This window comes from Pollicipes pollicipes, unplaced genomic scaffold, assembly GCF_011947565.3.
Source record: "Pollicipes pollicipes isolate AB1234 unplaced genomic scaffold, Ppol_2.1 Scaffold_691;HRSCAF=793_pilon_pilon_pilon, whole genome shotgun sequence".
NCBI classification, from domain to species: domain Eukaryota; kingdom Metazoa; phylum Arthropoda; class Thecostraca; order Pollicipedomorpha; family Pollicipedidae; genus Pollicipes; species Pollicipes pollicipes.
In genome coordinates, this window is record NW_023596961.1 from 159,431 (window position 1) to 229,138 (window position 69,708).

Below are 69,708 nucleotides of genomic sequence, written 5' to 3' on the forward strand. Positions count from 1 at the left end.
CGCCCGGCCGTCGGCGGCCGGTGCAACGGCGCGCGGCGGCTAACGAGCCGAGGCGCGCTCACACCTCGCGGCGCAGCCGATCCTATCGGCCGATGACACTCGATGGCTGGCTAAGCTGGCCGTAATGGAGGCGCGGCCGCCGTGCCGCCCGGCGCTGATTGATGGCTCGGTGCGGCCCTAGCGAGCCCGACCGGTCAGCGCCAGCCGCCCGCTATCCGGCCATCGGCGCATTTGTCATCTGTCCAATATGTCGGCCCACGCCAGCGTGATGGCCCAATTAGGGCCGGCGGCGCTGACGGCGGCCCCAGGTCGTGATGGCCCAATTAGGGCCGGCGGCGCTGACGGCGGCCCCAGGTCGACGGCGGACCCGCCCAATTGGGCGGTAGATTTGCTCCAGGTCCCGGCCAGCTGGGCGGCAGGTTCGCTCGAGGACTCGCCCAGCTGGTTGGCAGGTCCGCTCGAGGTCCCGGCCAGGTGGAAGGGCGGCTCTGGGACACCGTCGGCTCTGGGGTCCGGCCGTCTGAGCGCCAGGTCCACTCTGAGGCTTACAGGTGGGGGGGGGGGGGGGGGGGGGGGCTCTGGGCCGGTCAGCTGAGCTAGAGGTCAGCTCTCGCTCCGGCTGTCTCTCGGCATCTCTCTCAGTGCGGGTCATCGTCGTCAGTGCGGGTCATCCCAGCCCCAGTCATTTCTCTCATCCCCGGCCGTGCCTCTCGGTCCCGGCCACCTCTCCCTCGCCGGGTCACCTCTCAGGGACCCTGCCCCGCCCCGGTCACCTCTCGGCCGCCCGGCCGGCTCCAGGTCGAGTCAACAGAGGGCGGGCCGAGTGTGGGACTCCCCCGGCGCGACCGCCATCGATCACGAGTGCAGGCCGACCGCCGCCGCTCTCTCAGTTGACTCGGGCGGCAGTGGCGCCGCCGAGGCGGGCCGCGCCCGGCCGCGGAGCCGCGTCGGCCGTGCGCCGTCATTGGACTGGGGCCGCGCCGGCCGTGCGCCGTCATCGGACCGGAGCCGCGGCCGCCGCTCGACAAACTCGGTCCGAGCTCGCCGTGCAGTCGGAGGCCCGCTGCCCGCCAGAGCACACAACTGGCGGCAGACGGTCGTACCGGCCGACCATACGACAGAGCACACAACTGGCGGGCAGACTGTCGCACCGGCCGACCATACGACACCGTGGCGGCGCCCACGGTGGGCTGGCGTTGCATTGGCGTGAGCCTCCGTGAGTCGCCTTGATTAGGAAATCTAGACATTGGCCATTAAATCCGCGAGGCATGAGATGATAATAATAACACGATCACTAAACCACAATATGGATCATGTATATAAAGACGAGGTATATAAAAACTTACATCGAAAACGCTAGCTCCGATAAGAAGAGTAATTAACCGCATCTCTTGAACGAGAAGTAGTAGTGGCAAGGAAATAGAACGGTGAAATTGTCGTAATATTTTAGACTGATAAGTTTTTCCTTCATGCTCTGAAGTAATCATGAATGTGAGCCTGCTGTCTTTATGTTGGAAACGCATCGAAATTTAAAACAGTCCACAAAATTACGTGACATTCTACGTAGTGAAACATGCAATAAGTCATGATGGAAATTTTTTGGCGCGTACCCAGCGCAGCCCGAAGGACAAATATGTCCAAAAAACTTGGCGCAGTCAGAGCCGAACACCCCGAGCCTCAACCTCGCACTATCGTAAAAAATCGAACAGCATTTCAAGCCCGGTTCCACAGACTTGCTCCATGTAACTGAAGCGCCACATCGCCATACGAGCAGGCAGCGCCACACCTGCAGGGCGCAGTCGCGGCTGCAGGCACACCTGCGCGCGCGAGCCCACAGCTCGTGCGCGCGCTGGAACATGGGACATGGCTGCGCATGGCACAGCTGACGGCGACGCCGGTGAGCCAACCAGCACCGCCTCGGCGGCTGATTACGCTAATTTCTCGATACAGCTGAGGACAAAGAGAAGCTTAAAGGTGAGCTGAAGCATAGCTTGGAGAGCTCGCAATGCAGCTACGCATTTATCATCAAAATATCACTTCTAGACCGCAATAAATATGAAACGGTTCATTACTAAGAATACATCCTCTTCAAATGGTTGCATTCTTAGTGGCTTAGTGGTAATAAAGCAGGAAGGCAGATGCAGCTAACGGTACATATAGTGAAAAGCTCATTTTTGATACCGTGTTTATATTGCATGTGTGGGTTAACTGCTGCATGCAATCGGAGGGTCACGCACGCTCCAGGAATGGGAGTCCTCACACAACGGTGTATTCGGGCGCTTTCAGTTGTGATCTGCAGCCCCATCGGGTGCGCGTGTTGCAGTCATTGGCAATTTGTCTCGGTTTGTTAGCTTTTCATGTTCAACTATGGATGATACCTCTCAAGTGGAAAACATCCTCCACGTTTGCATAACGCCTATCCTGAAAAGGTTGTCGCCAGGCGTAACGAGACAGTATGCCCATAACAATACACGCAGTGAGTCAATCCTGTGACAAGCAGCCGTCGCCTCACAGCCAGCTCCTCTGACCTGACATTACTGACAGGGGCAGATGGTGCGTATCACCGGCTCCGTGGTGCCTCCCGCGTGCAGGCTCGCGCCCGCTCAAGCCATGGCCCACGGCACCGCTTGAACCACGTCACGGGCTAACATGCGGCGCTATGTATGTGTGGCGGCCGATACTGGACCGGAATGTGCATTATCGACGTTATGTTCATAATGATAAGCGTGACGACTTAACTGACATGGTACGTCACGCAAGGTCGAAAACTGCAACGTTAGACGTCAAAAAAGTAAAATGGCGCAAAGGACCTTGAGGATGCAAGCATAACCTTCAAACGACGAAAAGCGCTAAGTCACTCGTAAACTGGCGGCTCATCTGTTTTTAAGAGACGGGGAGGACCATAGGTAGCGTACAATATGACAAACTCATTGCAGCGTAAAGCAAAGTGCACACCATAACACAAAGATGATGAGGATCGCCCAACACACCGAGCTAGCCGGCGGAGCGTTCCCAGTCCGCCACGGTTGATCGGCATGTCTTCATATCGCGTGACAAGTCGGCAATGGCAGGCTTTTCCACTGAACCTCGATCCCTACACATGCAAACAGCAAAGAATGTCGCTGATCTCCGATGAGTTAGGATGAAGTCAGGGTGACCTTAGCAATGTGTTTGAGTCCATGGACACTGGAGGATTAATGAGTACCAAGCAAACTAAAAACTACGAACAAGGCTATGAGTTCAGTGCCTATGACGTCGCTTGCCAATGACCTTGTGTCAATATGACCTAGCACGACCTGGGAAACCCATCTGATACGACATGGTCTTGACGTTCCGTTGAGGACACTACATGTCTCAAGATGCTGATGCAATTTGCCTCGAATTTCTGTCAGAAAACCTACGACGGAAGGGAAAACTCCCGGATTAAGTCCGGGCTAATCGGCCGTAGCTTACCGAGGGATCGTAGTACCTCGTGGTAAACGTCAGATCTATGATGAAATCCAGGTTCGGAATGTCAGCTACTGCATCTTCGGGGGAAAACCTGCGTCAAAAGGGCCGAACGACATCAGTGAAATGCACAGCTTTGGCGAAATTGCTGCTGTTTCGGCAGACGTCTACAGCGCTCATCGGCTCTAGTTAGAAGCGTATAAGACGACGGCCCGCCCGCAGCCGGTGAGGTGCGGATCAGATGGGAAATTCCCGTTTGAAATGCATTGTGCAGGACAGAGGAAGCCAAACATAGCGTAATCATGCCAGACTAATTCAACTCCACGATATGCACGTCGGGGCGTTTAACGGGGATAATAGAGGCAATGTGTAGGCCTAATTTGACACGCGAGAACTTATGGGACCACACAGACAAATAAATAGTACAAAGCACGAGACGTGTCGACCATAACTCACCAGTCCTTCTTCATGACCTTGCTTAGGAGAACCTGCAACCCAAAAACGGCACTGTTAGCATTCGTACGTGGGCAAGGCATCCATCTAATGCATTTTCCGTATACTTCTCACGGCACCGGCTCATCCGGCTTGGACGCCCACCCAGCCCATAAATAGTGGGAAACGTGATATTTGCTGAACCCCCCAGATCGTGGCGGCCGCTGCAGCCGCGGCGGCGGCCCAGGGGCGGCACCCTCCAATCCGATAAAATATCGCGCAGATACGGCCGGCCTTTAAATGGGGCTCCTGCTCCCAGCTCCCTCCGGCTGACCTCGGGCCACTAACGGTGCCCGCGTACGCCAAATACGGGGAGGCGAGGCAGGTCACGCCGGCGACGAGTGTGCGCCATCCGGCGTTCCCGCGTCCGGGGCTGCTGGCGGCGGCGCTCGGCTCCCACCGGCCGGTGGTCGCCCCGAGCGGACACCATCCGGCCTGGGCACCACCGCTGGCGGGGCGGCGGCGGCGCCGGGAGGCAGCCAGGGGCCGCCCGCTCCCCGCCGGGCCGGCCAAGCGCACCGCTGTTTGTGTGCGCTGCGCCATCCCGAGGCCCGGAGGACCTCGGCGCCGGTCGAGGGCATAGGAAACCCATGGCGAGCGCGGTGTCGCATGTCACTGAGATGGAGTGCGCAGCCCACGCGGACAGCGTGCCGCCATGTCCTGAGCTGGCTGGCACGTGCGTCGCACAGCTGACACAAGCTGGGACGGCGCCCAGCCAGAGCCGTGCGCAAAACGCGGCGTCTCCGCGCGCCGCCGCCGGACAGCCCGCGGCTCGGTGCAGGGCAAAGGCGGAGGTCGCATTAGCCGCACGTGCTGACTCGGCCCGGCCACTCCCCGGGTCATGGGCGTACAATGCCGTGCTGTGTCACACCGGTCGCGGCGGGGACGGCCGCTCAACGCGACGTGGGAGGGAATGGGCTGGGGAATACCCAGCGTGACGAGTGTTCGCGTACTCCAGCGGCCGACACACAAGCCGAGTGCGCGGCTTCCTCCCACGGACCCGTCCGCAGGCAAACCGGGCTCGATTACACAGCTCGATGACGGAACGTCGGTCCGCCCTTGGCCGATACCCGGCCGACTCAAGGTCGTGGCTTCTCCAGCCCAGCGGGCCTATTCCAGAGGGCGGTTCGACGCCGGCCGCGGCGCGGCGGCCATCACTCGACGAGCCCGGACGGTGCCGACGGTCGCTGTGCAGCGCGCGGGGCGGCGCCGGTCGGCCCGTGCGCCGCCGGCGGCGCACAGTCGGAGCATGACTGGCGGCCGCCGCGAACAGCGCCGGTTGGCACACGCGCCGCAGACGAGACGACCCGCTCGACCGCGACGCTGCGACACGGGCGCGGACGGCGCCGCTGGCAGCGGCACGCGACGCGTCGCCGCGGCGGCGGCGACCGCCCGGACCGGGCGTCTCATCTTCATATTAACGAGCCGGGCGGCGCTGCCGCTGCCATCTGGAGGCGCCGAGGGCGGGCGGGCGGCGCTGCAGCGCGGGCGGGTCCGGCGCCGGCCAGCGCGGCGACGCCCCGGCCGACGGCCACCCGCCGTCGCCGCCGCCGCGCGGGTCTGACCCACATCCGCGACGCGGCGGCACGGCGGTGGGCGACGTCGTGCGTGCGTGCGAGCCGGCGCTGCGCTGCGCGCACGCACCGGCGCCGTCACCGACGGTCGGCGCTGTTTGCTCTGGCACCGGGCAGCCTTGGCGGCGCGGATGGTGCGCCAAACCAGCTGAATCACGGCCGAGCAAAATGCAAATATGAGAGAATCTGCTGGCGGCGCGGCGTGGCGCCGGCGGCCGCCCACGCCGCGCTGTCGCCGCCGCCGCCCGACACGAGCGGCGGCGCCGGGCCCGGGCCGTGCCGGCGGGGCGACGGGCCCGGGCACGGGTCGAGCCAGGCCGCGGCCGTGCCGTGACTAAAGGCCATCCCGACGGCGGCGCGAGCCCGACACGAGCCGACCGCCGGCCAGGACGCGGCGGCAGTGGCGGCGCGGCACGACAGCCGCCTGGGCGGTCCCGGCGCCGCCAGGCCTTGAGTGCCGCTCTTCAGCCCCCGCTCGCCCTCGTGTCCGCCCCACATCCTCTCGCGCGCGCGCGCTGGCTGGCTGCGAGGCGGCGTCTCGAGCCGAGCGAGCCGAGAAAAACGTCGTCGCGCCGCAGGCTGCTCGGGAGCGCGGATGGGCGCGTGGTACTCAGCCGCTGTCATCAGGGCGCCGTAGCTACCAGCCAGACACGACCAGGGGATGGACCGTGACCCACTGCGCAAGGGATGGCGACACGGCTCAGACCCAGCCCTCTGCCGACCAAGCGTCAGCTTCAGGCAATACCGCTGCCTTGCACATTGGGGTAGTGCCCTGCTAGCAGGCAGTGATGAACTCAGCCACCCAAACAGTTACGCATGCCTCCTCACCCTTTTCATTAAAATCAGTCACGGTGTTGCATAAGATTTCCTTGTCCGCGCTTTCCGAACGTTTTTAAACGCTGAGGGGTAAAATGGCACCTGAACAGCACAATTTACACATTTGTCCGCGGACAACGAACATATGCTATCGTCCCGCACGTCGCTAAAGCACGCGTCCATAAAAAGCAGCGCCGCCTTTTTGCAAAAAGCCTACGGAGCACTTGCTATTCATGCAATCGGCGACGGTCATTTAATGGATGCATTCCGCTTGTCGCCGCCGCGGCTCGGCAAGACTGCAGCTGGCCCGGGGGGCTGAAACTGCTCGCACCTAATGGCATGCACACCGACGGTCTGGACATTCCAGGACCGCCTGTGCAGTCGACCGTCCCGCTCTTGTCGCCCGTTAATGGCCTCTGAGAGACGGACTGCACCCAGCGAGCCAGTGCCGGCGAGGCCCCCGGCCTTGCACAATCCGGGAAAGAATGCCGCTATGGCGGTGGCCCCTCAGTCGGCGCGACATCTCATTCCTCCCCCCGCTGCCAATAACGTCGGAGACCCAACACGCTTCCATTTGTCTCTGCCATCCGGGGCTGAGCCTCGGGCCGGAATGGAGGCGAGTAACACGGCTCGGCCCGGGTGGCTACACGGTCTCTCCCGGACGGAGGAGACGCCCGCGTCAAACCGCCGGCTGCGAGGAGCCGGCGACGGCACCGCGCGTGCGTGCGCGCTCACTCCCGGGCGCCTCCGATCCGGAGAACTGATAAAATCGGGGCAGGGGCCGTGTAAAAAATCTAAGTCAATTATTGCCCACTAAACGACGACTGGAATCGGATCAGAATGATAGACACGGGTTGTATTGTGTCCGGGTAATAGGCCGTAACGCGGACAGAGTGGATATATTGTGCGCCCTCAGCCGCCGCTGTAGGTACAGCTTCAGCCTGTCGAACCCGCAGGGCCCAAGCACACCGACCTCCAAACCAGAGCCGACGCGAGTCGCCTCGGCAGTCGTCCGTCACGAGCCGGCAGGCGCGACACGCCGCGTTTGTCCCTACACGGATCAGAAGGGCGTGAGGCGTCGGGCGACAACCCAGCTAATGCACCATACCGGACCCCGAGCGGCCGGCATTCTTGGCAAGGTCAGCCGGCCGGCCTCGGCGCAACAGGCGTCATGAGCCCGACCGGTGCCGGCACCGGTGCAGGCGCAGGGTGGGAGGTGCAGTCGCAGCGTGGGCGGTGCCGCCGCCAGAAGCGGACGGTGTCGCGCCCGCCGCCGGCCGGCGACCGGGTCTCAGGCACGGGTCGGCCGCAGCCGCCGCCGCCGCCGCCGCCGCCGCCGCCGCCGCGCCGGCCGCGCGCCGTTTTTTGCGCCGCCGCCGCGTGCCCATTAGCTATTCAGTTATTTGTTGTGGGCCGGCCGGTAAAGCGCGGACCAGGGGCGGCCGACATCTATCAGAGGCCGACACTATCGCCGCCTGGATCCGCCGGGCATGCATCAATACTGTCACAACAGTGCGACGCGTCGACGCGTTCGCGCTGGCCGCCGCAAGGCCCAAGAGGGGGGCAGCCTGCCTCGCCCGGTCGCGCCCAGGAGCCGGCGCTGTGCTGGTGCGGTCTGGCACAGCGCTGTGCCCGACCAATCAAGGCCAGAAACAGCGCCAGGGCTCCGGTGCCGATTTCGTGTGGTGCGGCCGAGTTCTAGCGCTGACTCCATCCCGTCGTTAAAATGACGGATGTCATGCATACACAAGCTTTTCAGCAAGGTTCAACAGGCGTGCCGTTGTTTTAGACGTCGTGTTCCGGGCATTTCAATGAACTTCGGAAATTCCGCGTAGTCGTCTTCCGTCTCCCAGTCGTTGGCCGTTGTCCTACAGTCATACGGAGACTCAGCATCCCATGGACCTTGCATCCAGGGTTATTTTTTGCCGAGAACCTCACAGGGTGATGAGAGATGAACAAAAAATCACTTGACTCAAATAGCTGGAGGGAATGGCGGCAAAACATGCGTTAGTAATCTGAAAAACCCCACATTTCTTTTAATACCGACGAGCGAGTTAAAAAGCCTTGCCTACATAGCCATCAAAGACCGATCAAAGTTTCGGTGATCAGCCCGCAGATGCCGATGAAATAAATAAAACTGTCAAGTATGCCATTTCGTCGGAGCGCTTCCCAGGCTACCCGATCAAGGCTCAGACCTTGGCGTGTTACCCCTTCGTGTCTCGTGAGAAGGGATAATCCATACATTTGCAGTTGGAACTTTTGTCATTATAACTTCTTGTTGCGAAGACAGCCAACCTTTGATATACACGAAGGTGCTGCTTCAGTGGAGGTATCTCAAGCGATCGATGAGATATATTTTTAAAATGCTGGCACTTTCGACAGCGTTACAGTCTAGTGGTATCACCACTTGTATCACTCGTGACCATGAGCACTGCTTTGAAACGTCGAGCATCTGCATAACTAGTCCTCACAATTGCTGACATCTTTGGTTAACCAACATCTACCGGTATATTGAAGGCAGGTTATGAAACCAGCGTAAGAACTCCTAATGCCGAAAAACCAAGAGCTCAGGGTGGTCCCTGCTCACATCATGTCCGGGCTTTTCATGGCGTTCAGCTATGAAGACCTCTGCGGTACCAACATGAGGCATTCCACGACTGGATTTGCCAGCAACACAGCTGGGCTCAAACCAGTGTCTTCCACAGCCGGGGCACAAAGCCATACTGCGCAGAGAGCCAATTGCGCCTTAAACAAGACCGAACATTTACAGAGCACCTGCCGCCTGTGCCCAACGCGACCGAGCCCGGGTTTTACGACCAAGTGATTTAGTTGTTTTAGACTGCATGATTTGTTTGTTTTACGACCACCTGGATTCGTCGTTTTTGTGGCTCGCGCGACCGCTCCGGTCATTAGCATGGACGCCTCTCATCCTTGATACCAACGCGAACAGCAGCAGCCGGCCGTGCTCAACGCCGCATACACACCAAGTCGCGTGCGATTCCTGGCAAATGCGAAAAAACACCTCGACAGCATCCGGTGTGAACTTCGCGAAAGGCAACGCCGCGATCGGCGAGAGCTGCGATCTGTCTACCAGACGGATCATGTCTCCAGTAAAGGCCTCGTGGTCAGGGTTCCCGCGAAGCGAACTGATGAAGCCGAGATTGAAAGCACGACGATCTGCGCCACGAACCTTGAACCCCACTCACAGCTCTAAAAAACGCACCAAAACTGCACTAAAACTGAACGGCGCAAGGGCGTGCCCTCTGTAACTAGCCCCGCGATGGCCGGAGCACACCGTTAGCCGGCGCGCGTGAGGAGCGCGGCATGCCAGCCGGCTGTTCTCGGATCCCGCCAGAGCCGGCCGTCAGGTCCCGCCGACCGCAGACACGGTCTCACGCCGCCCCGGCCGAATTCGGCGCCGGCGGCGTGGCGCACCGCCGACGCACGCCGAGGTCACGCGTCACGTGACACTGCAGCGCAGAGGGCAGCTCCGCGCGGGGAGGTCAGCTGGCCGGTGCGGCTGCCGAGCCACCAGGTCGCCGTCGGCGCCGCGCACACCAGCCGTTCCGGCTCGGGCTTCCCGTCCGCCTTTGAACAGACGGCGCGCACGGCGAGCGAGACGGACTGCAGCGGCGCGGCGGCTGGAGTGTAGCCTGGGGACGACGCGGCGGCACGACGCGGCCCTCTCGACCATGGCGGAGAGGCGCGCCGCCCGTCTCGCGCGCCGGCTGAAGACTCTCCAGCCATGGACTCTGGCCGATCGAACGCGATCGAGCTGTCCGCGCTGCTCAAACAGGTGGTGAGCGGCCTCGCCGCGCCGAGCGGCGCCGGGCTCGGCCGCTGAATGAAGTCACCGGCCAACTCGCGGTCGCAGCCAGAGGTCACCGCCGCTACGCGACGGCGCCGGCCGCCGGCCAGCCCCGCCAATGAATGAAGCCACTGGTGCGCGCCGGGGTAACACAGGCGGAGGCACACGCCATCTGAGGTCGTCATCTCACAACGCCGAACCCCAAAAGTCGGTCAATCCGCGGGTGCAGGTGCGTGCAACCATGCACCCACTCTCGGTCACATTTCGGTGGATGCACGTCTCATGCATAACCGGTCACGAATCAATTAATCCAATTTTAAACAAAGAAGCTATGGCGGGCTGCGCATACATGCATAATTACTGAAACAGCGCATAAAGGAGCCTGAGACTCCATCGATCAGCGCCAAACGGAACAGCTGACAGACTGAGCTAAAGCTGAGCGATTGCAGCCTATTTCTGGCAGACTGCTACACGGCCGGAACGGGTAAGCCGAACGGCAGCCGACGCTGTGCACCGCGTGTACGCACTGCCTGTCAGGGGACATCCGCCAAGCGTTCAACAAAAGACGAGACCCGTCAAGGCCAAGACCAACCACCGGCACTAGGCAGTAAAAGGAGCCGGGTCGGGATTCAAGTGAAGACGGCTGAAACCAGTGCGCATTGGCGGCACTACCAGGCACTCCCAAAACATGCCCAATCGCAGCGCAGCGAGGAGAAGCCCGGGATCCGGCGTCTCGTCAGTCGGTCGCCTTCCTTCGCGCCCGCGCTGCCGCCAGCCTGCGACCTCGCCGCCCGGCCCTCGCCACAGCGGCAGCGCACGAGGGCCACACGTGGGCCACGTGCGCCGCCGGCGGCGCGTCACGCGGCGCGTGTTTACCGTGGCGGCTGCCTCTCCGGGCCGCCGTCGGCCGCGGCTCGAGTGTAACAAATTAATCCGACCGTGATGGCCCATTCGATAGGCTGGCTATCAATGCCAGCGATCAGGCGGAGGGGCGGCGGACTTTGCACGCGCCGAGTTATGCCCCCACCCGCTGGGCGCCCGCTCGTCACGTGCCAGGCGCCCAGCCAGGTCAGGGGTGGGATCGGGACCTGGTGCAGGATACCCGGCAGGTGAGGAACGGCATTCGTATCAGGCGCACGTCGGGTCCAGATCCCATACCTTCCCAGCCGAGGATCTGTGTCAGATCCTGATCACACCCCTCACCAGCACGGCGTCTTGTTTCAGCTCCGGATCCCGCACCTGCCCAGCCCGGAGACCCGTGTCACGTTCACATCCAGCTCCTGAACGACCCGAGGATGTGTGTTGGATCGCAATCCTAAGCCAGCCCCGGTCGCGTGTCGGAGAGTCGCATGCCACCGCTGACCCAACTCAGCTCCTGCACCAGATCCTGACCTATTGACAAGCGATACGGTAAAGGTAGGAAGCATGGGAAGGGACGGAGGTTTACAACAGCCAGCTTCAGACTCGAGGTAGGCCGGCGTCGGTGTCAGCAGCTCAGCGAAATCTCGGGCTCACAACCAAACTGTTCCATACACGATTACATCAGTGCTACGAGCCAATAGCGTCACAGGAATGGAAACAAGGCACCAGTCCAAACATGATGCCAACTGAGGAATCGCTGAAGACTGGGCAGTTGATCTTAATATATGTCAGTAAAAACCAACATTACCAGTAGTTATAACACGTCTTCTCCGATCCACGAGTACACGAGAGGCCGCGACAACTCGAGGTGCATGGAATCTTCTGAATGCGACATATTTCTAAGTGGCAATCCGGTTTACGTAAGCAGTATGCCAACAACGCATACCTTAAGCAAGCCATGGAAAGCACTCGCGGAAGCGGTGCACGAGGCGACCGCATGTATCTGGTTATCGCATTAATAAGCTGCCAGAGGCTTACCCTCCACAAGCGAGGGCATTCCAGCCACGGTACCACATCCATGCCGCGGACGGCAGGCACGAACACGGCACGGTTGGCTTCAGATTTTTCTGGCACGGTTTGACGGAATGCTCACATGTTCGCGATCCGTAGCTTTTACACGGGGCGTTGCGTCTTACAAGCTTGGCCTAGATCACGCGATTGAAACAGGAAATTCCATCAACCTTTCCACCGATAAACGATTCCCAGCGGGAGACAAACTGAAATTAGACCGAGACCGCAAACGCGACGCCCAGCCGTAGAAAGCAGCAGAAAAACCGATGCCAGTGGAGGTGGAGGGCGGCCGGGAGCGCATCTCGGTGACGCACGGCGCAGGACAGCGAGAGGGAGCCGAAAACAATGGTGGCTGCCGGCAACGGCTGCCGGCAGCGGCGGCGGCGGCGGCGGCGGCGGCGGCGTCAGGCGAGGCGCCGGGGCGGACGCCTCCCGCCGGGCGCCGCCCGGAGAGGCGACGCGCCTGCCATCTGCCGGCAGCAGCGGCAGGCTGCCGCCAGGGCGGCTGGCTGCCCGGCGCGCGCGGAACAGATGGACGGATGGACGAACGGACGGCGAAAGGCGACGCCGCCCACGGCGCTGGAGCGGCCGTGCCGCCGTCGCTCTGCTGCACGCCACTGCTGCGGCTGGCCGTGCGCGTCCAATTGGATTATTTCCTCTCGGAATGCCGCCGACGGGCCGCGCGGCTGTTGGCCTTTTGGCCCCGCGCCTCCGGAAGATCGGTTTTTATCGGATTTTTATATCACCATCAAAATCAACAACAACTTGGAAACCTCAAGGAGGAGGGATAAATTCAGGTACTTTGCATTATAACCAGCCGCAATCCTACAAAATAGTGAGACACCAAGTTACTCCTCTATTCATCCGACAAATCGCAGCATTCTTGCGGCGCAGCGGGCGTGACTTTTATGAAATCCTATTTCACGCCGGCTGTCTCGGTCCGAGCCAGAGTGCCCCAGTTGGCGGCGCGAGCGTCGAGGACTCCCCGGCCTCGGATCTCCCCGGACGCTCCACGGCTCATCGACGACCACCGCTGTCCCAGTCACATTACCCGGCCCGTCACCGTAAGTGGGGTTAAAATGTGGGCCAAATGAGGGCAGTCGGCGGGGTGCCATACCGCGGAGCCGGAGACTGCAGGGAGCCGGCTGGTGTCCCGAGACTGCACGGCCGAATAACAGGCTAACACCACGGCCGCCCGCCGCGCCGCCGCCGAGCGCGAGAGAACGGTTACGAACGCACTGGAACAGACAGCGACGCAAGCGTCCCATGAGTGCCAAGTGGAGCAGTGTGTCGCGATGCACGCGGCTGTCGACTGTTTGGAAGGTGCCCACATCGCCACTGCACGTGTGTTTTTCCACTTACCACTCAACAGCTATTTGGACGGTCCAGGCATGAGGCAATATTTCGTTAGCCACGTGCGTCTAAAAACCGTAGGATGCTGTCAAAACGAGCCGGGGGTTGGCAAAAAAATGTCGGCAAAAAACTCCCGTCTCCAGGGTGGCCGATAGCTATCAGCGCCAAATCTCGGCTCCCATCTCTCCCAACGCACGGTCTGGGCCGGTCAATTGGGTCAATTAATAACCGGGCTCGGGTCTCCCACGCGACGCGGCGCAGACTCCGCCACGCTCCTCCTCTTGGGCCCGACCGAGTCGCGACGTTTCTGTCCAGACCTCTGCACCAACAAAGTCACGAACGCGACGCCCGGCCATGACAAACCGCGACGTCGGAGCCCCGGGCGCGCTGGTCATCCGGGCGGTCCCTCCGTGACCTCCCGCAGTCGGAAACGGCGGCCAGTCACGTGACGGCCAGGCCACAGGAGCCACGCCCCCGCACCTGCCGGCCGAGACGTCGCCGGCAGACGGCGGCCAGGTGGCGGCCGCCCCGCAAACCCAGACAAATTACCCGTATAAAGCGCGCCGACGCCGGCGCAAAAAGGCCGCCGCGCCGGCCAATCCCCGCGCGGACACGCGACGCGGGCGACGGCGCCGCGGCCAGACGAGGGCGCGTCCCGGCGGGCCGCCTTTACGGCCGCCCCGACAGCTATACAGCCGTCCAGCCGGCCGGCCGGCGCAAGACGCGCCGATTATTTGTTTACGACAGCGGCGCCGAGAGAGACGTCATTGGCGCGCCATAAAACGCGCATCGCGTCACGGTCGCGTCGCGGCCACCGCCGCCGCGAGGCGCACCGCGTGCGCGCGCACGGCGACACGTGCGCGCACGTGCGGTCCGGCCGTGTCGCCAGACACGTCGCGCCGGCGGCGGGTGGCGACACGCGCGGTTCTTTCGACCGCCCAGGTAGACAGACGGCGCGGAGAGCGGCGTGACCCCGGCCAGTCGCCGCGGTCGGCGCAGCGTCGGTCTGCCGCGTGGGAGCGCGAGACCTGGAGGAACGCTCGCCGCCGGCCCGGCATGCGGGGCAAGACGCGCAGGAGGCTGTCGAGCACGGGAGGCTCCTGGGTGCGGGGGGCTGTCACGCCCGGGAACTGCCGCGCTTGAGAAGCTGTCCGGCGTAAGGCGTGGTCAGGCTCCGGAAGCTGCCGCGCTTGAGAAGCTGCCCGGCGTAAGGGGTGGTCACGCTCGGGAACTGCCGCGCTTGAGAAGCTGTCTGGCGTAAGGCGTGGTCAGGCTCGGGAACTACCGCGCTTGAGAAGCTGTCCGGCGTAAGGGGTGGTCAGGCTCGGGAAGCTGCCGCGCTTGAGAAGCTGTCAGGCGTAAGGCGTGGTCAGGCTCGGGAAGCTGCCGCGCTTGAGAAGCTGTCCGGCGTAAGGCGTGGTCAGGCTCGGGAAGCTGCCGCGCTTGAGAAGCTGTCCGGCGTAAGGCGTGGTCAGGCTTGGGAAGCTGCCGCGCTTGAGAAGCTGTCCGGCGTAAGGCGTGGTCGGGCTCGGGACGATGCCGGGTGCCGAACACTGCCCCGCTTGTGAAGCTATCAGGAGCGACACATTACGATCCTTGTCAAGCTGTCTGTAGCGGGGACTGTCAGCCTGGAGAAGCTTTGTGATGCGGAGGCTATCACAGCCGGGGCGCTGTTTGTTGCAGGAGGATGTATTGGGGAGGAGGACCATATTCGGGAGGATGTCTTGGGGAGGAGGACCATATTCGGGACGATGTCTTGGGGAGGAGGACCATATTCGGGAGGATGTCTTGGGGAGGAGGACCATATTCGGGAGGATGTCTTGGGGAGGAGGACCATATTCGGGAGGATGTCTTGGGGAGGAGGACCATATTCGGGAGGATGTCTTGGGGAGGAGGACCATATTCGGGAGGATGTCTTGGGGAGGAGGACCATATTCGGGAGGATGTCTTGGGGAGGAGGACCATATTCGGGAGGATGTCTTGGGGAGGAGGACCATATTCGGGAGGATGTCTTGGGGAGGAGGACCATATTCGGGAGGATGTCTTGGGGAGGAGGACCATATTCGGGAGGATGTCTTGGGGAGGAGGATGTCTCCTGAGGGAGGCTGTCGTACCAGAGAAGCGGCCACATTCGGCACGATGTCTGGTGAAGGCAGCTGTCCCACTCCGGTGCCTGTCTGGTGCGGGCGGCTGTCACACCCCGGTGCCTGTCTGGTGCGGGCGGCTGTCACACCCCGGTGCCTGTCTGGTGAAGGCGGCTGTCACCCTCGGGTGCCTGTCTGGTGCGGGCGGCTGTCACATCTGGTGCCTGTCTGGTGCGGGCGGCTGTCACCCTCGGGTGCCTGTCTGGTGCGGGCGGCTGTCACATCAGGTGCCTGTCTGGTGAAGGCGGCTGTCACCCTCGGGTGCCTGTCTGGTGCGGGCGGCTGTCACATCAGGTGCCTGTCTGGTGCGGGCGGCTGTCACCTTCGGGTGCCTGTCTGGTGCGGGCGGCTGTCACCCTCGGGTGCCTGTCTGGTGCGGGCGGCTGTCACATCAGGTGCCTGTCTGGTGCGGGCGGCTGTCACATCAGGTGCCTGTCTGGTGCGGGCGGCTGTCACATCAGGTGCCTGTCTGATGCGGGCGGCTGTCACATCAGGTGCCTGTCTGGTGAAGGCGGCTGTCACCCTCGGGTGCCTGTCGGGTGCGGGCGGCTGTCACATCAGGTGCCTGTCTGGTGCGGGCGGCTGTCACACTCGGGAAGCCGCCAAGCGCACATCGCCAGCGCCGCATCAATCCGTTTTTGCCGGCGGCCCCGAGTCGACCGCGCTGTCGCCGGGTTTTTCTCGGCCAAGACGGATCGGCTGCGGCCGTTTGAATTAGACTGAACAGAGTGGCCGCCGCCGGACGGACCGCCACGCATTCCTCTGCCACCGAGCGGGCCGCGCGCGCGCGCACGGCAAACACCTCCCGTACAACTTTCGCACATAAAACGAACGCCATTACGGTGCGGATGATGTATGGACGCGGCAGCGCGGACGGGGTATCGGTAAACAGGACGAGCGGTCCGCCGTTCTCACGTCGGTCACCGCCGCCGCCATTTGTCACCGACCCGGTGCGCATTGTTTACGCACCTGTCCGCGGCGCTTTTTGCCGCGGGCGGCGCCGCGGCGACGGCGCGGAGTCCGCGTCACGTGGTTTCATTAGCGGCGCGCGGTGCCGTCCGCGCCGCATTTGCATGCGGCGCGGTTCCCACGTCCGCGGCAGCGGCGCGCGCGCGTGGCCGCCTCGAATTCCGCGCGACCCTCGGCGTCGGGGAGCCACCAGCCGCACACGCCACTACAAATTATTTATTATCATTAGTCTGATTACCGGTCTTTGTCGCGAACGATTAATTGCCCAATAAAGGCGGCCGGCGCGGCCGCTTTGGAGACGGGCCTGTGGATTTTCGGCCGAGTCATTAGTGACAGCGGCGTGCACGATTCACGAGCGGGTCGGTGGGAGGGGGGTTTTTACCGGCGCCGGCCGCCAATCGACGATAAATGGCCGCGCCGTGCCCGGGTCGCCGCGACCGGCGCGGGGCGACACGCCTGATGTGGCGCGGCCGCGGCGGATGCGGCGCGCGGGCGGCGCCGCCTGTTTACGCGCGCTTTTAAAGAGCTGTGGCGCGAGGCCCGCTGAGACAAAGGCTGGGCGCGCCCCCCTGCCGGCCGTTCCCCGGCCTCCTCTCGCCGCCGGCCGGACGTTCCTGTGCGGCGGAAGCGGCGGCCGGTCGCCGGGACCACCCGGCCGAGGCGGCAGCCCGGGCCGGCGGCCTGCAGCGCCGCATGCACATCGATCGCGGCCGGACGTGGCGCGATGACCGGCAGTTCCGCGCCGATAGATCGCTCAGCGAGGCCGCTATGACAGCGCGTCGGCGGCACTGCAGGCGACTGCGCGCGCCGCCCGGGCGGCACCGACCCGCTGCACGGCCCGAGAGCCGGCCGCCGCCGGCCGCACGCATACCAATGGGGCCCCGAGGCTGACCTGGCCGACCCCGGCCGACCCCACCGCCGTCGGCACGTCCCGCCTGTCCCGCGTCGCCGGCCGGCACGGCGCAAAAACGCGCCGTGTTGTCGCAGCGCGCCGGCGACAGCGCGCGGTCCACTGCGGCGCCGCCCTCCGCCTGTTTTAATTACGCGCCGCCGCTCCCGGTTAGGCATATTTTCGTCAGCGATACCATCAACCGGGTACATATATTTTAATACTAATTCTAGGGGAAAACCAACAAAACACGCCGTGGACAGTGTGCGAGCCGGCGCGGTGACAAAAAATGAATATCATTAGAGGGTCGCATACCACATGTGCCGCAACGGAGCGGGGGAGGGGGACGGGAGGACGGGCGACACGGGACCGAGCGACGGGGGTGCACTGAGCCATCGGGCCATTGAGCCGGTGCACCGGAGCGGGCGGTTCTCATTAGGATTAGGGGGCTGTACTGTTGGTGGGTTTGCATGCCTCCCTGACGGGAGTTCATGGAGTCTGATCGGCCGGCGTGCACCTCAGGAAATGGTCGGTGGTTAGCGTGAACGGCGCGAAGCAAGCATTACTGCGAACGCAGCCGCTCCATACAATGCAACAGGGGCTTCGGCCTTACCGAGTAACCACTTCCTCTCGACGGCATTCTTAAATCCTCACAGCCTTGAATACGAAGAAAGCTAGACGCCCCAGCCGGGCTCCAAAGACCCATAGAAATGCAAGATCAGTGAGAGCAAACACCACCCATCCAGAAGAGCACAGCCCTCCCCATCAAGTCACCCCGCTTCATTTCACCGGGCCGTGATCTGGAGCCCGGTCGGCGCCGGCCGATCAGTCCGTGACCACGCCCGACCGGACCGGCCGGTCGCGCCGGCCCTCTCCGTCAGCGGCCGGCGTGCCCGATGCTGAGTAGTGTGACAGGCGGGCGGGGATTAGGCGGCGCGGCGCCGGCCGTCGGAGGTGGCCGCCGGCACACCTCGATCGCCGGTTGGCGCCGCACGATCCGGCGGCGGCGCGCGCCTGTCTCCGCCTGTGCGGCCCGTGCCCCGGGGCGGGAGAAACCGACCCGGTGTGGCTGGCACGGCGCGCCGGGTCAGCCTGCAGCACGCGACCGGCGGGCAGCACTGGACCGACGGCCAGAACTCTGCCAGCCAGCAGACTGGGTCAACACAACTGGATCGGTAGGCAGTACTGGCTCAACACAGCAGGCAGGACTAGGCTCCCAACCTGTCTGGACCCCTCCCAATCAACGTGCCGCGGGGTTCAGTCAAAAATGCGCAGGCACACAAGACTCAGGTCAAATAAAGACAAAGGCTGGCGTAAAGGTTATGAAATAAAAGTTCATAACTGACAGAAACTGCGCAGTACTTCATCTGAGACTGAAACAACAGTTTCACGACGGTCGCACACCGCAACCACAACATTTGAACATGCCGACCCCAGCTCTCATACGACAGTGGCCAAACGGGTGCTTAAACACCGACAGTGCTAACACCGGGCGATCTGCACACATTGAGCGCAATCACACAAACACGTTACGAAAGGCGAACGATCAGAGCCAACAATGCCGAGCCCATCCGAGCCCACCCGAGATAGTCACTACCCGGCATTGTGTGCTGAGAGCCGCAGGCTTTGTTATGAAAGGGTGAGCCATTGTGGGCTCGTCTGCAGGTCCGCCCAAGCAGGGCGCTCCCCGCACTGCACGAGCCAGCCAGCAAAACAAACAGAGCCGGCCGACTGAGAGCCGGCGCCGGCCGGTGTCACGCGTGGACTCGGGCCTCGGCACATAAGGCGCCGCGACTCAGAGCTCCACGCCAGACGGGACACCGCGTCGCGGCCCTCGAGCCGGCCGCCACGCGTTATCGCGCCGCCAGCCCTTCCGGCACGGCGCGGCAGCTGCGGCCCCTGACGCTAATTGGGCAGGCGGGGGCGGGGAGAGGGGGGGGGGGGGTTGACCGGGCCGCCCCCGGCAGCCCATCTCTCGGTCAATCGGCCACGCCAGCCAGCTGGCCGCCGCCCGCTGACCGGTCACGGCCACGTACGCCGCCCCGCCCGCCCTCTCGCTAATGGCTGATGCAAATCTGACCGCGGCCCGAGGGGGGGGGGGGGGGCAGCTGGCGTCGGCGCCGACGGCCGCCATTGAGCGTCGGCCGGCCGTGTGAAGTGGGATAATCGGCGGCGCTGTCCGGCCGGCCGCGCCACAATGCACCCGACACGACAATCGCCCCCCAGCCGGACAGCGGTCAGCCTTTCAGCGGAGGGCGCCGGGCCGCGCAGAATGCGATTAGTTCAAGTGGCGCACACCAAAGTGGCCAGAACGGATTGCCGTCGCCGTCCAGCGCATAAATATCGTTCAGGTGGCAGATGTTAGCAGAGATAAATGGGCAAAACGCGCCGCTGGATGCCTTTATGGGCAGCAGTGTTCGCTCGGATTTGGATACAGACGTCGCGCTCGGCCGGCGCGATTGGCGAGCGCCTTTGAGCGGGCCCGCACAGCGAGCGGCTCGGGGCCGCCGTCGCCATTGTGCGCCGTCGCCGCACCACAAAGCCGACCGGCACTGCCGGCCAGCCGAACATCCACGGCACGGCGCGAATCCCAAGTGTTTTCGGAATGATGCATGGGATTACGGTGGCGGCGGCAGCGGTGGCGGCGGCAGCGGCAGCGGCGGCGGCGGCGTGGCCCCCCAGGCGCCCTCGGGCGACGCGCCCGCCGCCGTCGCCGCGCGCCGGCTCCATGTCGCCCACGCAGCCCGGCCGGCACGAGCGCCGCCGCCGGCCCGGCTGTTCTCCCCGTCCCGGATGGCCGAGCTGGGCTCTGGCGGGCGTGAGCCAGCAGGCCGGGCGGCGGGCCGCGCCCTGAGGCGGAGCTCCTGACCGCACAGCGTCATCGCTGCAGGCCGCACCGCGGGCGCGTGCTGATTGAGCGATACTGGCAGGCCGCTTCCCACGCGCTGCCGGCGCCGCCACGCACACTCGTTCCTCACAGGTCACCCATAAACGCCGCGGGGAGCGGGCCGCGGCGCCGCCTCTGTGCCGCCAAATTAAAACTTTACGAGCCGGTACAAATCGGGAAATTCTTGGGCGAATGTATGCGCGTCGTAAAGAAGGCGGTTTTGACAGTGCGGCCGGGCGAAGACTAATTGGAGCGGGCCGGTGCGGCCACCGGGGGGCGCCACCACCCCGCCGCCACCGTTGACCGCCTCCTAATTGCATCTGATACATGCGATGCAGGCTTAATAGGGCGGCGCGGCGAGCTGGCGGCCCCGGCCGATCTGATCGCGCGGGACCATAAAGTACGCGATCAGAGCTGGCCGCAAAAAGCGGCCGGGGTAGCGGCGGCGGCGGAGCGGCAGCATGGGGAGGACGGCAGCGCGGGGAGGGGCGGCTGCAGCCACCGGGCTCCCTTACACGGGCAGGGAGAGGTGCTCGGCCAACAGGCCAGCTGCAGCTACAACCCCTCGGAGACGGCTCTCCACAGCATGTCGCTGCTACACCTTGGAAAAGAGTGCGTTTTCTGTACAGGTGATGAACCGGCAAGCTAAAAGTGAAAAGTTGAGCATGGGTCTACCTATGTATATATCCAATGATATGAACACATATATACACACACATATATATATATATATATATATATATATATATATATACGAAGGCAGGATGCAGAGAGCACGTTTACAGCAGCACTGCGAGTGCAGAAGGGAGTCCTGAAGGGAAAGTCGGCACAGCCGGCTTCACGGAGGCGACAGCGGCGGGGCTCGCACGCAGTCCCTCCAACCCCGCCGATGATGAATGGACTTTACAATTACATGTCGGGAGCAAGCGAAATCGCACAGCCGGAGGAAAAAGAGTCAAAAAGGTCATTTACTACCACAGACGCCAGCGGAACTCATTAGTGAGCCATCACAATTAACGTTGGCTAATACTCCGGGAGCTCCAGTCTCTGAGGCCTCGTTTTATTTATTTTTATTTATTTAAGAAAAGCATCAACTTCATGCGACGAGGGTACAGAGAAATATCAAGTCTGCAGAACCAATGGGATCCTGCTATAATAACGCCGATCTTCGCCTCATTGGTTTGGTGTCTGCTCATTTTTTCACACAAGTAATGCTCCGCACCTCTGGCAGCCCGTTCTCCAACTATACTCAGTGCAGCGCAGCGTCGGCGCCCACGAGAGCCTCAGCAGACGCTGCACAACACTAGCTGATCATGTCCTGCATCAGCGGTGCCCGGGCGCTAGCGCCGGCTCGTGGCGTCGGCCGGTCCTCCGGCGCAACGCTGCAGCCGGCCGTGCCGCGCACGTTTCACGGCCGTACGTTTCAATAAAACACACATTAAACTGATTGAGGACGGGGTCACGGATGGAAACGGGACGTCGGCCAGTCATAATCGAGAATCAATATCGTCGGTTTCTTCAGAGCGGCTGATTGGTATGCGACGCCGACGCAGCGGTGTCGGCAGGCTGAGAGGCGGCGCCGTTGTACGGGAGGCAGGCAGGACGGGGGCGGCAGCGGCGGCAGGCTGAGAGGCGGCGCAGGTGTACGGGAGGCAGGCAGGACGGGGGCGGCGGCGGCGGCAGGCTGAGAGGCGGCGCCGGTGTACGGGAGGCAGGCAGGATGGGGGCGGCGGCGGCGGCGCAAGACGTGCTTACAAAGAGGCGCCGCACGATAAGTGCGAGCCACGCCTGGGACCCACTGCTAGACATGGCAAGCGTGCGCGCTAACACGATCCCTCTCTTCAAGTTACACTGGGCGGTTCCTTCCTTGCCAAATAAAACATCCGTGAAGAAAAGCAAGGCGGCGTTGCGTCTTGACGAAGCTCACCAGCACAGCATGTTGCGAAACGACTTTGTGAGCGTGTTATCTGTTCGCTGGTCCACGTTGGCTGCGACCCTGTAGTGTCCCTCCCCCTCCCTCTAAATGCGCCTTTGCGCACGGCCGGTTCCCTAGCAATACGAGAGCGGAGAGCCGACCAGAGGTCGGGTCGGGTCAGCCCAACAGAGCCCCGGCGAGAGGTCGGGTCGGGTCAGCCCGACGGAGAGCCGGCGAGAGGTCGGGTCGGGTCAGCCCGACGGAAAGCTGGTGAGAGGTCGGGTCGGGTCAGCCCGACAGAGAGCCGGTGAGAGGTCGGGTCGGGTCAGCCCGACGGAGAGCCGGCGAGAGGCCGGGTCAGCCCGACGGAGAGCCGGTGAGAGGTCGGGTCGGGTCGGCCCGACGGAGAGCCGGCGAGAGGTCGGGTTGGGTCAGCCCGACGGAGAGCCGGCGAGAGGCCGGGTCGGGTCAGCCCGACAAACGCCTGCTCACGACGACCGGCCACGGCCAACTTTCACGTTGGATAATTGCACGACCCCAAACAGTCTCGTTTTCTCATCTTTTAATTGGATTTCACGCCTGCCCAAACCGCGGTTGCAAAACTTGGTTAAGCTCCGAATAACTTTTGAGACGCCTTTCATCATCACATCTAAAATTGTCACACCAGCTATAACCAAGGTCTCGGCAAGTCGAGCGTAAGCCCACAGCTCGGTTCGCCGGGCAACGTGTATTCGCGGCGTACACGCAGCTTCTTACTGTCAAAGGCCCGGGGTGTCTGACGGACCGCGTCGTCGTTCCACCGCGCGGGGGGCTGCACGAGGAGGCGACTGGTGGCTCCGCCGCGCCGCCCGGACGGCGCAAGCGGACGGCGGCGACCAGCGGGACCCGGACTCAACTGCGCGGCCCGACACACCGGCCGCTGAGACCGCACGGAGCGGAGGCGGCATGCTGTCCGTCCCCCAACACTCGGCTCCAGCCGGCAGCACGGCTTCAGCCACCAACCCCGCGGCTGCGACGATCCGGCACTAGCATAGCCGGCGCGCTGGACGACTCCGGGACACGAGTCCTATCGTACGCACGGCCAACCACGGAGACCTCAGCCACGGCCAAGGCTGACCTCGCTGCTGACCGCTGACCTCGCCGCTGCTGATCGCGTCGCTGACCTGTCGTCGGCCGACGAGCCGACCGGCGAACCGAGTCCAGTTCCGGTCACCCTCCGCCCGGTAACGAGTAATGGCAGCATCAGCTAATCGGTCGGCATTGACGGCGACATTGAGCCTCGTTCTCCAAATGGTTAGCATCCTCTTAAAATGCTAATGTCGACCCCAGTCCGCCGTACAAGCGTCAGAGCAGCCGTTGTGAATGGCATATCAGATAATCTCAACTGACCACTCGAGGGGCGTTTTCAATCAGCCGGGCCTTGATCCTGGAAGGTTTAGCAACCGATCCACACGCCTGCACTTCCATGCCGCCGCCACGTTATGTAATCCATCGCATGGTGAATTTATAACACGGCGATGCCGCTTCGCAGCAAGGCAGCCGACGGGTCCTGGAAGCTCGTGTCACCTCGGGGCAGCCCCTGGCTGGCGGACCACACAGCTGCGTGGGCGACACCCGCCGGTGGCCGGAAACCACAGAGCCGTACCCGCATGATGCTCGGATTCAGGCGGGGAAGACCTCGCAAGACGCAGCCGGGAAGTGGGCCGGCCGGACGGGCGAGGCGAGGTAGGAGGGGGGAGGGGGGGGGAGCGCCCCGGTGGCCCCGTCGTTGATGCCGATAAGCGCTGACGCATTCCTCGATAGAGCGGTCGCATTCCACGCGGCGGACAATGGAGCGGCCGTGCGCGCTGTTTGCTCTGGTTCGGCACGGACGTACCGGGTGGAGGAGTGAGCGGGTCACGCCGCGGCCCGGCCCGGTCGGGGCCAGTCAGCCGCGAGCGCGCCCCATACGGCCGGTGCCGCTGCCGCCAGTGGCGCCCGGCCGGCGCTATTACCGCCGACGCTAACAAACAGCCGGCGATTTGCCGGCGCGTCAAACACAAAGGGGCGTCCTGCCGCGCCGTAACACCGCAATGATCCCCTCAGCACGGCGCTCAACACTTTATTCGGCGTCTATTCTGGTGTCGGCGATAAATCATCGCCGCGAGCAGGCGACGGGCCGACAATGCGCCGAAACGGGGGGCGTCCACTGCCGGCGGTCGGGAGGAGGCGCCGCCGGCCGGCCAGCAACAACAGCCCGCCTCCTCGGTCGGTCGGGCTGGAGCACCGACCAGCTGACCCGGGGCGCAGCCGGAGCTGGCGGCCCGACGCGCCGCCGACGGCACTTCGTGCCAGGCCGGGGCGCGGCCGCAGGTCGCCGCAGCGCCCGGTCGGGGCCGCCGCCACGCATTCGCCTAGACGCCTGCGGCGGCCACAGAATAACGGCGGACGCGGCGACGGATTCCCCGGGGGACCCGGTCCCGGCGCGCTCCAAACACCCACCTCTGACGCCGCCGCGGCGCCTGCGTCGCGTGACGGACCGCGTGCCAAGACAGGCGGCGCTGCAAATGCGGTATCGAGTGGCGTGACGGGCGTTGTGTGAATGTACGTACTGCGCTAGCCATGCAAAAGGCAACGGCGTGGGAGGAAGAGCCGGTCGGGTCCGTCGAAATGACGCCAATTCGTGACGCGCGGCTGAACACACATTGCGATGGGTTTTAGGTGAGCACTCAATGGTTGATTTGTTCCATTGACGGTTAACTCGTAACTGCGGGTTTATGGGCGTTTATTGTTTTGTATTGACTGGCTTTCCAGCAGCTAGGGCTTCTTGTCGTGGATATTCCTGTATAAGAAGCATGACCACAAATTGGCGCGGAGCGTTGGAACGAGCATAACTGTCTCATAGTGGAGTATGGTTGCAACGTAGAGTAATTCCTGATTCGTTCGCTCCTTTCCAGAATTAATCCTTACAATAAACCGGTCCTTGCTCAATTTTGCCATTACAACCCACACAACTTAATCGCATTCTCATCGTTAAGAATGCTATCACGCCAAAGCATCAGCCGTTCCCGTTAATACTTCGAACAATTCGTCAACACTTGGATGACATCCTCAAAAGGCGAAATTTTCCATTAGTGCCAGTGGACATACCAGACGAGTTACCATATCAATTCGGCGGCAGAGCAGGCGCCACGGGCGGATTAGCAGTCTGCCGCCCGGGCCTCGCTGCACGACCCAAGGCGGTGACGAGCTGATCCGCGCGGCCCTGACGGACGGATCCCGTGGGTCAGCCGCCGCCGCGCCGTCCGCCCCTCCCCTGGCGAGCCCTCCGGACGGAGGTCGGGTCTGGTGGGGCCGAGCCCAGCGCCTGCCGTAGCTGCAGCCACCGCCACGCCGTCCGCCCCTCTCCCGGTGAACCCTCCGGACGGAGGTCGGGTCTGGCGGGGCCGAGCCCGGCGTCTGCCGTAGCTGCGGCCGCCGCTCGGCCCGCCGCCCGCGCAGGCGGCCGCCACCGGACCGGCGGCGTGCCCCGGCAGCCGCCGCGGGAAGCCAGTGACCGTGGGACGAATCCGGGCCGGCGCGCGCACCGGCTCCGTTCGGAGGCGGGAGCGGCGATGTCATCAGAGCGGCTGGCGCGGCACGCGGGGGTGTGGGAGCCGGCCGGCGGCGCAGGGGGCGGCCGGGCCCGGTCGGCGCGCCCCCCGATGTGCGCCCTGGCCGGCCAGCAGCGGCGACAAACACTGCCGCCGCCGCCGTCACATTCCAGCCAAACAATGCGCCTGCTTAGCCGACCGGGCCGCTAATGGCGCCATTATGCGCACACGTCGCGAAAAACAGGCGACGACCGGTGCGTGTCGAGACACTTGCTCATCGGCCCCGGAGCGGGGGCGGAGGCGGAGGCGGGGGCCTGTCCGCCCCGCCCGGGCCGGGCCAGCCAGCTGCCGGTGGCCTCTCCCAAGACGCATGGCCCAGCCTGCAGTCTCAATCAGCCAGCACAAAGCGTCCCGAAGGTAAATCAGCGCAGTGTGTGGGCCCGGCCGGCACGGCTCCCGCGCGCGCCTTTATCCGGCCACAATGTCACCGCTGCCGGGGAAATATTTTCCTACGCGGACCGTTTTTCCAGCACGACAATGCGGAGCATAACTCTTCCGGAAGAGCTGCGGCCGGCCGACAGAGCGGCTGGTCCCACGAGCACGGCCTGGCCCAGGAGCGGGCGGCACGGCCGGCGCGCGGGGGGCGTGCGGCGTCATTGTGCACGCCACCAGGCAGCTGTGTCAACGCGGAGACAATGTGGTGTGTTCGCGCGAGGCGACGCGGCGCTCCGCCCCACTCAGCCCCCATACGAGCCTGATCGAATCCGGCGGTGGTGCGGGATGTCAGAGCAGCTTGAACTGACTTGGCTGCTGGAGGGTTGGCGTCCGGCCTGCCATGCGACGTTAGAGGTGGCGTAGAATGGCCACGGGGCGAACTCAGGCGGCATTCAGTAGCACGGTGTTTCGCTGGACCCAAACTTAGCGGTTGATCAAGGGTCGCACGCGCACACACACGCGCGTGCACATACGCTCCAAGTTGCCAGTATGGGGCGGGTATTTGAAGAACTTTTTGCGTGGAATATGACCAGGGGCGTATGCACCATTTCGCAAAGGAGAAACTACAGAAACTGTTCACTGAAGATCACAAGTTAGAATGCCGCAGGCGCGCAAAATAGGTTGCGTGGCGTGTATCAACATGACGTGTTTTCAACTTCATTACTGTACGTGTATATCTCGGCTTTTCATTGTCGCCACTTATGCACATACTTATCACCACATGTGATACTTGATAATGGGAGGGGACGTGCCTCCGGCAGATGGAATATGCCCCTGATCATGACTCAGCTACGACACGGAAAGCGCTTGCCAACGGCAACAACCATTCGAATTCGACAACTCGTGGGAGGCTTAACAATGCAATGCTTCTCAAAATGCATTGGCATGCATTTATACGCGTATACCTCACAGCAAGTTCAGGCTAACATAGGAAAAGAAGCAACAAACACGAAAGAACACATTGCCCCTGCTCTTTTGCTGTTATAATTCTACTCTACCTCTGTTGCAGGGCCGGCCTCAAGAACGTTCAGGCAGCGCATTGGACAGTGATCTAAAGTATAAGCAATGAATGGACATGGAGATCGGGTACACTGTGGACTTGTGGTAGTACTTTGTGCTCTTTATTTGGATATTCATACAATAGTTTGTACTCACTGGTCTGCCGAAGTCTGGTCATTCAAACCACTCAGAATGGATGACGCAAAATACATCGTTATTTTCATCGGACAGCTGCCCGTGCTGCTTGGAATACCGGATAGCATGCGCTGCGCACCCAGGTTGCAGTCCAGCACCACCAGTAACACAGATCTACGAACAGTTTACAATGCACTACGTCATTACCTATCACGTGTCAATGTGTCATTAACCTCGTGACTGTGGTCAGCTACCGACCGAGGTGTCCCCACTGGGCCTGGGACCCTGGAAAGCCCGATTTGGCCATCCGGCTACAAATTTAGTCCTCCAGAGGTCAAAAAACGGTACCAAGGATTACACTGGTGGAAGCACGAAGTGTTGCATGCGGTTCGTGTGGGTGGACCAAAAAAAGTAACCCAGCCGTGTGATAATGCATATGCATGTGGCTCCGCAAAGCCAGAATGAGCGTCAGCTTCGTCGAACTACTGCACCCGAGAGGAACACGCTATCCCAACACAAGTGCTACGCCTTTATAGGCGCGCGGGGTCGAAAGCTCCGAGGGTACCCTCCCGGCTTCCAGTCGACAATTGGTCACCCAGTACCTGAGTTACCATCGGGGGAAGGGGGGGAGGGGGAATCTGGCATTGTTCCGGCTTGGCACGCGGGCAGCATACCGGAAGTTTCGGCCAGATAAGGTCCCCCTAAGCGGCGTAAAAACCGCGCTCGATCCACTTAGCCTTGTCTAGCGGCGCCTCTGCCGGTGGGAATTTCCTGGGCCGACAGCAGAGGAGGGGGGGGGGGGGGGGCTTCTCATCTGCCGCCCGCGAGCGGGGAATGCTGCCGCCAGATCAGTGTACCAGGCCGAGCCGGGGCGGCGCCCAAACCGCTCAGCCAGCGCCCAGGTGGGAGCATCTGGCGCCCAGGGCGGTGGCCGCGGGGGCTGGTCACAGACAGGGCAGACGGCAGGTCACCCCGGGGAGGGACCGGCGGGTCACCACGTGGACGAGCCGGCAGGTCACCACATGAATGAGCCAGCTGGATGCCTTGGGCGAAGCTGGCAGGTGGTCACGGGCAACACAGGGAGAAGCTGAAAGGTCACTCCACCGTTGGCCCCTGGGGCTAGGCTGCACAAACGCGCAGCCCACCACAGGGAAAACTAACAGGTCATCCCGGGAAGTAAACAACAGGTCAATACGGCTAGGAATCGGCATGTCTTTTCCACGAGGAGGGGGGGGGGGGCACGGGTGGTCGTGGGTAAGAGCTCGCTTTCACACGAGGGAAACGAAATCAGCAGCGCAGGAGCTAACCCATGCTGCGTTCAGTGGTAATCAGTTCATGCTGCGTTCGGTGGCGTCCGGGTAATCATGCTGCGTTCAGCGGCGTTCAGTAAGCTAATCTCGGTCCTCGCCACCTCAAGACATTCTTTCATGCACAGACAGAGCACGAGAGAAGCACACTCTTTAAACCCCAGCTTTCATACAGTTCTAAACCAGCAATGCGATTCTACAAAGGAAAAAAAATGTTCGTTAACACTGGTGTGGTGCCAGCTAGGAACACTTACAAATCACGCTGCAATATTCCGTTGCGTAATATACCAAATCTCAAGTGCTCTGTCGCCACACAACGCACCCCACCTTTCATGTTACGGCAAATACGCGGTGACTTGGCCGAAAAATCAGCATCGAAGTGCACTTGATGCGCGCGCTAGTGTTTTTGCAGCCAGCTTCGTCACGACTTCGACCCCGCTTCAGAGAGCAAGCAACTGGCGGCCTGGTCTCTCCTGTTCAGCGCTCATCGCCGCAGGAGCTCATATCGGTGACCGGCCCGTCGCCACGGCCGCAGCGGAAACGCTCCACCGGCTATTTGAGACACGAAACCCGAGAATTCACGCGGACCGCGCGCGCTTGTAGTCCGCCATGTTTCCGCTAGGCATACTGGCACACCACCATTGTGGAAAACGACGCAAAGTGAAAACCTGAGATGATTTAAGTCCTATACCGCAGGTGACCGGTTCATAAAGGTTACATTCAGTGGTCAGAAACTTGATTTCTCCAAACAACTTGTTACTTTCTGATCGCCGCGCGCGACTTTCCCGCACGTTAGCGCACTAACAGTGTTGAAACTTTTGATAGCCACGCACACTGCCGTGTTCGAATCTTTAAAAATGCCTGTCCAACACATTCCCAATTGTTTCAACGTGAAATACATCACGCGCTTGATATGAAAGTCGCATATACGTCACCCACAGCTGCGTCCGTAATATACAGCGAGGCAACTAAAGTGATGTTTTCGGATACTGGAGTGTAATATCGCACGATATCGCGAAACCGACAGACCGGGCAATGCGGAACCGTGGAGCCGTATTGTACTATTTACTGCAATCCTACAGACCAATTGATTGCAACCGTCATGCGCCCAAAAATACTTCGCTAAGCTGTCGATAGCATAACCAATCCCAAATTAATTCGTTGCATCGATCGAAATTGATGCGCATTTCCAACACCAAGGTCCATTAACATTTGAGCAATCTCATTGGAAAATTTGAGCTGGAACGCTCAAATGCCAGCCCCACTCTGCCTGTCAAATTCACGGTCACAGCTGTAACCGCGCTGGAAGATGGAGATATAACTATAATTACAAATTCGTGTGGGTTTCCAAAGGTGGTGGACTCCGTTGGTGTATGTTCTGGTGCCTTCTACATGGTAATAATACTCATACCTCTGTCATTTCGCTTGCCTCGCGTGAACAGTCTCTCAATGGTTTCCAAAGCGCATGCGTTTTTTGATGCGCCATGTTGTCCCCATGCCTGAGTGGGTCGAAACTATATCTAAAAACGTCACTGTGGCTGGAGCCGGAGCCAACTTGTTCAGACAAAAAGCAACTCCGCCTCTTTGCTTGTACAAATACACATGAGTCACGACCATCGCGACGAACCTACTCGAACACGTCACCTCTCGGCGTTATTAGACCTGTGGTTCATTTATCGTGAACTAACCACAAACACTACTCATTTCCTGAATATCCACTAAAAGATAACGCTGAACGCATCCTCGTGTCCGGGGCTCAACGAGGCACTCGGCTGCTGAGGTCATTTGAAGTCGCCTGCCCCTCATCCTGATCGGAAGGGTTGACAGCGTGGGGGATCGAGTACCACAACCTTGTGAATGCTGCATTACATTTCATTCCATTTCATTGCTGCAGGTAGAGGAAGCACTAACTGTTTGAAACCATAACTCACCTTTTTTAGCGGTACTTTTAAGGCGACAATTCTTGTGCCTTCAATGACTGATCCGCAGTTGCTGTAGTCCATCCACCTGTCCAAAATGACGCATACGTTACCAAACGAGATAACTCACGCGTCATGCGCTTCACTGGTGTCATCGCAGTCGCCTGCTTAAGGGAATATCTGTGCTGTCACAACATGCCTGCTGCTCAAAGCGGTACGTTTAATGGTCTACTCATTTGAACTTCCCGCGACGGATACATATATTTGGTATCTAAATTCCACACTAATATCGTCTTCTGTCCTTCGGCTCAACTGTGGCTCTGGCGTTACGACTGATCACCGTAGAACAGTATATTTAGTCCATCATTTACGGTGATACATCAACCGATGGCAAACATACGTTGAAAGAAACGGGACAACCAATCATAGACAACGGCCATTCGCTTCGAGATAACACCTCGTGGAACTGCTTACAAGGCCTTGGTGATGCGGAAACAGTACGCTAAGCTTCGAACGCTCTATGCAGACTCGCGAAGGACTTCACCACGAGGCGTAAAACTATGGTACACGAGACATCTATCGACCATTCTCACAACTACCAGTTCATTCGAAACGCCTTCAACATCCGAGACCTCTTTAAAAGTATGCCGTCGTGTTCATCCATTTCCGGATGCGCAAAACCGGCGGCATCTTTTTAAAGATCCTATCCAAACTTTCTGAATGGATGGGCTTTTGGAGAACCGAAGCTCATGCTAAGCAGCGTTGTTGCGGGGGCGCCGAACGCCACCACCCGACGGCGCGGTGTCGATCGGATGGTACGAACTAATCAGGTGGCTTTAGGTCGACGCATTGACATAAAGCGTAGTGAAAATCGCGGTCCGCGCAAAATTATGCAACCTGCGACCATCTGGAGCGCAAATATGATCCATTCCAAGCATAGGAAATAATTATCCCTGTGTCGACTGGACTTATTGAATTAGCGCAACACGTAATTACTTATTGAGTGATTACCCTGACACATAGCTCCCTGAGACGGCAAATAGAAGTCTGCTTTCTTGTCCGGATAGTTTTGGTATAATACAATGTATGCAATAGATAAACATATTTTATTTTCTGTCAGTCAGGGTCAATTTCGTTACACGATGAAAGATCAGGTCACCAACAGGGGGCATGTGGGGTATCATAACAAATGACGAAACGGAATGATCTGCATCTGCACATACATGACAAACCGGCCAGTCTAGAACATTTCCTAAACTGAGTCCCGCAAACCAGGCTGTTAGAGCTCACAAAAGATCCTGTGGCTAAAAAGGTATAAAATTCCAAAGAAATGATCTGGCCTGGCCTCCAACTGAGCCCGCACTGACTCCTAAAAACCTTAATTACTCTGTTTTTGGTCCCGGATAGACACACAAATTGACGCACAATTCAGTGCAAAAAGTAAGCAATATAATTGTGAATCATTTTGCAACCAAGGTTGGCTGCAGTTAGCTGGCTTTTGAGGCGGCACTGGCCAGCCCGGCGCCAGTGGCTCGCCGGCTGGCCGACTTTGTGACCCGAACCTTGTCTCATAAAGCGGAAACACGAACCTGCGCACCTTGATCAGAATCACGTCAACCCATATATTAGAAACAGCCCACACTGTCTGCACGTAATGATCATTAATGCCTCAAATATTGAAATATCACATAAAATGGGCTCGTTCCTGGATGTATTCTTACGCGCCGTGATTAGAAAGTGCTCCGGTTCGTTTCTTACCTTATTCTGAAACTAGGCCAAGGTGACCTCAAAAAAGGTTTCAATTTTTTAGTGTGTGGGGGATGAACATTTCCCGTTTCTTCAACAAATCAAAATAAATGTAGGGCTATCCCAACAGCAAAAGCGATTTTCAAGGTCTAACAGATCTTAGGCAACTTCTGAAAGGCCTATGGGAATATCCGCATGATGGCAAAGATGGCTATCTATTCATTGCGAGCGGACCAAACGTAAAATGTCTTCTAGAACTCAACCCGAATCCTGCGTTCATAGTCGCCACACTGACTACATATTCGGTAGAATCGCTCGACTGCTCAAGTCAGGCGGCTATTCCAAAGAATGCACAAACAAACCGCTTAACGTTAGAGCCATGGCAAGACGTGTGAGATGCGACATTGACATACGACCGCTCTATCTTATAACTAACAAAGTTACTTGTCAATTATACTCATGCAGGAATTTCTCAACACGACAACATGGCAACAACAATGGTCAGCGGAGAGGATTTATGCGTCCCAAGCCCTTGTGAACATTTTGTTTGCATTTTTGAACAGACCCCCTCCCCCTCCCCACGGCCGGCTATCCTGGTCGCTGCTGCCAGCCGATCAATCGGAGGCAGTCCGGCCTGCAGGGTGGCCGGCAGATAATTTTGCTTCAAATCATTTAATACTGTTTTGCACACTTCAAGCTGTGGACGGAGCCACGTCTGTCGCCAGATCAAAACCTGGCCTCACATTGGGATCATGTAGCCGTTCAGGCCTAGAGGAGTGTCAAATCGTGGGGCAAAGGCGCGGGAATATTTTCTGGCTGGAGAAACTCTAACAAGAGGCCATCTCACCAGCACCACTCTTGGACTTTGCTGCCACTTTAGTATGGTTCTGGTGCGGGCAGAAATTTTGTTCGGCGTTGGTTTAAAGCTGTACGAGCATAATCACGGCTCGGTGCTAAACTGTCCCGAAGCTTTCAAACTATTCAGAATTTGTGTTCCTTATAACACCTGCGACGCCATCAGTCACGTGACAGGAGACACATGCTTGGAGGTGGGCAAGCGAGGGGAGGGGGGAAGCGACGAGCAGGAGTGTCACTTCCCGAAAATGACTGGGATGCTCTTTCACTAATTTTGGAGTTTCCAAAGCCATTCTTTTCAGACACTGCCACAGACCTGGTGTGACAAATCTAAAATTACTGGGGGACGGGGCCACAAAAACGAAGAGGATATATGGTGACGACACGCGAGCTACCAGTTTGCACGCGACAGGGTGGATGTCGATAAGAGAAGGGCGATGAGAGCAGAAGTCATTAATTCAAAGTCATCCTAACAACACCTTTGACAGGACGTCGTCTGGACGGGCAATGGCAATAACTTTAGGATGTTCTCATCACCCGTTTCTCGTTTCTGCGAAGGATACGTCACATACCCAATACGCATGACGTTGAACACGGTTATTTCCAAAAGCATACGCACCGGACGATATGCCTGGCTGCGAAGCGGTGGGATGAGTATCCCGGACAAGATACCGGCGAAAATATACAGAAAGCGCGCAAAATTGGTTTCAACACAAAAAAACGCGACATTTGCCACGGCTGAGCGTCTCCCGACACATCCATGTTGTCTTTCGCATGAATTCGTGACCTAGGAGGAGACAGCTTGAGCCACCCAATCAAAGTGACAAGCAGATGCAAGGGCAAGCAACTCGCACAGCTCGTCCAGGAGACAGCGACATTTCGGGACCATCCTGAGCATCCTCACCGCCTCTGTCCTTAGGGAGGCTGGATTCCGCGTGAACATACCAAAATGCATCATGCTTGTTTTGGCTACTAACGACGCATTGCCACACAGCGCTCGGCAGTGACCCTCTAAACACCTAAAGCTGCTTTTTTGCTTGCTTGCTTCACCTTGGCTTGCTGTGGCCAAGGCGAAGAAGGTAGGGTCCGATAAGTCATCCCAATTATTGGAAAAATTGCAAGTTTCCACAACCGTAGCGCAGTGATGGACTTCAGGTCTGGTATCCTGTATTGAAGAACAATTTGCCGAGAAAAAAAAACTGAAAAAATCCACATAAAAATTACCTGAAGGCTACACTTTCCGTACAGCATTTGAATATGACAGACGGCTATCATCATCTAAACAGTACAACATACCCCAAAATAGTGCCGAGTAGCTGCTCACATCACGACGAATATAAAACATTAGCGCGAAAGAGTGTAAAGTACTGTTTTATAGACGTGAAAATCCAACCCGAATCCACTGTTTCCGCACTGGCCAGGGGTGTTAGATTGATTAAATCAAGGGGTGCATAATGAACCACGTATCCCTATGGGTGCAATGCCACTTTTCACACCTCTCCGAATTATTTTCACTTACCTGTCTGGCAATCCATTTTTACCCATGTTCCTGTGCTATTTCTTGAACTCTCAGGTACTCCTTTCAAGACCCTGACGGCACAATATCGAATCATTGATAAGAAGGAACAAAAGCTGGATGAGGTGATGGTATGTGATGTAGGTGATGAGGTGAGGGTACCACACAGGCCAACAATAACTGGTTGAATTACGGTTTGATGTGCACTACAGCGGCAAATGCTTAACACTTGACAGTAGTTCCAACATACCGGAATCACCAAACCCGTGGATCACTTACGAAAAAAGTTGTAACGTGCGGTGCTGGTTAAATATTTGTAATTCCTCCCGGCACTCTTTCATACTTCACACCGCAACCTTCTGTCGAAGTGCTGGGTTTAAGGTGGGTACTATGGGTGGCCGGTAAGGTACTCGCGTTATACGCCGGCACGCCGGTATCCGCGTTACAATCCGCCTTCATCAGTTTTGCACTATGGAGCTGCGAGTCTTGGAAAGAACACAAAATTTACCAAATGTCAAGCACAAGGCTTTTATTTAAGCTCAGTAAGGTTATACCCAATTTCGCACTTGTTTAATGCAACATGAATACAGTTCATTTTAGGTTAATTCCATTCTGGATGAAGAAAAATATGGAACATACATAATGGAGATGCCAAAAGGTCAAGCCATGTAATAATTCCCAAGCCAGGAAAGAGAGCACAGGTTTTTTCTGAGGGGCAAGGCAGACATGGGGGTGTCTCGAGGAAATATAGGGGCACCCTAAGCAGATGTGAGGTTTCCTATGCAGATTTCGGAGCCTCCTACCCATATCCATATCTAATGCTTGTCCTTCAGATCTCATCCCCTTATTCAAAAGGACTCGCAGCTATCCATTGTTGAATAAAACCTGCCCTTGACCTGGTGGGACCACCAGTTCGTCGAATCGGAGACTTCTCTTGGGGCAGTCATGCATCTCAGTTTTTTATGGGGCCTCTTAGGCATTTGATGGGCAATCATTTGAGGTCTGCTCTTGACCAGTAAAGCCTGATGTTGGCTATCTGGAGCCTCTGATAAGGCAGATGTTACCTTATGTCCATCTTTTGATTTGACAGAATGGGGGGTCTTGGCCATGAGGTCCCTTGTACACATGACAGGGCCATCTGTAATTCCAAGAAGGCAAAATTTCATGGGGTTCTCCTTGGCAATGGTAGGTGAGCAGCACATCTTCATGTGGACAGGACACTATGCAAGATCCAAGTACAGGTAATCCCCAAGTCCTAGTATGTAAGTGCCTCTAAATTAAAAGAGATGGGCACCCATAACTGAAAGTGGAGGGATGTCCCAAAACCGAATTGGAAGGGCACAACCAGCCTATAGGCAGATGAGTTCCAGAGCACCATTGCAGGTGCCCCAAGCTCCAGCAGAGGCACCTCTGAGCCCTGGTCAGGGGATGCTCACAGACTTAAGTACAAGAACACAAAACATCAGTGGATAGGTATTACTGGTGTATGTAGAGTTCCACCCCACACCCCAGTAGAATATCCAAAACACCAAGTAGACAGGCACACTGGGCCTGACTAGACACATCTGCACCATGTGGCAGACAAGGCCATGACCATGACTGTGCCTCCAAGACCATGTGTAGGGTCACAGAACCCAAGTATAAAGAAGGGATGTGGTTTTGAAGAATAAGTTAAGGTGTCAACACTAAAAATGGCTAAAAGGCCCTCAAGAAACTCAAGAAGGCCACACCAAGTCAAACTTAAATGACACCTAGGTCCAGCCAGAGGAGAACCCTCCACAAAAAACCCAGTTGAGTCATGCCCTACAAGTTGGAGACTGAACTCATTTAGTCAGGGAATTCATGACTAATATGAATGAATGTAATGACAATTTGCTGAGAATCTAGCAGCAGGTGAAGATGCACCAAACACCATGGAAGGGAGATCTCAAGTCAGTTAGTCAGTTAGTCAAGTCAGGTAGGAAGTCAGTTAGCAATCAGTGCTCCCCAAGTAAAGACAAGACAAACATATGTTTAAGTAGAAGGGCAGCCCAAACCCAGGCTTATGTTGATGGCTTCCCCATTCTTCCTATCACAGTGAGGAATACACCAATTATTTGCTTTGGATCTATGGCTAGATGGGCTAGAGATGGGTTACATCGTCAGAGGTGGGATTCTGTGGTGGGAGGTGGGATTGTGCCACAAAATCAGTGTGTAGGAGGGTGGGGGAGAGGGTCAAACAATGACCAGAATTGTGTGACATAATTAATGTACAGCCCTTTGATAAATGTTTTGGATCTGAATGAGGGAATGTTTTAAAAGCATTGAAAGCTATGGCTCTATTAGGTGCCTGATGTGATGGGATGCAGATCCTGTTTGTTACGGAAAGCACTGTGAAAATAGATAATTAAGTGCAGCTTCCAGGGGCACAACAAACATGATGTGTCATCATCCCTGAGCACATGAAATAATGAACTGACATAGGTGTCCATGCCTATAAGCCATATGTGTGGGCACGCCTTCTTTACTATTTCCACAGGCAATATTATTCTGATGGGGGTGTGGCCAAAGTCACAGTTCTTCCGATTAGGTAGCGTGTTACCAACTCCATAGCAAGCATACACAACAATCCAATGCAATACATATCCACCATCGTCCTCTACACAATAGGTCGGCGCTGACTACCAGCCTTGCAATGCCAAGCATTGGCACATGAATGACTCTAAAGCGCTATAAATGTAACGTTATTATGGACGAAATTGACGACCAAATTGTAAAGGCCCAGTTTCTGGTGCCGTGTGAAGTACTCAACCAATAACTTTGCCTCGGAAATGTGATGTTTTGAACAGTCCTTCTAAGTATTTTTGTGCTATGAACTGTTCCTTTCGAATGAAGCAAAAGACATACGCTGCTATGCCAGAATACGCCTTATTTTTATCTAGTACTGTGTTTAACTACGGCAGTGGCTTCAGCCATCTTTGATGATGTTTGGATATATGTGACATGTTTTGGCGGGAGAGTATTGAATCAGGAAGGAGTTGCGTTGGATGTGTAGTTGTTGAGCTCTCCATGATTGTGAGATACTCTGCAGCACGTCGGTGGGTGTGATCTGAGTCTACAAAGCATGTGCATATTATGATGTTGGTTTTGGAATGTATTGAAACTGATCTCGTCTTTTTTGGCGAGGATGTGTTTCGTGGAAGGGTATGTGGGGTTCCACATCAATATGCTCAAAGGCTTATTGTTCCGATTTGTACACTTCAAGCAATTTAGAAGGGTGTAGATGCCACTGAGGGTGGGGAAAGGACTGAATATGTGGTGTTAGCTCCTCAGTGATATGTGAAGCCTCATGCTACGCAGATGGCAAACTTGTTTAATTGGCAATGAGATATGAAGCATGGGTCCTGTTCTAAATGTGAACAGTTCATTTGTTCTCGTGATATAGCATTGCACCTACAAATGTTGATATGAAAGTATGATTGCTTTTCAGATTTTGCTTTACACCAATGGCATGATTGCCTGCTACAAGGCAAAAGCCAAAGCTATGTATGAACTGTACATGTAAAAAGCTCAGAGTCATATGCATAGCTGGTATGGCATTCAGTTCTGAGGCATTCATCTTTTTGCAGAAGCTTTCTGCTGTAGCAAGAGGAAAGCTGCAAAGTCAAGTTGATTTGGTATTGAGAATGTCAAAAGAACATTTCACATTTATCACAGTACTATAATTAGTGCAGTATTATTCAGTAAAATGTTTGCTGTATCACAGGGCCTTGGGGATTTCATTTATGCATTATGTTGGTGCATTCAAGGGGTTGGTGCTCTAACCTGTAGTGTTAGCTGGAGATAGGGTAAAAGCCATGCTATTCAAGTTGTTTTAATTGTTAGCAATGAGTGGGCTGCTCTTTCAAGTCAAAATGTTCTGCATGGGATACCAAGTTATACTGTTCTTCTGATGCAGTTTGTTTTCTTCTATGAAAAGGTTTTGATTGTAAATGCAGCATGTAGTTCTGATTGATGTGGTATAGCCTGTTGTGTTACCTGTCTTCACATTGGTATGATATGAGGTGTGTGCTGCTCAGACATATTTGCATCATGCCAGAAGGGTTGTGGTCCATAAGACTGACTTTGATTGTAAATTGTGGGTCACAACTTTTTGGGCCCTGAATTGTTAAAATCTGGAAATTTGCTGAATTGATGAAATGAAAAAGGAATGATTGCTCTCTTAAATCCCAGTTTGCACATTTCTTTTTCATAAAAACATATCCCCAATTGCCTTCTTTGTAGCAATGCCCATGCTCAGAAGGCACTGCATGAAATGGTTGGTGGGAAGCACAGAAGTGTGTGAGGTACCTGTTGACCTACCACTTGTTTTCCTAATTTCAAACTCATCAGAGTGCTGCATGGTGAGAAGGTTTTTGTTTTTCTACTTTACATTATTTTGGTACCTATGAACCTTGGTGTGCATGTTAGCTTGAAATGGATGTATGTAGTGAATATCTAAGCCTATTGGTAGGCTGCAATCTTATCCTTTTTCTTGAATAGGTGCTGGTGGAAATCTGGCGTTGGGTTCTCCTGACTGTTAAATCAAGTAGTGTTTGGATAGAATACACTGCAGCATGTGGAGGATGGGCCTATGTCTAAGGCACAGGCTATACCAACTTGCACAAAGTGCTTGTGGCCAAGACCATAGTGGCATCACCTTACATCAGCTGGTGCTCACAAATTCTGCTTGCTGTTTAGTGGTAGCTTTTAGTTTCTCTGTTTCATGACTATCTACTATTGTTTTTGTCCGTGGTTTTTCCATCTGGATTAACATTGTTCTTTGTGACATTTTGTTGCGTTTTGCTTCTTACAGGTACTGACAAGGATCTTGCAGAAGAGCTTAACCAAGATTGAAACTGAAGGCGTGCTGTTTCATGGAAAACTAAAAAAAATGGAACAAAAACGGTCTGTCCCATGGAGACCTAAGTGTCCACAAATTTTGCTGTGGTGCTGTTTTTGTAATGAACGGTTTAAGGAGCCATCAGAGCTTGACAGACACCTAGACAGATACAAAGTAAATTGGAAGCTGTACTGGCAGCTGTACTACTCCAGTCAGAAGGGGCTCAGCTGTCATTTGTGTGACATATTGCATGCTGACAGGAAGAGCCTTCAGTGTCACTTCAAGATGGTGCACTGCATCAGTGGACAGCTCTGTGCGGTTCGTGGTCATGTTTCGCTCGAACCTGCCCGCCATGAAGGTGATCAGAAGGTCTACAGTCACACGTTAAAGCCTTTTGCTGGACCTGCTGAGATGCTTCGTGGCCCGCTCAAAACCACGCATGCTCACACGGACCCACGGAAGAATCGTGGTGTGCCTGACTCTACGAACATGGACGAAGTGGATGTCCTGTTTGAGATCAATCGGACTGACTCCCCTAGCGCTGAATTGTCAAATGATGTGAGGTCCAGTGCCTCGAATGTTCTGCCCGGCGCCACAGTCCCTTGTGCAGAACCCTTGTCTGGATCTGATGATGATGTTCAAGTGTTGGAGGAGGTGGAAGCCAGCTGCTCTTCATCCCAAGGCTCTGGATGTGCTTCCAATGATGAACCGGCCGTCATACTTGCGGATGGGTCAGATCTGTCACGTCTCATAGCCCCTTCATCTGTCATCACTGTGCTGGGCTCGGATGACGAGGTTGAAGAGTTGGAATCACGTGAGGTAGCTATGGCATCACCGTCTGGAGAGATTATGGAAGGCTATGAGGGTGGTGTGGTTGGCGCGCAGGTTGAAGATAGCCATGGTCATGATGCGTCAGCTACACATGCCTCCACGACACGACCTACCGCCAGATCGTGTCGTAGAGACATGCATACAAATATTTTCAGCATAACGCCATCTGTGCGCCCTCCCACGGAAGGCGGACATGATAGACCAACTGCTATAGTTAACCCATTTGGCTCACAAGAAGAAGGCTGCTTACGAAGTACGCCAAATGATGCCCGTACGCAAACCGAAACTCCACTGCGATCTGATATGGCACAGCTGCCGTCGTACGCGACCGCAGCGGATGACAGTTGTATGTCGTTGCCTGAAGCACGGCGGAGAGAATTTCATTTTGAAGCAAATGTCTCTTCCGTTGTCAGCAGCCAGGATCCGTTGGACGGGTATGGGGACTGCCGGGCTGATGCGCTGGTTAATGTAAAACCATCATCTGAGGACTGTGGCCCAGATGGCTTAGTGCCTGAGGAAGGTGTCAGTGGCGAACAAATAGTGCGCAGGAGGTTGAAGGAGCCCAGCGTTAGATTTCGACAACCTTTGCCCGATCTTAGCCGCCTGACTCCCAGCAAAATAGCAGCGTTCATGAACAGAGATGTGTTGCCTATGAGTTGCCAGCCGGATTTCGAGTCGCACTTTGAAGGAAAGCCATTGCACAATGTGTTACACGGAACCATCGACGTGGACAGCCATGATCGTCTCCATTCGCGTGGGGACTTCTACGACTCTGATGTAGACATTGAGTTAGGGAACACTACGGAAGGGCACCATGTCGAATCGGAGGGGCGGTCCCAAAGCCACAGTCCAGAGTCGCATGGTGATCCCATCGAGAGACTACCCGGGGAAAGAAAATGGGTGCTTTCGCCTCGCGGCAGCTCAACCGAGGACGAAGATTCTCTGCCTTGCGGGCTAAGCATTGTTAGTGTAGAGACGTTGTTGGCAAAAAAGTTGGAAAACGACGAACCTGAACCCGAACCACTTGCAACCAGATTGGGTTCCGACACCAGGAAGCGAGCCCATTCATCAAGTGGAATGCCCAGACGCTGCCGATCCAGCACGAGACTGGCAAAGGGAACGGAAGAAGATCCAAATCTTCCGGGACGCGACAGTTACGCGGTGCATCAAAGAGCTGCATGTCCAGAAGAGGAACATGATGCTGAGTTGTCTCCCGCAAAGAAAAAGCAAGTTAGTTCTCAACTTGATTATCCCAGCACTCGGACCGGAGACCAAGAAGTGGGCTCCCTCGGCGTCTTCAAACAGCCTATTTGGTGCGTATTGCGTTGATTGCCCCATGTTTTTTGCTGTTTGTTTTTGCTGTTGGGGTCGGCCATGCGGTCATGCTGTGTGGAAAACGTCTTATTGTCGTAGTGGGTGAGATTCTATTTTGACATTTTTCGTTTGATGTTGGAACTGGTGGAAAGCTGGTAGGGAAGTTACATTGACATCATTTAAGCGTCTTACAATATAACTGCTGTCTATATTCAAGTACGTAGCGAATACCGTGTCCTCTAAACTGAGCCACGATTTTTCACAATTTGTCGGCGCGTGATATATACGGTGCTCAAAGTACTTTGTGCTTGTCAGAGCATCGGTCTGGAACAAGCCGTATATAAACAGATGCAACAGGGCTGGCCGAGCTGAAGCATACTCGGATCAGTAGTATAAGCATCTTGACAGTCCGTGTTGATTCACGTCTTAGCGGGCTGTCAGCAAGCATTCGCTAACTTTTTCGCACAGACGTGTCTCGTGACATTTGCCGTGCCCTTTCACGTTTACAGCCGCGGTTGCGGCTGACCACAATGACGCGAAGTAGAACATGAATGTGTGTGTTACCTTTGAAGTCATTCGAGTTCCTCGCTTTCTTCTGGATCAGATTCAGTCACTATCCTCACGTTGCTGGACATTTTGTTTCTCTAGTTGAGCGATTACCACACCTGTTACAAGAAGACCGTGGATGTTATGACTTGTCAACTTTAATGTGATGCACTGCGGTCGTCAACGCTGTCTTCACACTTGGTGGCAAATTCTGGGTTTAGTTGTTTGAATTTATAAATTATGTACTTATGAGCCATTAGTATCGAATTACCGAGCTTTCAAATCGAGCATGCCCATTGTCCTGAGATCTGAGTGGATCTGTATCCCAAACCGTCAAACCTGGCAGGCAATGTGTTGGAGTCGTTCATCCAGGAAGTCTGGTCGAAGTTTCCATTCCCGGCGAGCTAAGATCTTCGTGGGACCGTGAATCTTTGGATGGGATGGTGAGAACCATGTGCCGTTTGAGTTGTGGACGTTTTCGATATTGTCGTTGCATTTTGCTGTACTCGTACCCATATAGTGTAGCATCATATTCGTTCCTTGTTCGAGTTTTACTGTGCTTGGTCATCATCAGTTAAATCGTTATTTAAAGCGTACATGTCTCATCTGGTGAGGTACGCTCTGTACTTTGTGCAGTGTGGGACCGGCCACACAGGAGCTTTCAGTGCAAAGAAAATCAAGGTTGGTCTAATGATGCGATAAGTCGAGAGTTGTTGCGATCTTCAGTCATATCGTCTTGTGATATGGGCAGGTGTGTTGTCGTGTTTCAGGTGATGAAGGTAGACGGCTCCAAAAGTCAGGTTCGCTACTTCATTCATTTCCCAAACCTGGATACTCGCCATGACCGCTGGGTCGCTATGCGGGACATAATCCAGGTGTATCGGACCGAAGACGACACAACCCATGCGGTAAGCTGATGGCCATAACACACGCGCGTATTCTGTTGACACTGGGAACTGGGAGTTCTAATGTTGAGAATAATCTACCATTGTCCTTAAATACGCTAGTAAGTACTGGGTAAAGGACGTTGTCATGCAAGCGTAGGTTATGCAAGCAAATGTCGGAGACAGCATTGGTTATAGCACGAATACTCCAAGGTCATAACGCCGCGTGGACCTCTGGGCCAAATTTTGCTGTCAGCGCGAATATATTGGTGCGCTTTGGACGGGCATCCTGTTGGGATCTTTGGACTTTGACGTGAGTTATGGCGGCCCTGCGCTGCATAGGGTGCCGACCCCTGACTGGGTCATGTCAGTGTTCTTTTCAGGCACAACGTACATTCTTTTGCATAGGAGCACACCCATTCGTGTCGTCAAATACTGACCCGTGACAGTTGCGATACTCTGGATCCTGTGATCCCACGAGGGGTATCGAATGGATCGGGTCGAACAAAAGTCAGATGAATCAGGGCTGGCCGAACATAAGAATGATCGGAACAGTAGTATATGCATCTGACATTTGGAGGGCTTTAGTGGCGAGGAAGGGAATGGGCCTCCCAGTGAAGTTAAGCAAGCGTGTTTTCTCTTGAACAGTGGAAGTTGCGACTTTGTAAGCAGCTTTTCGTCCCCAACAAGGATTATTTCTTGGATGTATGGCAGCTGTATACGTCTTTCCTAGAAACGCTCCATTGCAACGCTATGCTGCCGTCAGACTTGAGAGGATCACTTCGCGACGCTTGTTTCCGATATTTGAAGTCAGGACTGAACACCAATAGTTGTTAGTAAGGCATCATTGGCGAACGCGTGACTAATGTGCCACGTGAATCAGCGGGAGATGCCGCATCGATGCGTTGAACTGTTCAGATAAGTTTTTGGTGGGCCCAATCTCTTTGCAGACCATTTTCATGGCTGAATTGAGCATTGTCTGCTTCAAAAAGGAGAGAGGATTACATCTTTACAAGCTTGTAAGTTAACAACACATTGTGACCTGCTTAGGTTTTGTCTTGGAACTAGCTGTGATGCATTGCTGGGATAAATTGCGAATTTTGCTACATGTCCAAACAGGTTTCCCTCTGTTTTAAAAGCAGAGCTCTGGGAAATGCAACGATTCGTGCCGTGACGGGCATTGTACGAGGCAGAAAGGCTCAGTTCGGCGATGCGTCATGCCGTTTGGGTGAGTAAATGTATATTGCTTTATACTGTGTGTAATATTGGGATGTATCGACGCGACTATCGTCGGATCACCCGGGCAGTACGATGCGTTGCAGGCTGCTGGTGCACCGGCCGCGGCGGCGTCGCCGTCCCGCCCAACGAAGCGGCGCCTGGCGTTCGACCCGTCACCGGGAAGGCGTCTGCCGTTCGAGCCGTCAGCGACAGCCGAGCGTCCCGTTCCACACGACGAGGCGGGGGAAGCACCGGTCACCACCCAGCTGGCGTCTCGGCGACAGTGCGGTCACCCGGGGAAGCAGGCTGCTCGGAAATCGGGCTCGCCCAAACAAGCGCGCTCTAGGACACTGGCGGTACCCCACTCCCCACGGGTGGAGGGTGTGACTGGACTGACACCGCACGCAGAGGCGCCCGATCGGCCTCCGGTTCCGCCCGCAAAGACAGGACTGGTGACGCAGGCTAGTGGCTCGGCTCCGGCTCCCCGCACACGACGGAGCTGTTCCGTCATCGTCAGCGTGGCACAGCGTCCTGGGCCGCCCTCTCATCCTCCAGCGCAGCCCCAGCAGGAGACGGGAGTAGCCATGGAGACGCCCGATCGGAATCAGAGTCCACCAGCACAGGCCGCGCCGGTGACACAAGCGACGGAGCCTCCTGGCAGGCGGCGGGGTCGTCCCCCGAAGGCCATCACCAATGTGGCGCAGGGTACTGGGCCGCCCTCTCATCCTCCAGCGCAGCCCGAGCAGGAGACGGGAGTAGCCATGGAGACGCCCGATCGGAATCAGAATCCGCCAGCACAGGCCGCGCCGGTGACACAAGCGACGGAGCCTCCTGGCAGGCGGCGGGGTCGTCCCCCGAAGGTCATCACCAATGTGGTGCAGAGTACTGGGCCGGCCTGTTTTCCTCCAGCTCATCTCGAGCGTGAGGCAGGGGTGGCCAGAGAGCGCCCTCATGAACAGATTGGCCGTGAACCGAGACAGGTCGGCAGTGTGCGACGCCGCATAGGGGCGAAAACGACTAAAGAATGTGTCACTTCAGACGTCCCGAACTTACCTGCGCTGACCGGCCGTGATTGGGAGGACACTGGACAAGCACCAGAGACGCTGATCCGGCGGTCTGGTCCGGGTGCACCGACGGGGGTTTGCGGGCAGCGCGGTGGCCGGCGTGCCACTAGGAGATGTGGGCCGACTGTCAAGGCCGACCCGGCGGATGACCCCGCTCCTGACCGCCACCAGTCTATCTTGCTGACGAACAGTGGCGGAGCGGTGACAGAGCCGGCGCTACGCCAGGATATGGGGACCGCATGCCTTCGTGCACGCGATCGAGGAAGCCGTGGTATGGGAGACGGCGCCGTGGTCGACGTGTCCACGTCCCACGTTAATGTGTCGGACGGTCATGCAAAGATATCACGTGGAATGGGCCGTTCCGGGCGTCCGAGCGTGGCATCTGCGGGGAAGGACCCATCGCCAGCGGGTGAAGCACCAGGCGATAGCATTCGAACACAGGCCTCGGCAGACGCAGATGCTCGTCCGGCGGCTGGCGCGGATCCACCTCCGGCCCCAGCGGCCACTGGCCCGCGCAAGCGACGCGCCCCCGCCCTCAAGACGCGCCCTCCGAAGGGCGTTATCATACAACCGTAAGTCTATCGCCATTAATGACATTTGACATTTGCGATAGGTTGGCTTGCACCGGCGAAATGTTTATAAAGTGGGAAATAGGCATCAGGTCTTCATGATATAGAATTCCGCTTGTGCACCGTTTTCGTGTCACGCGCGACTGTTGGTGTTGGATAGGTTGCCGCGTCAAAAATCATTGCAGCGCATGAATGCCGTTGTTTAGCGAACGCCAGTTCTTAGGGGCAGTGTGCGATGTTGCAGGGCTGCGGCGTCTGTGCTGGAGACTCTCCGTGCTGGCAGCGTCGTGTACGTGGCCTGCTGGACGGATAGTCACGGCTGGCGCTGCCTGTATCCGGCTGAGGTAACTTGTGCAGAGAAGTGCCTGGTGTTGGGCGCGTCCTAAGCTGGAGCGTTGTGAACCACGTTGCAGCGAATGCGCCCTTTCGTTGTCCGGAAGAATGGGCGTAGACAAATCCCATCCCAATATTAATAGCAGCCATGTCTTTTTGGTGCTTACCGCCCCCACAATTCATGATTTCGCTTTCGATTTCAATTCATGATTCACAGACGCTGAGATCCATTTCGGTTGATGCTATTTAAGCTATGTGAGAAAAAAACACTAGATCTTGATGGCGTTTGGATTTGGCCACGTTTACACGCTGATGCCATTTCAGGTGGTGCGTGTGAACAGAGACCTGTGGTATCCGCAATACCGGGTCCACTATCCGGGATGGAGGGCTAAGCACGATGAATGGATAGCTGAGGACGTCATACACAGCGTGGTGACGTCGCATAGCCAGATGACCGTGGCACTGCGGGTACGGCGCCCAGACGCGGTGGCTCCACAGGGCCTGGGGTGCTGGCCGGTTTGAGTATGGGTTGCGCGGCCGCAGAGTGTCGGCGCGTCGTTGCTTGCGCGCAGCTATCGGAAGAGCAAAGCAGGAATACAGATCCAACACAGCGCTGAGTGCAGCTGTGTCCAGAATGAGCTTATTTACGACAATGTTGCACGTGTCTGTTGTCAGCGAGGGGTAATGTGCTGTGACGTCAAAGCATAAATCGTTTAGCTGCGCGTGTCAGCCTACTCGTCACAAAGCGTATGCCTGACTGCAAGATTTGCGGAAGTCGCCGTTAGTGTGTTCCCCCCCCCCAAAAAAAAACACTATGAAACTGGATGTTTCCAGATATTCGCATTGTACTCAGCTATTTTTTTCTGTACGCTGGATTTCGTGTTCTGTATGTGCTTTGCAGCATTTAGAACTTAGCCTATCCCAAATTTTATATGTAGTCCAATTCTTCATGTTCAGTTTCTGCTTGGGATTGCAGAACAGTTGATTTAGTGTAAAACCCGGAAGTTACGATGAATCAGATGCATGTGCGTAAAAGAATGTCTAATGGGGCGTTCTTTTATCCTGAAATAATTGCACTTTCGGCTCATAATGCTGAATTTCACCTCAGCGTCGGCTCCACCTTCCGCAGAAGTCCTGGAAGGCGCCTCCGCAGACAGCAGGGTCGCGAACGCTCGAGCCGACTGTGTCCTCTCTGGTAACTGAAAACACCGGGCGTGTGGACGACCATGAGCAGACTGCCAGTGTCCCTGCAGCACTGGTGAACGGTATTCCCAGGGGCTGTAAGCCGACGCAGTGCCGCGCGACCGAACACCTGGCGCAGCTGCCTGGAGCCCGGCGCGCGCCGGGTCTTGTCGATTTGGGCCTGGCCCGGGGTCGCCTGGCCACGCGGGGCCGAGGCCGAACCGGCCTCCGTCGACTGAGGAACCTTCCCGAGATAGAGCGGCAAGTCCGGTTCCCCGCGCATGGAAAGGCGTTCGGCCGCAGTCCCGCGAAGATGGGACGGCGTCAGCTACTTACTCGCCTCCGGGCAAGCGCGTGCGGGATCCCTGAGGACACCGGTGGCGGTGGACCAGCCGTGGCACGGACCACGCCCGGACTCTCTCAGAGGAAGCCGCCCGTACTCGAGGTCGCTGTCACGGGTCCTGCGGGGGCCGCGGCCACGACGACTGGCAATACGGAGTGGAGGCGGCTGCGCTCGCGGCCGCCCAGCCTCGGCCAGCCGGCGTCGCACCTGGAGCGTGTCGAAACGCCGTCGGCACTTGCGGCGGCGCCGGCCGTTGGAGACGTGGCCGCGGCGGCTGGAGCGGCCGTTGGCAAACGCCGGCCGCGGTCGCGCCGCAGTGCGGCTCGTCCTCCGCTCGCCGACCCGGCTGCACGTCAGACTCGGGCGCTCAGCACGGACGGCAGCACGGGACCTCCTGCGCGGCGACCCGAGGTGGCGATGGACCGGCCGCGGCATTGGAAAGTGTCGCCGGCGCAGGCGGCCCCCGACATTGCGCCGACATCGGCCGTCCCTGACCGGCAGCCGGGCCCGGCGACCGGCTCGGAGGCCTCCGACCCGGCCGACAGGGTTACCACCAGCCCGTAAGTGCCGCTCCAAACAGTCACTGATGCGCACGTCGCCGGGCGGCTCTGTCGGTCACATGGCGTCGGGCGTTCGGTGGCAGAGTAAATATGTACTTGGTATAAGCAAGACATGCCTCCATCTCCTGGTGTTTTTGGTATTCTTCTTTGGGTGTTGGTGTTTATGGTATTCTCCTGGAGTTCAGAGTCTTATGCCGACAGTCATCGGCTTTGGGTGCACCGGGAGGTACTGGTTAAACGACGTCATCAAACAAGTGTTGTCATTGTCAATGCAAGACGCTAGAAGCTACTTCGGATGATTCATGACGTCCATTCATATCGGTGGTTAAGACCGACCTGATCCCAAACAGCCTGTGGGACTTGGTGTTGACGGTGATTGGGGCAGTCGCCATAGCCACTGCTAATCTGAGAAGTCGCCCATATTATGCTGTTTGTGCAGGACTGATCTCCGCCGTTTTCCAGGGCCGACCCCAAGACGCTAAAACAACTGAAGCCTGACGATGTGGTGTATGTCGTGTACGAAACCACCAAGGATGGCACCAAGTTCACATACCCCGCTAAGGTGCTGCAAATTTTTCATAAAGCCAAGTTAAATTAAACGCCCAGAAAAGACATGGCGACCATCGTACGTCTTTCCTATCATCCGGACCTTATTGGCGGTCTTGCTACACGGGAAAAGGGATCGCAAAGTACATCTTGCATATATTTTATCTTATAAAGCATAATGGGTGTCTAGGCATTGAGCATACATGTGTAAATGAACACATCTAAGTTTCATCAAACATAATGAGATCTATGTGAAGCAAGAACATACATGTCTAGATGAGTAGCGTGAATACATCCGTTCATTTCATATATTTGTATTTCGTATATTGTGATATATACGAAATATATCACAATATACGAAATATATATTGTCATGCACTCGCGACAACGCATGCGTATTTCCACTGCCACGACTATGGAGGAGGATCCTGGTTAATGTTCACAGCGATTTATCCGGGTAGTGCTGTAAACACCAGCACGCTGTCCTCGTCTGCAAGTATTCTCCCTCCAGTGTTAAAGTTTCACTGCATCGTCCTCTACTCCAGTGAAGCGCAAACTTGTGGTCTCCTTCGCCATAGATATTGGAGATACGGAAGGACGCACTGTTCACGTACTTTTTCGTCCACTACCTCGGCTGGTCCCAGCGTCACGACGAGTGGATCATGGCCCAAGTCATCCACAGTGTCGTGAATCTCAGCCAGCTTCCAGACGGCCTCCGGTCGCTCAAGGTACGTTGTGGTCCGTTTTGTCGCATCGTCGCATTGTGGTCCGTTTTGGGACATTGGCGTCACTTTTGGTGCTGTGTCGTAGTTAATGGTGGTGAAGGGGACCAAAATCTTGTTCGTGACCATCAATATTACAACAGTTTCAGTTATTAACAACCTGATCATGCTTGGCCCGTTTGGTTGCTGAGTAAGGTTTTTGTATGGTAAGTGGATTTTACTGAGCTACATGCCACATAAATAATTATAGCATTTTACGGGCAATTGCCACATAATACAGCTTGTGTAGTTGCACCCCACTTAAAGGTCATCATTTCGCGCTAGGGGCAACATCATGACCTTTGTAGTTTGTTCCTTCGTAGCTTGTTTAGACGACTTGTTCCACCCAAACGGATTGCGGATAATGGGAAAGACGTATTTCTTCATCGAGGTAATTGCCCCGTGCATCCCTGAGTCAACGTGTGTCTGTACTACACAACATGGAGATCGCATTACGGATCAGGTAATAATAAAAGCCGTTCCGTGTGAGGTGCCCAAGCAGTGGGTTGCCAGCTAAGTACGTTATTTATTAGAACATTTGCACTCGCCGGCCACCCATGCGATCGCGCGAGCCCCGTACCCCGCCGTCGACCTGACGTATGAGGCTGCGGTCTGAGGGGTGCCGTGCCGAGCTGCCGGCCGGTGTTTCAGCGTCGCATGGTGCCGGCGTCGTCCGGGCCGGCCCACCCGGCCGCCTACCGCCGACTGCGGCCCTGCTCCGTGGACCTCTCCGCCAACAACATCTGCTTCTTCTCGGCGCTGCGTAAGGAGCGCTTCCACGTGGCGGACCGGCGCATCATGGCTCTGCGGGAGGCGCGGCGCAGCGGCCGGCAGGACGGGTGGTCCGCCGGCGCCGTGCTCTGACCCCCGGCTCGGTCGCCCCGCCGAGTGGACCTAAGCGACGCCTGGTGTGAGTCGATCAACCACGCGGAGCGTGGCTTTGGCCCCAGTGCGAGATTTTGAGGCCAGTGTGGCCACTTGGTGCGGTGAGGCCACCCCAGTTGGCACAGGTAAGATCCGTTTGCGTTAAGTTGTGCGTCTGATGGTTAGCCGAGATGCCATGGTGTTCAGACTGTCATGTATCATAGTGATGATTTTTGGGTTGTGATATCGCGTACAGGAAGCGAAGGTCCAGTTTTCACATCTACTCAATACGTCTGTGGTGGTGTGCGTGTGATCGCATTTCGACTTTTTCATATGCCCTTCAGCGGGCGCGTTAGCCATCGTGCTGGTCTGGTGTGCCAATCATTCTATGGCTCCTGGAGCGGAGCTTTGTGCTTAACATTCGAGTGAAAGTGGTCTCATTTTACAGTTGTATTTTATACGTGTGTATAAGCCCAGAAGGCAATACAAGGCGTATGCCCAACCGATTCACTTATTTCTCTTTGGCGTCGTCCATAGCCAGAGAGCCTGGTTCTTCTTATCCTGTGGATAACATGTACCGAATTAGACCCGTCGAATATTCCAATGAAGTAGGCTTTGATGCGTTGGAACCAACCCGTCAGACATTGACAGCATATTCTGGATGCCAGCTAATGGCACAGCTGGATATAAGCTGTGCTAAATAATGTGGCCCACGTAAGCAATTGTGAGCGCGAACAAGCGAAGAGAGTGCGGATGGCGGCGGAGTTACCTGCAGCTTGACACCCATCTCCAGCAGCGCGTTTCGAAGACCGTCGCACGCTCCCATCAGTTCCGCCCTCTTGTCTTTGTCCTCCAAGGCGAACCGGCGGACCTCGTGGCGGAACGCGGCTGCCGCGTCGACGATGGCCGACATCCTGCCGTCCGACGCCGGCTGCGCTGGCTGTGAGGGGACGTGCTTGCGTCATGTTGAATTCAGTGTGCGCGATATCACGCTGTGACGCTGGGCTGGGCGATCCAAGGGCGCGCAAGTTGACGTGACTGCCAGCTGGTGGGGCAGTACCCGCACAGGTTATGTGCCCTGAAATTGTGAGATGTGCGCGTGCCATGCGACGTATTTTTCGCCATCTGGAGGCTATACAAGATTCGCGCGTAAAGTTGGCAGTGCATGACCGAGCGTTTGGATCTCTTCAGCCATCTAGTACCAATGACCAATATGCCACCCAATGCAAAACCAAAGGCAGAATGCAATACTGTGATATGGATGGACCTTCTGCCTGACTTCCTTCAACTGTCAAAGCGACGAATTGGAAGAGTGAGTAATCGACTGGATGTAATCTTTAGTGCAATGCGAATAAAAGATCGGTTATGCAAGCCGGCTTTTGGCACGGCAAATAAGTTGTATTTTTGTGTTGTTGGATACGACAGACAGTAGAAATGGGCTGTCATTATCGACCGATTTAGACGTTAGAAACGAGCGAATCGTGGTCATTCTAGTCCCACAAGAGCCAGTGCTACTCTGTGTCATACACTAACAGCACATGACCGATTGATGTGGCTCAGACTAACACATCCGGATGTTCGTTGTCAAGGAAACGGAGTACCACATGGTTTATCGTGACGCTCTGGTTCAAATTTTAACTTATGCACTTCTTGGTAATTGGTCTTTGCCGCGTCCTGTGTCGATCGCAAACGTTCACTGGTAACGAAGTCATTCATGCCAGTAGAGGTGCACCTTTTATGCCCACGAACCCGTGCGGGTTAACACAGCTCAAAAGTGGTATATCTCGCCCGTAACAGCTGACAATGGCCCTCAGCAGATTCTGCCGTCATGACGACGGCGATTGCGACAACTGCAGTTGTCGCGGACTCGGGATACACTCTGGGGCTGCCAGTAAGAAATAAGTGTCGTGTTGCTACAAAGCGTTAAGGGTGTGATTTAAACTAAAAAATAATTAAAAGCTACATCCAATTACATACTGATGGTGCTGCAGTGACACTACCCAGTGCTATCAGTAGACTTTATCGTCCTGTGGTTCCACCAGAGTATGTCTGAAATATGTGTTAAATGTGGGATCCACCCTTCAAGAATTGCATCGCACTAGTTCATTTACATTTGTATTGCGATCAGGATTACGTACTTTTTATATAGCTTCAAAGTAATGTACCTGATCAAACGGGAACTAAGAAACCTCTAAGATTATTATTTGCCACATGGCTGAAAATGCCGTACTTCTTTGCGGAGGCAATGAATTTGATACGCAGTTATAATTCCACTTCTATGGTGACGACGAAAACTAATCTTGTTGTCCTTCCCATGGTTCTCCCATCGAACAACGGGACAATACATAGGTGGTACCTAAAATAGTTACACCCTGAAACATTATTGGTCTGATTTGTTTGACGAAATATCGAGCACGCTCGAAGGAGAGGGTGCAGTTACTGGGTTCCCTGCGCAGCCTATCGCCCGGGTCATGAGCTCCGTACCGCATCGTCCAGGGTCACGCCGAGCCGCGCCAGATGGCCCAGCAGACGGTGCTTGGCCGCCAGGAGGGCGAGCGCCGAGGTTCCGCCGGCCGCGCCCTGTCGTAGGAGTCACGGTTCCGTGAACATTTACCCCCCCCCCCCTCCCCGCCCCCGCCCCTCCGCGTAAAGTTACCCGCATCCGTCTACAATCACACTCATACGTGTTAAGTTACATCAACACCGCGTTCCACTACAGTCATCGCAGCGCAGATGAGCCCGCTCAGGCCTTACATCGCGCGTCTGTCTGCGGTTCGCGTTGTGCGCGCGACGGAACCAAGTTACTACAGCAGAAAGACCAAATACTAAGTTGAACAGGACCTTCGGTATTTTTGCGGACCTCCGGCCGTTCCTTTCAATAATTCCAAGGTACTGAAGAGCCATAAAAGCTAGCGTAACTGCTCCACATGCCGCGAGGTACACTGCTCGGAGCTCATGGTTGACGCACTAACAGTTCGCGCCTCCGCCACTTTGCGTGTGGTCTTCCATGCTCAGAACGCTGTCACTGCGTGATACCACAATAGCCAAGCGGAAGCGCCCGCAACTCACCGATTCAACGGACGACCTCAGCAGAGTCATGGTCTCCCACAGGACATCAAGCGCCTTCCGAGTCTCGAAATTATACAGATGCCGATAGTATTCGGTTTCTTGGTCTTGTAATGTCTGGAAGACGTGCAGAAATCTACAGTATGTTCGCAATATCTGAATGAAGCAAATGCGCCCTGGAAGCTTTTGGGGGTATAAACACAATTATTAAAACATATTGCAGCACGGCAGCATGCATTTCCTAACACATCGTCCAAGATCAGCCCACGCTCCCTCACATGACGAAACGTGCCTTTTTTGTCACGTGGTTTGTGCTCACTTTTGATCTCTTCTTACGCCCAATTCGTAGATTTTTTTTTTGGGGGGGGGGGGGTTTGCACGACATTAGCGGTGAGAAATACTTTGGACTGGCGCCCCGAAGTTCTCACCACGCCGGTGACACAACCGGGAGTCCGTTGATAGAAGCTAATAGTACGCCTGCCACTACCAAAGTCGTCGTCTCCGCTGCCTTCATGAGGAAGGAAAAGTGTGGACTAATAATAAGGCTACGCCGAACTGGGACCGAATGCCAGAATGCGCGAATGATTCGACCCGATTATCACAGTCAGTTGGGAACTGGCCAAACACGGTCTGGTCTGGCCCAGACATGCCAAGTGGTCTGGTCTGGCTGCCTATCCGGGTATCACAGGCCGGAGCCAACACGGCCAAACTGTCCGGTGAACTAGAGAAGTGTAACTTTGGTGGTGAGTTCATGACACATTCAACAAGCTGTTTGTCTGCAATGGCCCAAAAAGAGAAAACATCTGAAGAAAACAAAGGCGGACAGTAGTGCCGTTTGGCTAAAGAAAACCAGTTGAATTGAATCGCTAACCTGAGATATGTGCAGGTCGCACTCAGCTGATCCAATGTCACTCTCGGAACTCAGGTTACGTGTCACATAGTCGTCCACGAACGAAACGAACGTCCGGTAAAACCGCACAGCTCCCTCTGGCTGCTCGACGACGTCTTCTGGGGATCAGAATCATCAGCACCATCAACCGAACAATCGACAAGATGATCATATAACAATCATAATGGAACACACTACGGATACGTCAAACACATCCATCACGCACACGTGGAGCTGCGTAATTTTGAAAGAGGAGCGAGGGACGAATTTGCCCACACCACTTCGGCTGTCCTGTTCTCAGTGCCTTTCGGAGACCTCTTGGGTATTAACCTCCCGTGACTACCGAGCCAAGCGTTACTGGGTATGGCCCACCTACACGATACGACGCGTTACACCAGGTGCCCATGAGGACATTATAATCATGGCTGTGATCACTATGAACACTTTCGTGAAGATATCAATATTATATCAAGATATTATTATACGGATATTATGATCAGGTACCTCGACCAAGGAGCTATTATCAGGGCACAGAGGGCTCTGTAAGTCAGGCTGGCTGCTTGGCTGGCTGCTGCAACAAGCAGCACGTTATTCGGTGTCAAGGAGAAACCCGTCATAGTCACGGGCCTGAGGTAAGCTCACCTTATTGACCACCGCTATAAAAGCGCATGATAAGATACAGTAAAAGTGGCGCACAGTTAAGTCACCTGACTCAAGCAGTGTTGATAGGCGCAGCATTTCGGCTGGATGCGTCTGTAGGAAATCCTTGACGGACCCCGACAACGGGCTGCCGGCGCTGGCCTCTGTGGCGGCAAAGTCCACAACCATGGAACCCTCCTTCAGCAGTCTGTCGGCGACACATTTGTGAGGCTACCACGCACGAAGTGTAACGCGTACTGTTATAGGCGAATGGATATATGTGATCCTATTACAGTACGATTTTTTAAAAGCCGCCTGGTGAAGGTCTACATAGGGAGAGGAGCATTTTCACGAATAAACAGTTTTCTGAAGAATCAGAGTTCATGTCTTCTGTTGCACAAGTACTTTGACTATTTTAGCTAGTTTTAGCTGATTATAGGTGTGCAGGCACGTCACCTCATATGACACGTGGTGGTGAGTTTGCGCTTTCCAGCGCTGCAGCTAATCAGTCCAGTAGCATCCAAAACAATATAGGTTACTATGAATAACGTTCATAAGCCATTAGTTAAATACAGCCACAGTCAACATAATCTCTCAGACACGCCCCACCTTTGCTCGATGATGTCAAGCTGCTTAGAATCGCAGACATGATGTGGTCTTTGCACACCAAGGCTGCACAGCGTTGCCCATACATCTGACTCCAAATCTGCGGTCTGAAAACAAGCACTAAATATTACGGTGTGTCCACAAGGTGTAATCTTACTACCAAGTATTCACGGATGGGGGCAACGCAGCCTTATTATCAGCCCTATTGGCTTTTCATCATCGAACCTTACGACTTACACTGCATGCTTTGTTCAGAGCACACAGGCTACAAGTCCAAGAATATTACAAACCCCTCAGGGCAGCCGTTGGGGGCCAGGGCGTATTCATGGGTGCCACTGGCGTCAGCACATAGCTATGTTACCTTCGCCGAAGAGTTCGGAAAAGCCCAGAGATGCAGCAGGTCGACATCTCCTGACAGGTGCAAGATGTTCCGGTATGCATCCAACCGCAACACGTTTCTGTAGCCAAAGTCATGGTATAGGCGATAAACGTCCGTCAGATTGGGAATAACGATACAAGTATCCCTGGACATTTTGTGGCCAGTTTGATGAATATTAAGTGGTGCGCTAAAAATGCTTACCACATGGAAAACCATTATCATTGATGGGAAGTGATGTGATTAAGTATAAAGTTCAAGTGCAAAGGACGAGCTCAATAGGCGTGCACAAACTTAACGAGCTAATGCACGCATTTCATAAGGTATCTCTGAGACGTCTATGCAAACCATTTTGACGTCGGTTGCTAACCAGCACAGAGAAGGTTGTGTTTGCCCGTGAGCTGAACTTCAGTGCTACAAGCGGAGCCGGTCTGGCCCTGCTGAAACTGACCGAGCTCGAAGGCACTGAGTGAGGCTGGGCCCGGCGGAACTGACGCCGCTCGGTGGACCTGACCTGCCCCGGTGGACCTGGCCGAACCCAGTGGACTTGACCAAACCTGGCAGATCTGACCCGTCCAATGGACCTGACCCGCCCTGGCGGACCTGACCCGCCCCGGTGGAACTGACTGCCCCGGTGGACCTGACCTGCCCCGGTGGACCTGACCGCACCTGGCAGACCTGACCCGCCCTGGCAGACCTGACCCGCCCCGGTGGACCTGGCCGAACCCAGCGGACCTGATCGAACCTGGCAGATTTGCCCCACCACGGTGGCCTTGACACGCCCAGGTGGACCTGACACATCCCGGTGGTACTGACCGAGCCTGGTGTACGGTCAGCGGCATCGTCTGGACGTCGGCCTTCACCAGCCAGACCAGCGGCCGCTGGCCGTCGGCGGCGCCTCGCAGGCCGTCCCGGTGTCGGCGCACCTCGGCGGCCAGCTGGTGGAGGCCGGCGGGCGCCGGCAGCCGCGGCCGGTCGGGACCGCACAGCCGCCGGCGGACGGCGGCGCTCGAGCGGCACAGCACGCACGCTGTCGGCATAAGCCCCTGGCAATGGGCACATGTGGGGAAAAGTAGGTCTGTGCTTGGGTCCCCCCAGGAAAACATCTGAGCCTCGGAGTCATGGCGATGCGCCAGATTCCGACTACCGTCGTAAAACAGCATTGTGAAAATTGGGATTGACACTGTCTCTGAGCCAAGTGGGCATGCTCTCATAGGAATTGATTTCAACATAGTTGGAATCTTCAGGAATAGGTTAAGAGCTTTATGGGTGCAAAAAGAGCAGTGGGTTCCCAGTTCCAATATTGAACTCTGCCAGCAGATCAGGGTTGCAAACTACAAAGGGAATTGATTGGTAAGTGCAGTATGCAGCCCAAATTTTTAGACTTTGGTTGTTATTCTGTAACTTACCAGGTTTTAGACAATAAAATATGTTTCAACCATTATTGACAACCATAAACTATCATTCCTATTTGCTATATATTCTGGCTTTTTCACTCTGGCACTGAACTCAAGTGAAAATGTCCTGAAAACTGTGGGTGATAAAACTAGCCAGGCAGTTACTCATTTTTAAAATGCTAAGTTATGAAAATTTTGCTAAAATCTAATGCAGTCACTGCCTTGCAGAAGTTACTTTCCACATCTCTGAACTTACCATGTTCCCCTAAAGGCGATCAATGTGCTCAGAAATGTTATCACAGGTTGATTCTAGGATGATATTGTCCAAGGTGTGACATGCCCAACTGAGACATTTCCCAGACATTATGGGCTTTCATTAACATTCCCTGAGGTAGCTTAACCAGCTACCATCATTTGCTGGGGCTACTGTGATGAGGCTACCAGCTGGTTTGTCCTCTCTTGTTACAAGCTCACAAGTCATGGGTTTTGAGTCTGTATTTAATTTGGTTTTCAGTTGTGATGGTATTTTCTCTTCAGAATGCAATGCTGTGTGACTTAACAAGCTGAAAATGTCACTGAAAAGACCCAGTATTATATTGTTCCATTCCCTTTGGATCGAACAACGAGGAATCAATAGCAGCACAGTTTATCTGGCTTTTGGTCATTGCCTGGTTAAGTGGGATTAAATAAAAGTATGATACTTCACCGCATTGTTTATGACATTTTGACCATTAACAAACCTTACTTTACACAAATGTTCATTGATTTGCTTTACTATTGTCTTGACAATGCTTAAAACTCTGGCATGTGATGAATTACAATGAAAACTGCACATGTACAAGCATATATGTAGGCATTTAACTTCATGCAGCCTGTTGTTTAACTGGTGGTGCACAGGTGCAAGATATAAAATGTGAGCAAAAAATAAATGAAACAAGCAGCATGGGTAACGGTCAGGAAAAGAGAAGAACAGTATCTAATTGTTGAATACAATTGTTGCTAAACAATATTGCTAAAAAAAACTTGGAATAAAATAATTAAGATATGGCTGTAACATCGCTGTAGACCTGCAGCATTCAAGATCACCTGGAGTGTATGGTAGGGTAGAAGAAATAAGTAAGAACTCACCTGAAAGACGCACCATAATTCACAAGTCCTTCAGCGAAAGTGCTTAATGTGTCATTAACTTGCAAACTGGAGCAGGGACATGGTCTAATTTATCAACTCCAGAAATTTAAACACCCAGACAAAACATTCACAACTCACATCCCGAAAAATCCAGCCCAGCCCTTCCCTCGTTAGCGCTCCACGCACGACGGGGCTTTTATATATACAGCTAGAAGAACCGTGGGCTTCATACGTTAAAAACCGCGGCCAGTTATGTACTCATATTTCGTATTTTGCGCACCATATATGCATTGCAAATTGCTACCAATTACGAAGGAATAATATCACCATACTAGGGAGCAAAAATGCCACACGAAGACACGTTCATCAGTCGACGCCCGATTCACATGTATATTCACAATCTACAGCAAAAGTGGCGTGCATGCAGTAGTTCAGGCAGGGCGGGGGGGGGGGCACAAGGGGCACGTGCTCCAACTTAGGGTTCCGAGGGGTCCGAGGAGCCCTTGGAACCTACGATTTAGGGCCCGAGAGGCCGGGCGGAGGTCGCATTCAGGGCCCGGCCCTCAGAGCCGGGCACTCTAATGTCAGCCAGAGTGCCCTGCGCGCTGATCAGGGGCCACCTGAGTCGAAAAGGGTCTTTATTTCGGTCAGACACCACCAGTAAGGCACAATCGGTTCCGTGGCGACATGGACCTGGAAGGTCCATTTTCCAGGCAGGAACAAAGCCGGAGCGAGCGATTTACATTGGTCGGGGCTCCACAGCGCCTAACGCGCCCCTGTGTTGACAAGGGGCTCCGAGTTGCCCAGACGCAGTGTTCGAGGAGGTCTCAAGAGCCTAGAGGGCCCACCGGGTCCCACGATCAATGAACTTCCCCAATGGATCTTAGACTTTCCAACCGGGTCCGACGGCCCGATTGGAAAGTTTAAGGGCATAAATGGCTGGTCGGAATATTATTCATAGGCCCCAACCTGCAAAGACAGACCCTCAAATAACGGTCACAAGTCCCTTTGCGCCGATCGGGGGCCCTAGAGCTGATATGGGCCGTTTTGTCAATCAGGCGCCACAAGAACCGCACAATCGGCTTTGTGTCGGTGTGGGTCTGGGGTCCAGCTTCCCAATCAGCTATAAAACCGAGGCCAGTGATCTACATTGATCGGGGGCCTTGTATCTCTCAGGGGCTCACAGCGCCTAACAGAGGGTCCTGTACTCGCAAGGACCTCGAACTGACCTGGGGAAGTGTTCAGCGAGGCCCGAAGAGGGACCCGGGCGGCCCACCAGAACCGACAACCGAAGGCCAGGCTGCAGAATCGAAAAACCGTAGGGGCAAATCAACTTCCTCCCGGCCGAGCGCAGATACCTGTGACACGATATGATACGATAATGCGAGGCGACGATAGTCCAAAAAACCTTCCATTCTTAACGCCAACACCACGTATCGAAATCCGGACTTTCTGATCCGGTAAAAAAAAAAACGCCGTGCAAGAGATTCAGTGTTGGCTTCGACCCGTGATTTTAAGCCAAAGGGCCCGGCTCTGATTTCGCGCTTTCGAGCTTCGAAACCGCTTATCTCGTCTTCGGTTTCGCACGTACAAGGCTCAAAGCAGCTGACTTGGGGCTCAACTTCACATTCTAAACATACGACGGCTCTGGTTTCGGTTTCAGATTTGCATTTCCGAGCTTCAATGCCACTGGCTTCAGTTCCGACTTCGGCCCTCAAGTTGTTGACTAAGCTTCAGATTCAGCTCCGAAGCCAGATGCAGGTGGTTTTGCCTTGAGGAATGCTTTCGTTCTTTCCGGAGCTCGGATGCAGCCTCTCATTTATACTTCAAAATTTATTTTTTGAAAGATGAACTGATCAGCTACATACATCGTTCGACCGAGCGGAAGATATGCCCAGCCACACGTACGCCAACCAGTGGTCTGATGGCGGTAATGTGATGGCGACATTGAGGCACTTGATGCACCCAGTAAGCGACCATGCATTGGGCCTGAGGAAAACAGACCACCTCGCCGAGTTCACGACTTAATACGCACAATTTTGTGCTCACTGACAAACTGTCGGCCCACTTCGCACCAACTGGTGTAATCACCATTGGCCCATGAACGCGCTGGAATTTCGCAACAAACGCCACGATTCGCAAGGACGGCCAGACGAAACACACCGTTACACAGGACGAAGACTAAACTGAAATGTGTGCCATTCACCGATGTCTCGGCACCAAGAGCTTGGGAGTGTTGACCCCGGCCAACGCCCGCTCTGTCGTCCGCTGAGCCTGCCGCCGCCAGGCGGACGGCGCTCACGCGCCGGGCATGTGCGGCAGCTCATCGTACGTGCCCTCGCCCGTGACCAGTACGCAGACGGGCTCGGGCAGGCAGGGCCCCGTCAGCTCCACCACGGCCGAGTACAGCGCACAGATGCTGGCGCGAACGTCAGCTCCAGGTGTGTGCGGCCGCGCGGCGGCAGCACGCCCAGCTCAGGCGCCAAGCGGAACGTGGCGGCGTCGGGCCGGCGCGGTACCGTGCGTGTGCTGCGTCGACGCGCGGAGCGGCTCGTCGCCGACGACTGCGGCGACGGCAGGCGCGGCTCGAGGCGCGAGGACCAGCTGAGCTCGCCGAGCGTCGGGTTGGAGATGTAGATGCCGCGCCGTGCCACGTCACCCACCGTCACCTGTGCGAACTCGACGCTCGCGACCGACACGTGCAGCGCCGGCAGCACGAGCGTGCACTCGACCGGGAACGCCTGCACGTGCGAGTCCATGTACTGGAGCACGAGACGCGAGGTGAAGCGAACGCGCTCTTCGCCGAGCTCCGTCTCGATGAGCTCCACCTGGACGTCGTGCAGGCAGTCGGCGGCGGCATGATGCTCGGCCGCCATCTCCGCCCGGCGTGAGCAGAGCAGATTCTGCAGCGACTCGGAGGTGCAGGGGGGCAAGCGCCGACTCGGAGCGGGCCGTCCGCGCCGCGTCGTCTGCCACCGAGCCGGCATCCGAGACGGACGCCGCGCGTTCCGAGCCTGCCAGCGGCCGCGCCGTCTCCTCCTCGTCACCACTGGCACATGACTCGGCGAACGTACAGTGGTCGCTGGTCTCTGAGGCGGTTTGCGACGACAGCAGTGTCGCCTCGCCGCTGGACGAGAACCGCACGCGCTGCGGCCCAGCCAGCTGCTCCGTCAGGCAGAAGCGCAGCAGCGCACGCGAGCAGACGAACTCGATCGTCAGCTGAGTGTGGCCGCTGCGCGGTACGGTGCAGCGATCAGGCCACTCGACAGTACCGCGCGGCGAGGCGGCGCGCACCACCACGAACGGTAGCGTACTCCAGCACAGCACCTCCACGTCCACCTGGTGGCGGTTGGTGAGCGTGAGGCGCGACAGCAGGCGCGGCCGGCGCGGCCCCTCCACCAGCGCCGTGACGGGCGCCACCAGGCGCACCGCCTCCTCCGGCCCGGCCAGCACGGGAGCCGGCCGCAGCCCGACCGCCGCCGGCTCCGGGTACGTCACGTCCAGATAGGCGGTGCGCAGCTGCGCGCGCAGCTGCACCTGCAGCGGCCGGCGCCGGTAGCCGTGCGCGCGGGTGACGTGGCCGCCGTCGGGGGTCTGGTCCTGCGTCCGCAGCGACATGTGCGCCGTTAGCCAGGCCACCACGTCCAGCGGCTGCTGGCGCCGCTTCCACTCCCACTGTGAGCTGGCCGGCGGCAGGCATACCGGGTGCAGTTGCACCAGCAGCCAGGCCTTGGCGCGCGCCGGCACCACGACCACATCGGGTGTGACCGTGTAGTAGGCCTGCTCCTCCTCGCCGAACACGGGCCGAAGGCCCAGGCGCAACTCCTCGGACGGCGTGCGCCACTCCCACAGCTTCAGTGCCGGCTCGAAGTCGGCGCCGAGCGAGACGTGCGCGCGGAACGGCGGCGGCCGCGCCTCGCACGGCGACGTCAGCGCCACGGCCATATTCAGCTGGATCGGACACGGCGACGCGTTGTTGAGGCACAGGTGGCGCTCGACCGGTGGCGCGCCGTACAACTGGCACCCGAAACGCACGTGGTTGGAGCCCGTGTTGACCACGAGCACCGGCGAGCCGGTGACGCCGACGCGCAGGTCGACGCACAGGTCGGGAATGCCGTCGCCAGACACGACCAGTTGGTCCTGGTACCAGCCCCACATGTCGGCGCAGCAGAAGACGCGCACCAGCGTCTGGCTCTGCGCCGGCACGTGGAAGGTGGCCGGCCGCACCAGCAGCGCCAGCCCCCGGCCGTCAGACAGCAGGTCCGACCACACGTCCTTCCGTTCCAGGTCGTTGATGCGACGCACCTGCACGAGCAGGATAGTATGTCGTCACACGTGATGCTCCACGGCATCAAAGCAGTGAATAGTAAGCCGTATTGGTTGCCAAGACGTTGGTGTAGTTTTGGAGATAGCGAATTTCGTTGGTTGGCGAAATAAGGAGCGTAATGTTGAAAATCCTTTCAAACTTACTACACTCAGAGTGACTTATTCCAAAGAACGCTTCGCTATTAAAAAAGGAAAACTTAAGGTTATCACTCAAGTTTTTCAGCTGGTCGCAGGGCTGCAGGTGACAGCCGAATTACTGATCCAAATTGTGTCAACTTTAATTTCCATGGTTCAATCAATGACGGCCTCGTAGCACACTCTTGGAGGGAAACTGTGCAGCTGGAATAAATACATGAATGCATGCATGCACACACTCAGCGTTCAGTGAATCCAAATGTGCTCCATCTTCAAACTCATGTTTGTCGCGTCATCCACGACAGCAACGCTATAAAAGTAGTACGTTGACAAAGCCGCGACTGGACATGATCAAATCGAGTCACCCGACTTACCTCGACGGCCAAGGGTGGCTCGCCGACGCAGCGCTCCTGCTCCCGGCCCGGGAAATTCAGCACTCGTGCCGAACAGGTTGTGGAGATCGGCGTGTCATTGCGCACGTGGAACTCGCGGACGACTACCGCGCGCACGTCCACATCGTGACCAAAGAGCAGCACGAGCGGGCCGCAGCCCGCGTCTTCGGCTTCTAGCAACTCCCACTCCTCCATCAGCTCCTCCACAGTCGGCTCCGGCGGCGGCGGTGGTGGCTCTGGCTCTTTTGGCTCAGGCTCCGGCTCGGGCTCTGGAGGCTTGGGCTGCTCCTCCTTCTTAGCACCCCTTCCCTTGCCCCTCTTGCCGCCTTTCACCCAGCTTCTTCTTACCCTTCTTGGTCTTGGGACTGGGCGGCGCCTCTGGCGGCGGCGGCGCCTGCTGCCCACTCTCAGGGGGTGGCTCCTTTTCCCGTGCCGCCAGCTCTTCAGCCTCGCGCGCCTGTCGCTCCAGCTCGCGGCGCCGGCTGCGCCCTAACACCTCCCGGCCCTCCCCCAGGTCGGGCACACCGGTCGGTCGGTGACCCCAGTTGGGTGCGATGTGCACCGACGCTGAGAGTGCCATCACGTCGCCGTAGAGCGTCAGGTACGTGGCGTCCGAGCCGTCCGCCAGTCGACACGGGACGCAGTAGTAGCCGAACGGGCCGGACTGCAGACCGGTCACGCTCATCTGCGACACCAGCGTGGCCCACGGCAGCAGGACGCCGGTCGCCGGCTCGATCTCCACCTCCACCTGGTCACACGGCGGCACGTCCCACCGGAACGGCACGTCCAGGTCGCACGTGTTGGTCACGAGCACCATCAGCTCCACGGTACCGGCCACGTACGCCTGCAGCCGGTGGAAGGCGGGCGTGACGGAGAGGGAGAGGTGGCACGCCTCGGCGCCGATCGACACGGTGCTGCTCTGCGCGCTGCCCTCCACGCACACGTCCAGCACCATGTCGTAGGAGGCCGGCGCGCGCGGCTCGAAGCCGATCGTGACCAGCGCCTGCTCGCCAGCGTGCAGCAGGCCGGCCGTCGGGCTCACCGAGAACGGGTCCGAGCGGCTGTCGAAGCGCCAGCGCCGCTCGGCCGGCTGCTCGGACGTGCGCTCGACGATCCGCGACGTGCGCCACTCGAGCGGCAGCTTGGTGGTGTTGGACAGCGTCAGCTGGCGCTCGGCGCGTTCGCCGACGCGCGTGCGCGCGAAATCGAGCCGGTGCGTGCTGACGCTGACCTCAGGGCCGAGGAAGCTGGCCACCACCGGCAGGCAGACGCAGCGCCGGAACTGACGGCTCACGCAGCGCAGCTCGGTGGTCAGATGCAGCCCGCGCGCCGACCAGAGCGTCACGGTCGTGGGCAGCCGGCTGTGCGCCGGTATCGTACCTTCGGTGGGGCTCACGCAGACCAGCAGATCGCCGCGCCTCAACGTCTCCCATGTGAACGGTGCCGCGTAGTCCGAGTCGTTGACGAGCGCCAGCGACCGGCTCACACGAGTCCAGAACGGCACGTGGTCCGGCAGGCGCAGCATGGGCGGCTCCAGCGACAGCGGCAGCGGCTCACAGCGGCACAGCGTCTGCACCTCGTATGCTAGCACGTCCCAGAAGCGCCGCGCGTCGGCCGGCGACAGCGAGCGTGACCGCTCGGCGCGCCGCTGAGGCGGTGCGTGCAGGTCCAGCCGGCCGTGCCGCAGCAGGCAGCCGGCCGAGGCGGCGCGCCGATGCACTCGCCGTTCTAGGCGCGACACCAGACCGGCGCGCTGCCCGTCCGGGCCGAAACGCACATCGTCGGCGGACAGCGCCATCTCGGGCAGCCCCTCCAGCAGCAGGCTCCAAACGACACGCCGCTCGCCCAGCCAGCGCGTGCGGCACGCGAACGTCACGTCCACCTCCTGGAATGGCAGTAGCGTGCCACGTGACGGCATCACTCGCGTGTCGCAGCCAGCAGCCACGTCCGCTGCGTCCGTGCCGTACACGTCGATGGCGGCCGGTCGGCTCTGCCAGCGATAGGCCAGTTCGACACCGCTCGTGTTGCGCAGCCGGAGTGTGCGGCGCGACTCCAGCTCCGGCAGCGTGGTCGGCAGGCGCAAGAAGTGGGCGCAGTACTTGTCCGCGCGTTCCCCGACCGTCGGCTCGTGGAACTCGCCGCGCGCTGCCACCATGCCGGCCCCGCCGCGCACGCCACAGCCGCGCACCGTAACGTGCTGAACCTGCGCGTTGTCACAGACGAGCGTCATGGTCTCGCGGTGTGCGCTAGCCGCCACCGGCAAGAACGACACCTCCAGCTCCACACTCTCGCCCGTGTCGAGCGTGAAGCGGTTTGGGAGGACAGCGAAATTCGCGCCGCCGCCGCCGTCGTCGCCGTCGCTGTCGTCGCCTGCCGGCAGCGCGCCCGGCCAGGCGGCGCGGCGCAGTACGCAGAACTGTCCGTGGCCTCCCTCGTTGGTGACTAACACGCGACGGCGCTTGCGGCAGCCCACCAGCGCCTCGCCCAGCGCGATGTTGGCGTCCATGCGTAGCACAGGCGGCCGATGGCTGACGATCAGCGGCACGGCCAGCTCGCCCAGCGGCGTCATTATCAGCACGCGATCGCGGTAGGTGCGCCGGCGGCGGGCGCTGAATGTCAGCCGGACGTCCAGCGAGAGGCCCGGCGCCAGCGTACACTGCGCACCCGGAAACGTGATCCGCGTCAGCTGAAACTGTGGCGTGGCCGGCGGCACCAGCCGCAGCCAGAGCAGCGAACACGACACGTTCTTGACACGCAGACTCAGCTCGTAGTCGGTGTCCACCTGGAAGCTGTCGAGGCACAGGGAGGGCGGCTCCGCACGCAACACCTGGGCGGTGCCGCTGAGCTTCGCCCGGCCACCCCGCGGGTTTTGGTCACCAAGTTGTGGCAAAATTGTCTCCAAACCGGCGAGAGAAGTCCTGACGGCCGATGGCCGGCTTTCGCGTCTTTTCTCTGTTGCGGGCTTTTTCGACTGCTCACTGTCGCTGGGGATTGGAGGCGCACAGAAGTCCTCTGGCACCAGTAGCTGGTATTTACGAAGTGTGGAAGAGTCGAGCGCGGTGAGCAGCTTGTTTTGCCGCAGCACGTCCAAAGAGGGTGCATGGGCTGGCCCCGGTGGCTCTGCTGGTGTGCCCACCAGCCGGACGGCACGTGCCTTCAGCAAATGCTGCTCAATGTCCTGCAGACTAGATCGTGTGTTTACATACGCGTCTCGAAGCTCCGTTAGCTGGTTTACGAAGTCGGCATGAAGTGGGTCCGGACGCGCTGGAAGGCTCGTCTCCAGGTGGCCAATGATGGCTTCATCAGCCGAACTTTGGCGATGCTGCTCTCCGTACAGATGACATAGCGTTGACGACAGGTCTTGAGACCCAGCCACGAGGGGACGCAGTATGTCTGGCCGAGGCAAATCTTTGTCCATTTTTAGATAATCTTAAGCTTTGCTTATCTGACACCCTCTACACGCTTGTAATACCGGGGAATGGGCCAGCGTTCATCACCCCGTTTAGTTCCTGGTCTCCGCTGTTGGCCTAAGGTCGACAGTTCAGTCAATAATTTGCCTGAGTTTGGTATTCCGCGAAGTTCAATTTTCCGCGCTCGTCCGTCCGTGAACGTTTAGGGTTATTCGCCCGGCCAAACGCAGGGAAGCCGCATTGAATGCCGTCGGTGCGAGGGATAATCACCTTTCATACAGAATCATCTGATCTTTAAACATATATCGAAGGTGCAACTGCTGGTGACACAACCCGACTCAAGGCGCAGGAGCTGACCGAATCCCACTCATAATCATTTCATTCTACCCTGTTGACCGTAGCGCGCCACGAATGCCGCAAATCACGACCGCAATCACCGCAAGTATCGCGTCATATTTGCCTTGGTCGTTTCCATGGATACCACAAACTAAACATTCCACGCTCCCACGTAAGCGGTAGATCACCAAGTAGGCCCACGCTGATTGGCTGTAATGCAAAGCATTTAACATACTGATTCCTGAAGCGCATTTGTAACTAGGATTGCACTTACGGTTGGCGAGAATTGTTTGCCACCGCGTGTGTCCCAACCGGTGCGAATTAATAGCAGGAAAGGTATTCATCCAAAATATTTCTGCGCGGACCGTTGCATATTTTCGAGCAGATTGAATCGGGGTCAGTGTTCCTTCATTTTCATCCGCCGCGTCGTTGTAAAGCGGCTGGGGTTCGAGTGATCGTGGTACTTACGTTTGAGGAGAAGGTATAGATATGTTCAAGAATACATTTCAAAGTGGATTCCTCTCGATATTGTACAGCATTGGAAGTAAGCCACTTCAAATCTGGGATAAAAAGGTCAGTGTCCAATGCGGTTCGTTTGCAGTGTCCAGTAGGGTAGTAATATTTTCAAGGCATTGAGTGTGCAGAGTGTAGGTACTCAGAAAATGCTCACTTGTTGGTTGTGCTCTTTGCTCGTATGGCATCATACACTGCTGTTTCTGGGCGATTCTGTAGCATGCACCACTTTTGTTGGATAGCATATGATGTTTTTTATGAACTGAAGTCCTTGTCATGCTGTCATGCTGCTCTGCTAGTCAAAGCCCAGGCTCAGAATGATTTGTTATATGTGTTAGATGATGTTCAATTACATCAATGCCAAGCTATCATGACCTGAGGTATGCAAGCTGGCTGGTGTTTTAAACCAATGCTGAGTTGAAAGTATTTGTACTTAATATAATGAAGACAGAAATATAAGGTTTTGGAAGCTCCTTGCACTGTAACAAACATAAAATCATGCTGCACAATAGATTTTGAAAATACTGAGCTCTGTATCCTGCTTTTGCCAGGTTCGCAATGGGCACATCAAGAGGATAACTGACAATGATATCCAGTCATTAGTACTGGAGATTGTTGGTACAAATGTCAGGTAGGTTGGTGCTTCTAGTGTTTATTTCCATTCATGCCCACACACTGAAAACCAACCATGGTGCTGTAGCCTTAGGCATGAGCTTAGTTTTGTTAATGAAATTGGGTGTGTCTTCCTGTTATTACTTAAGCTGGACACATCAAATGCCTTGGCCCCCCAGATTTTGACTGATTTGGAAAATAGAGCCAGAAAGAAACTTTTGTCAAATTTTGTATTTCATGTGACTTGGATGCTGCCAGAGAATGGGAAGAAAATTAGTGCTGCCTGAGCCTGGACTGAGGAGTAAACAGCTATAGTGAGCTGTGCAGTTACCAGGGAAGCAGTGTTTATAGACAATTTTCTTCTTCACAACCAACTTTTTTCCCAGCACTACCTTCATCACATGCCCGGCAGACCCAAAGAAGACCCTGGGAATCAAGCTCCCCTTCCTGGTGATGATCATCAAAAATCTAAAGAAGTATTTCACTTTTGAAGTCCAGGTAAAGTGATGGTAGTTGGGGACATAAACCAGCTATTGTCAGGTGACATTTTAGTTTTCTTCAGTTTTGTTCTTGATATAAGAGGAAGTGGCTTATAAGACTGTATGCAGTTTACAAGCATAATAAGCTGGACCCAGAATTTGTCATTGGAATGTGGGCTGTGTAGGCAGATTACAACTTTCACTAGTTTGATGTAACCTGACCTGCGCACTATGAATGTTTCTCAAATTGTTTGTGGGAAGTGGTGCACTGGCACCCTGAGACATCACAGCTATTTTGCCTACCTTTTGCTGGATGGTTGGCTCGCTATGGTTTGAAGCTCTGGTTGGCCATTTGAGCTCTAGGGGGCATGACTGCACAGCCTTTCAGCACCCATAGTTTGAAATACAAACTGGCTGAATCTGACTGATGTTCTGACATGTCATGCTTAAACATTTTGCTAATAGCCTATGCATGATGCAAGTGTGGAAATGGTACATGCTTGACATCATAATGAAAGGAAATCAGGACAAAGATTGGGCATAAAAAGTGGAAAAAATGTTTTGGTAGACTGGCCAGCATTTTGGGGCATTCTTAGTAGTTTATGTTGTATATCAGCAACATGAGAAGATAGCACATGAGTCTGGTTGCACAGTGTGGAAAACTTAATGGTGTACAGATGTACATATCGCTAGCCAATGTCCACCTCAGCGCAGTCTGATCCAAAAGCTATTAGGCGTGTTGTTAATTGACAGTGAAG

The 69,708-nt window shown here is 56.5% G+C and overlaps 4 protein-coding genes across 6 annotated transcripts in view; 3 read left to right on the plus strand and 1 right to left on the minus strand.

Moving 5' to 3' along the window:
• The first annotated feature begins 42,125 nt into the window (after positions 1-42,125).
• LOC119108863 (nascent polypeptide-associated complex subunit alpha, muscle-specific form) lies at positions 42,126-47,652 on the plus strand. The gene is made up of 6 exons (XM_037232404.1): positions 42,126-42,765; positions 43,093-43,230; positions 44,529-46,060; positions 46,302-46,401; positions 46,715-46,858; positions 47,644-47,652. The coding sequence occupies exons 1-6, from the start codon at positions 42,763-42,765 to the stop codon at positions 47,650-47,652; spliced, it is 1,926 nt and encodes a 641-aa protein (XP_037088299.1). The 5' UTR covers positions 42,126-42,762.
• A 646-nt stretch (positions 47,653-48,298) lies between these two features.
• On the plus strand, positions 48,299-50,977 carry LOC119108868 (uncharacterized). Its single transcript, XM_037232412.1, has 4 exons — positions 48,299-48,475; positions 48,938-49,037; positions 49,600-49,749; positions 50,434-50,977. Exons 1-4 carry the CDS (start codon positions 48,333-48,335, stop codon positions 50,644-50,646), a joined length of 606 nt encoding a protein of 201 aa, XP_037088307.1. The 5' UTR covers positions 48,299-48,332; the 3' UTR covers positions 50,647-50,977.
• Positions 50,978-51,084: 107 nt separating this feature from the next.
• Positions 51,085-58,953, minus strand: LOC119108867 (uncharacterized). 3 transcript variants are annotated; one of them, XM_037232410.1, is made up of 10 exons: positions 58,748-58,953; positions 57,039-57,252; positions 56,208-56,304; positions 55,850-55,953; positions 55,309-55,448; positions 54,584-54,717; positions 53,716-53,829; positions 53,131-53,226; positions 51,416-51,586; positions 51,085-51,207 (listed from the first exon to the last, which is right to left on the minus strand). In XM_037232410.1, the coding sequence occupies exons 1-10, from the start codon at positions 58,761-58,763 to the stop codon at positions 51,154-51,156; spliced, it is 1,140 nt and encodes a 379-aa protein (XP_037088305.1). In that variant the 5' UTR covers positions 58,764-58,953; the 3' UTR covers positions 51,085-51,153. The 3 variants fall into 3 exon arrangements, with proteins under 3 accessions (XP_037088305.1, XP_037088304.1, XP_037088306.1); XM_037232409.1 differs by having other exon boundaries at positions 54,584-54,720; XM_037232411.1 differs by having other exon boundaries at positions 54,584-54,720; positions 57,039-57,268.
• Positions 58,954-67,541: 8,588 nt separating this feature from the next.
• The window catches only part of LOC119108869 (cilia- and flagella-associated protein 20), a 4,749-nt gene continuing 2,582 nt past the window's right edge, over positions 67,542-69,708 (plus strand). The window contains exons 1-3 of the mRNA XM_037232413.1: positions 67,542-67,919; positions 68,411-68,490; positions 68,858-68,969. Coding sequence (XP_037088308.1) covers positions 67,836-67,919; positions 68,411-68,490; positions 68,858-68,969 — 276 coding nt within the window. The 5' untranslated portion in view covers positions 67,542-67,835. The remainder of the gene's footprint in view (positions 67,920-68,410; positions 68,491-68,857; positions 68,970-69,708) is intronic.

Excerpts from the sequence above, each read along its gene's own strand:
- LOC119108863 (XM_037232404.1), top strand. Across the intron at positions 43,231-44,528 it reads AAGACGACACAACCCATGCG|GCTGCTGGTGCACCGGCCGC; the intron begins GTAAGCTGATGG and ends GATGCGTTGCAG. Across the intron at positions 46,061-46,301 it reads AAGGGCGTTATCATACAACC|GGCTGCGGCGTCTGTGCTGG; the intron begins GTAAGTCTATCG and ends GCGATGTTGCAG.
- LOC119108868 (XM_037232412.1), top strand. The coding sequence starts at position 48,333 with ATGGACCGGCCGCGGCATTGGAAAGTGTCGCCGGCGCAGGCGGCCCCC. Across the intron at positions 48,476-48,937 it reads GACAGGGTTACCACCAGCCC|GGCCGACCCCAAGACGCTAA; the intron begins GTAAGTGCCGCT and ends GCCGTTTTCCAG. Across the intron at positions 49,038-49,599 it reads AGTTCACATACCCCGCTAAG|ATATTGGAGATACGGAAGGA; the intron begins GTGCTGCAAATT and ends CCTTCGCCATAG.
- LOC119108867 (XM_037232409.1), bottom strand. Across the intron at positions 53,830-54,583 it reads GCGACCTGCACATATCTCAG|ACATTACAAGACCAAGAAAC; the intron begins GTTAGCGATTCA and ends CACGTCTTCCAG. Across the intron at positions 51,208-51,415 it reads AGATGGGTGTCAAGCTGCAG|GATAAGAAGAACCAGGCTCT; the intron begins GTAACTCCGCCG and ends TGTTATCCACAG.